The sequence below is a fragment of the Salvia hispanica genome, chromosome 4 (assembly GCF_023119035.1).
Source record: "Salvia hispanica cultivar TCC Black 2014 chromosome 4, UniMelb_Shisp_WGS_1.0, whole genome shotgun sequence".
NCBI lineage: Eukaryota > Viridiplantae > Streptophyta > Magnoliopsida > Lamiales > Lamiaceae > Salvia > Salvia hispanica.
This window is the reverse complement of record NC_062968.1, coordinates 4583108-4654031: the sequence shown is the minus strand read 5'-3', so window position 1 is coordinate 4654031 and position 70924 is coordinate 4583108. Positions and strand designations below refer to the sequence as shown.

The 70924-nt window shown below is 33.5% G+C and overlaps 8 protein-coding genes and 2 long non-coding RNA genes across 18 annotated transcripts in view; 5 read left to right on the top strand and 5 right to left on the bottom strand.

Moving 5' to 3' along the window:
* The window catches only part of LOC125224071 (probable lysophospholipase BODYGUARD 1), a 3505-nt gene extending 229 nt beyond the window's left edge, over nt 1-3276 (top strand). The window contains exons 1-4 of the mRNA XM_048127418.1: nt 1-487; nt 680-1008; nt 2080-2279; nt 2742-3276. The exon at nt 1-487 is cut by the window's left edge and continues 229 nt beyond it. Coding sequence (XP_047983375.1) covers nt 1-487; nt 680-1008; nt 2080-2279; nt 2742-3075 — 1350 coding nt within the window. The 3' untranslated portion in view covers nt 3076-3276. The remainder of the gene's footprint in view (nt 488-679; nt 1009-2079; nt 2280-2741) is intronic.
* A 4334-nt stretch (nt 3277-7610) lies between these two features.
* On the top strand, nt 7611-10820 carry LOC125220212. Its single transcript, XM_048122376.1, has 2 exons — nt 7611-9541; nt 10022-10820. The coding sequence occupies exons 1-2, from the start codon at nt 7611-7613 to the stop codon at nt 10818-10820; spliced, it is 2730 nt and encodes a 909-aa protein (XP_047978333.1).
* A 1242-nt stretch (nt 10821-12062) lies between these two features.
* LOC125220211 lies at nt 12063-12803 on the top strand. Its single transcript, XM_048122375.1, has 3 exons — nt 12063-12125; nt 12246-12350; nt 12434-12803. Exons 1-3 carry the CDS (start codon nt 12063-12065, stop codon nt 12791-12793), a joined length of 528 nt encoding a protein of 175 aa, XP_047978332.1. The 3' UTR covers nt 12794-12803.
* A 4497-nt stretch (nt 12804-17300) lies between these two features.
* On the bottom strand, nt 17301-18598 carry LOC125219475. Its single transcript, XR_007176133.1, has 2 exons — nt 18319-18598; nt 17301-18217 (listed from the first exon to the last, which is right to left on the bottom strand). It is a non-coding gene; the product is annotated as an uncharacterized LOC125219475 (long non-coding RNA).
* A 15458-nt stretch (nt 18599-34056) lies between these two features.
* On the bottom strand, nt 34057-38659 carry LOC125222385. Of its 2 annotated transcripts, XR_007176549.1 has the most exons (5): nt 38388-38659; nt 37248-38189; nt 35014-35539; nt 34780-34840; nt 34057-34426 (listed from the first exon to the last, which is right to left on the bottom strand). It is a non-coding gene; the product is annotated as an uncharacterized LOC125222385 (long non-coding RNA). The 2 variants fall into 2 exon arrangements; XR_007176548.1 differs by having other exon boundaries at nt 34780-35539; nt 38388-38658.
* Nucleotides 34172-35124, top strand: LOC125222384 (homeobox-leucine zipper protein ATHB-12-like). The gene is made up of 2 exons (XM_048124951.1): nt 34172-34474; nt 34618-35124. Exons 1-2 carry the CDS (start codon nt 34172-34174, stop codon nt 34915-34917), a joined length of 603 nt encoding a protein of 200 aa, XP_047980908.1. The 3' UTR covers nt 34918-35124.
* A 1223-nt stretch (nt 38660-39882) lies between the features above and the next one.
* LOC125223240 (methionine gamma-lyase) lies at nt 39883-41945 on the bottom strand. The gene is made up of 2 exons (XM_048126291.1): nt 41144-41945; nt 39883-40538 (listed from the first exon to the last, which is right to left on the bottom strand). The coding sequence occupies exons 1-2, from the start codon at nt 41874-41876 to the stop codon at nt 39967-39969; spliced, it is 1305 nt and encodes a 434-aa protein (XP_047982248.1). The 5' UTR covers nt 41877-41945; the 3' UTR covers nt 39883-39966.
* Nucleotides 41946-51386: 9441 nt separating this feature from the next.
* Nucleotides 51387-54164, bottom strand: LOC125218158 (sec-independent protein translocase protein TatB-like). Of its 7 annotated transcripts, none has more exons than XM_048119769.1 (8): nt 53967-54164; nt 53833-53894; nt 53222-53376; nt 52865-52986; nt 52302-52440; nt 52140-52216; nt 51869-52061; nt 51387-51714 (listed from the first exon to the last, which is right to left on the bottom strand). In XM_048119769.1, the coding sequence occupies exons 3-8, from the start codon at nt 53280-53282 to the stop codon at nt 51605-51607; spliced, it is 702 nt and encodes a 233-aa protein (XP_047975726.1). In that variant the 5' UTR covers nt 53283-53376; nt 53833-53894; nt 53967-54164; the 3' UTR covers nt 51387-51604. The 7 variants fall into 7 exon arrangements, with proteins under 7 accessions (XP_047975726.1, XP_047975729.1, XP_047975731.1 ...); XM_048119772.1 differs by having other exon boundaries at nt 53222-53325; XM_048119774.1 differs by having other exon boundaries at nt 53222-53325; nt 53833-53843.
* A 3603-nt stretch (nt 54165-57767) lies between these two features.
* Nucleotides 57768-62148, bottom strand: LOC125218671 (embryogenesis-associated protein EMB8). 2 transcript variants are annotated; one of them, XM_048120390.1, is made up of 9 exons: nt 61704-62148; nt 61221-61349; nt 60822-60953; nt 59747-59889; nt 59530-59627; nt 59360-59454; nt 58909-58962; nt 58438-58632; nt 57768-57905 (listed from the first exon to the last, which is right to left on the bottom strand). In XM_048120390.1, the coding sequence occupies exons 1-9, from the start codon at nt 62103-62105 to the stop codon at nt 57885-57887; spliced, it is 1269 nt and encodes a 422-aa protein (XP_047976347.1). In that variant the 5' UTR covers nt 62106-62148; the 3' UTR covers nt 57768-57884. The 2 variants fall into 2 exon arrangements, with proteins under 2 accessions (XP_047976347.1, XP_047976346.1); XM_048120389.1 differs by having other exon boundaries at nt 57768-57900.
* Nucleotides 62149-63999: 1851 nt separating this feature from the next.
* Nucleotides 64000-68110, top strand: LOC125220210 (rab GTPase-activating protein 22-like). The gene is made up of 5 exons (XM_048122374.1): nt 64000-64151; nt 65232-65364; nt 65486-65535; nt 66190-66243; nt 66804-68110. The coding sequence occupies exons 1-5, from the start codon at nt 64000-64002 to the stop codon at nt 67993-67995; spliced, it is 1581 nt and encodes a 526-aa protein (XP_047978331.1). The 3' UTR covers nt 67996-68110.
* The last annotated feature ends 2814 nt before the right edge of the window (nt 68111-70924 follow it).

The following is a 70924-nucleotide window of genomic DNA, read 5'->3' as shown; positions in this document are numbered from 1 at the left end:
AAGATGAAAATGGCGGTGCAATCTGGTGCGAGAATGGGAGGGAGATTGGTGAATGAGATCTTGAGTTTCCTAGTGTTTAGTGTGTTGGACGTGGTGGATATGATTCTCTGCTACGTTTACAAAGTGCTGGATTTCTTAATCGAGGCCGAATGGAAGGCGTGCTACTGCTCCTCCCCGGTCAAGGAGATCACGATGTCCGAGGCCGGGGAGTCGAAGATCGTGCGGCTGACGTGCACCAAGCTGCAGCTGGAGGAGATCTCCGACACGCTCTACACGCGCCCCTCGCTCGTCTCCAAGTCCACCGCGGCCATCCGGTCTTCTTCGTTGACCGTGAACTCGACTATCATCGACATGCTGCAGGGGAGGATCGGCGGGCAACGGACTCTTCCGATTCCGAGGTGGTCCGATTGTAACTGCAAAACTTGCACATCGTGGACGGCTTCTTCATGCAGGGACACTCTCTTCGTCAAAGTTGACGGAGCTCGAGGTAACAAAAATAAATAAATTGGATTTTTGTTTAGAGTCAAACATGCAGGTGCGCAATAATAAATGTTAGGTTTGTTGCGTAGAGTGATTAATGACCGAGGCAAAAAGTCTCACCGTACTTTAAATTTCTGTTAATTTATCAATAAAAAAAATGAGAGGTTACCGTAACATTGGCCTTAATTTTTGGGAGCAGAAAATGCGGGGGAAGATGTAATCTTCATTCATGGGTTTATATCGTCGTCCGCGTTTTGGAGTGAGACGCTCTACCCAAATTTTTCCAAGTCGGCGAAATCAAAGTACAGATTGTTTGCTGTGGATCTGTTGGGTTTTGGGAGGAGTCCGAAGCCTACGGATTCGCTATACACATTGAGGGAGCATTTGGAGATGATCCAACGCTCCGTACTTGAGCCATACAATGTGAAGTCCTTCCACATTGTGGCGCATTCGCTTGGTTGCATTCTAGCTCTGGCTCTTGCAGTCAGCCACCCTTCTGCTATTAAGTCCCTAACCTTGCTCGCACCCGTACGTACCTTTTCTCTCAACCACCCCCTTTTTATGTTATTTTACCGCCAAATTTCTAAAAAGACCATGAATTATAGTCGAATTTTGGTTTATTATGCAATTTTAAAATTTAACTAGAAAAACATAATATTTGGATTTACTCCTCATTATTATATTGATGAAATTGTATCTGATATGACACCCCAAAAATCATGTGTAGACATCTATACCCTGATGAATTACACGATGTCGTATACTCTCCCAATCCGTGATTGAATGTCGTAGAAATTTTTGATTTTATGTAGTAAAGTGGGTAGAAAAGTTAGTGGAATGTGGGGCCTACATATTGATTTTATAATAATAAAAAAATGCGAGTGAAATGAGTTAGTGGAATGTAGGGTCTACTTACCAAATATAGTAAAAGTGAAATGAGACATTTATTGGCGGACGGATGAAAAAGGAAAAATGAGAAATTTAATGGGGGACGGAGGGAATATTTATAATAAAAATGACATTGTTTGGTTATCCCCCAAATCTTTGCATTGTTTGATTGAAAATTATCGACATGCAACTATATTTTTCTTTATGGAATAATTAGAAATAAATCTAAACTTGATGAGTTTTCGTGCTAGGTAAAATGTTTGGTGAAGCAGAATTTACCAATTTATTCATTATTATGTGATAATCGTGAACAAATCTAAATGTATGAAGCTCCTCAATGGGCCTAACTCTGACATAATCATGATATTTCCAACTATTTTCCGACATCATGAAGCATGCATGCCCTGGTAATCGTTCGATTGTAACTCTCCTTTCTTCTCAATTATTAATTCTTCATCGGGTACTTGTAGTAGCATAATGTCATCTCCTCACACAAGTAATTAATCATTCCACATTTATCTTGGACTATTAGTGATCAGTAAGGTCCCACTAGAAGCATGAATGAAATGTTAATTGCACCGCACATAGTTAGTTAGGATTAAAATCGCAAGGAAAACATGTATATCACATCTAGTTAAGGGAGTATTAATAATGTACGTAAGTATGTGACGTTTATGAGTTGATATATGATGGGGTCGAAAACAACAACAGCCATATTTCCCAACGCCGAAAGGGGAGGCGGCGACGCAGCACATGATGAGGAGGGTGGCTCCGCGGAGGGTGTGGCCGGTGATCGCGTTTGGGGCGTCGATGGCGTGCTGGTACGAGCACATTAGCCGCACCATCTGCCTAGTCATTTGCAAGAACCACCGCATTTGGGAATTTCTCACCAAACTCCTCACCAGAAATAGGTGCGCTACTCTCTTTATTAATTGCTGCATTCGTCACTCAAAACCACACCTAATTAACAAGTCAAAACTACCACTTTTTATATTTTTTTTGCTAGAAAAGTTGTACTATGTCATATATGACTCATTCATTTATGTCGAATATTGGATGCATCCATCCCAATTAGGGCTCATCAATTTCTAATTAGGGTTTTTTAATCTCTAATTAGATGCACAATTCATTTAATTTGGAATGATCAAACATATCTAGTTGGTAAGATTTGTGTTGCTCTAATATAGAATGTATCAGGTGGGGGGACCAACAACATACCCTAACTAGCTCATGGCCGCCCTAGTACCATATTACCTAATATAACCATTCATTTAATATCACAACACATGGATACTAAGTAGTATGTAGCATAGGGAAAAATATGTGAGAACAAGATTCAAAGATGTATAAGTATTTGATATGATATGATCCAGGATGAGGACATACTTGATGGAGGGTTTCTTCCTGCACACACACAACGCGGCATGGCATACGCTACACAACGTTATCTGTGGCACCGCTGCCAACATCGAAACCTACTTGGACCAAGTGAAGAGAATCAAATGCAACATAACCATATTTCATGGTAGAAACGACGAACTCATCCCCCTCGAGTGTAGCTACAATCTGCAGTCTAGAATCCCCCGAGCGCATGTCAAGGTTGTCGAAAATGAAGATCACATCACCATCGTTGTCGGAAGGCAGAAGGCCTTCGCCAGGGAGCTCGAGGCAATTTGGAGGAATGCAAGCTCGAAATCAAAAATATAAATTGAAAAATGAGAAATGTATCAATAAATTGGTCTGATCTAGATGAGGGCTACATTTAAAAATATCTATTGTCTATTTCTATGAAATTCTCAGTTTCAGGTTATAGTTTAATTATCTGTAACATTGATCAGTCATACTTATGGACAATTGTTACTATATTGGAAATGTCGTTAAATAAGAAAACAACGCATTCCGACTATCTATGTAATCAGGCATGTCTCGTTATTACTTTTTACATAAAAAATGCAAATTACATGTAAAAAATATTTATAAATTCTAAATGAATCCTGGAGTATTTAGCAACAGAACAGTTTAATAACAAAATTAAATTCATATTGAAATTGAATAACAAAATTAAATTCATATTGAAATTGAATAACAAAATTATAAAAGCCATAGTACAGGGAAACTATAATTGTGATAGAAAATCCAATGAGATATATTCGGTGACGTGATATATGTTGTTGAAATATCCATTCGGAAAGAAAAAATGTATGGAGTTTTTGTTGGACAATGTCTTTCAATTAACCATTAATCAAGTTTCTAATTCAAACTTCTTTTTCTTCAATTTAATGCCTTCTTAATTTCTACAAAGTTCCCATTGTTCCTATAGTACTTGTCTTGTTTAGTTTCAAAATTTGCTTGATCATTAACTTTTATCAATGATTTGCAATAAATATATTTGCAAAAACATCCACAATATATGTCTTTAGACCATTTATGAAACGTTTCAATAATTAATGACATCACGTTTTGATTTACAAAGAAAATGACAGCATAACTTTTACAAGGACTAGACATACATCTTGAAGAATCATGCCATATTGCCATAGTATTTTCTTGAGTCGTCCAAAATTTTATTTGTCTATTTAGCTGAACTCGGTAGATTTATGGACTTCAAGATTGTCCAACGTATGTCGTGCAAAGGGAATTTCCAACCATTTACATTAAATTTAAATCCATTTTTGACTATATAAATGTCATATATATATGTGATTTATCTCAATTATTTGCTTCAAACTCAAATTTTACATCATTTATGAGTATGTCTCCAAAATTTTTGGAGTATATAGCTTAATATTTGACATTGTTCCGTAGAAAAACGCAAAAATAGATTTAATTTTACAGTATATAATTGTAAAGTTTTCTACACTAAAAATGAGACTTCTCAACAAGTATGATGTACTTATATATATTCAATGAGCTATATCTCTAAATATTGATAGACTAGTCCTTTGAGACGTCTTTTTTTTTAATTTGATCTATAATATTTGCGATTTTCTTTCTGAGAAAAAAAAGGATTCTACCTGTGCTAAATTAATTTTGGTTTTAAAGCAAGTACAATTATTTGGAAATAAAGGGAAAATTTATCTCCGAATCACCTGCCCCTTATTTCACTACAAAAATTTCGCGATTTAGCAACGGAATTTAGCAGCGGACTCTGATCTGACACTACTAGTAGCGGAATTTGTAACGGAACGTCCGTCGCCATCGTTAGTAGCGGATTTTCATCAATATTTGGCGGCATAACAGCGTGCCACATTTAGTAACGGATTTAGTGGCGGATCAGTGCCTGCTAGTAATTAGTAGCAGATAAATCCGTTACTAATAATTATTTATTTATTAATAAAAAATTAAGTTACGAAATTTAATGAATATAGCAACGGATTTGCATCCGCTAGAAAAGAGTAGCAGACATATCCGCTGCTATTATTATTTTGTATTAAAAAAATCAAAATTTTGAAAATAAATAAATTTAGCAACGGATTCCTATCCGTTAGTAGGTTACAGCAGGGAAAATATCCGCTACTATTCCGCTGCTAGAATAATACCCCTTAATTTTAAATTTAATTTAATTATTTATGAATTAGTTTTGTTACTCGCTCCGTCCATGAAATATTGTCAAAGTTTGAATCAGCACGAGTTTTAAGAAATATGTAGAAAAGTGAGTTGAAATGGGTTAGCAGAATGTGGGTCTCGTACATATATATTAGTTTTATAATAGAATGTGGTGCAAAGAGTTAGTGGAAAGTGGAGTCCATGTACAAAAATGAAAAAAAAAAAAAAACAAAGCAAAATGGACAACTTTTCACGGACGGACCGAAATAGCAAAACTGGACAACATTTCACGGATGGAGGGATTATTAATTAAAAGCAATCCAAAAGTAGTGACTTCGGATATTTATAACAAAATTTCACGATTTCGAGTTTGATCCAAAATAAATATACAATTTTTTGTCAAAATAATTATTTTTTTCTTGAATTTGAAGATATTTAATTTAAAATTTAATATTTTCTTAAATTATTACGGAATGATTAGCATAATTTATTTAAAGTTAATTCGTATTTATAAATTTATTTTCAATGGAGAATGTTGAAAAAATTTGATTATGGATGTACAATTTGTGTAAGTAAATTGTTATCCAAATAAAGATAAATGTACATAAAATGTACACGTACATAATACCCCTAAGTTTTAAATTTATTGAATTATATATGAATTATTTTTGTTATTAGTTAATATTAGTAATACAAAAGAAGTGACATAGGAAATTCATAACAAATTTTCATATGATTTTGAGTTTGATCTAAAATAAATATTTTCCCTTCGTTCTGCGGTAGTAAAGTCATTTCATTTTGTCACCGATATTAAGAAAGAGATATCAAAATATATTAAATGAAGAGATAATAAAGTGGAGTAGTAAAGAGAGAAAAATAAAGAGAACATTAATAAAGTAAGAGAATGTATTGAGTAGGAGAGGAAAAGATGTTGCTTTTTATTAAAAAGGGAAACGATTTTACTATGGTGGAACATATTAGCTATTAAAATAGAAAGATGACTCAACTATCATGGAGCGGAGGGAGTACAATTTTTAAATAAAATAATCTTAAATTTGTAGATATTTAAGATAAAATTTACTAATATTTTCCATAAACTTTATATGTGAATAATACCCTTAAATTTTAAATTTAATTGAATTATTTATAATATTAGTTTTGTTAATAGAATAGCAATAGAAAGAAGTGACATAAGGAAATTTATAACAAATTTTCCCACGATCAAATCCAAAACAAATATACAATTTTTAATTAAAATAATATTTTAATTAGTTTTATGTCATTTAATTATCTGATGTGTTTTGCTTAAGCTACAAATAAAATTATATTTTATATCTCCAACGTGATATATAGAAGATTGATATAAATCAATTGTTTTAATGGAAAGAGTATTAATTAATACTAATATAATTCACTCATCACACACCACATAGAACAGACTGTAACCCTTCCTCCTACGCCGTCGACTCCACTGCTTCTCACGACGCAACTGCAGCGTCCTCAAAGCCGCCGCCGCCGCCGCCTCCTCCTCGTCGTATTCCGCCCATCCCTGCTTCTCCTCTCACGGTTTTTTTCTCCCCCACTCTCTATCTCTATCTACCCACAGTGCTCATCTAAATTTTGCATATTCAATTACTTGCTTGTGATTGTGGTGTTCCCTCATGTTTTGAATAAGGCCAAAGAGAAGCACCAATTTTAGAATGTATGGCAAAAGGGTTATAAGTTATGTTCGATCAATTCTATTATGGAATTTATGTTTAGTTGGCACTTTTGCTTAATTAGGATTATTGTTTGTTACTGATTTCAATTTTTGGTTACTAGAATGATGTTTTTGGTAATATTTAGAAAGTCATCCGAAGAGTACATTATGGATTAAAACTTGAGTACATTATGAGATAGTTGAATTCTAAACTGCTGCAGTGTTGCAATCTGCCTCTTCAATCTTCTAAGTTGTTTTGGGACATTTTAGAACTGCACCAGATTGAGAGAAGAGTTTATCACAAAGGTTAGCATCTTTATCTTTTGTGTTTATGCTTTTTTGTACCATGATGAAAATAGTGGTAATGGTACTGAGTAAATTGTTTATAGAAGCATGCTTTAGGGTGTAGATGGTGGTTAGGCTTGGGGTGAAGCCTTGTCGGCTTCACCGACCCAATTTGTTGTGAAGTGAGGTGATTTTGTGGCTTTGAAGTGAGGTGATTTCGTGGCCTTGATGTTACATTCTGATTTAATGTGTTTGACTGTTGATCGTTTCTATTTTAAGCTTGATAAATTATGTGTTTGAATGCTAATTAGTTAAGAGTTTGTACAACATGCCTACCTTATCGACTAGGAATTAATATGATGCTCTGAATTACTGATCAGGAAATATAATAATGACTTCAAATCGAGAGTGGATGTATAGGCGGTACCATCCCGACTTTGGTTTTAATCCTGATTTTTTAGAAGGGCTTGAAAGTTTCATTACATTTGCAAGGAGTAAACCAGCTTATATGGATAATGACAAAATTAAGTGCCCGTGTAGAAAGTGCGATAATAAGCTATATAGATCGACAGATGATGTTCGATTTCACATTTCTAAGTTTGGTTTTGTAAAGAATTACCACATATGGAGGTTCCAAGGTGAAACATCAAGCCAATCAACTAGAAATTCTTGTATGGAAATAAATGATGAAGCACCAAGCACATATCATACGATGGTTTTAGATGCTGCCGGTCCTCAGTTTAACAATGAGAACATGGATGAGCCACCGCATCCTGATGCGCAGAAACTTTATGATATGCTAAATGCTGCTGATAATGAGTTGTGGCCTGGTTGCAAGAAACATTCACAGTTGTCATATGTGGTTCGACTAATGAGTTTGAAAGCAGAGTTTCATTGGCCTGAGAAATGTTATGATCGAGTCACAGAACTGATCAAAGAAGGGTTTCCAAGTGATGATGACTTATTGCCAAATAGCTTTTATAGCACAAAAAAATTATTGCGTGGCATAGGATTACCGGTTGAAAAAATTGACTGTTGTCCAAATAATTGTATGATTTTTTGGCGAGACGACAGTTTGTTACACACATGCAGACATTGTGGCGAATCACGCTTTCAAGACCAAAATGTTGGTTCTATAGCGGATAAAAACAAACAGGTGGCTAAAGCAAAGATGTATTATTTTCCTCTGACTCCTCGATTGCAAAGACTATATGCATCCAAAGCCACAGCTGAAGAAATGCGTTGGCATTCTTCATCTACTGATGATGGAGTTATGCGACATCCAGCAGACTCTCCTGCGTGGAAGCACATTAACAATACATTCCCCGAATTTGCTTCAGATTGCCGTAATGTGCGATTAGGACTTTCAACGGATGGGTTTCAACCATTTGGCCAATCAGGGAAACAGTACTCCTCGTGGCCAGTTATCTTAACACCTTACAATCTTCCTCCTTGGCTATGTATGAAGGAACATTTCATGTTCCTCACAGTGTTAGTTCCCGGGCCGCGTAATCCTAAAGATAAGTTGGATGTTTTTCTACAACCATTAATAGATGAACTGAAACAATTGTGGGAAGTGGGTGTGCCTACCTATGATATTTCATTGAAGCAAAATTTTCAAATGCGAGCAATTTTGATGTGGACCATAAGCGATTTTCCAGCATATTCTATGTTGTCTGGATGGAGTACAGCTGGAAGATTAGCTTGTCCTCATTGCATGGAAAACACTGATGCGTTTACTTTAGAGAGAAGTGGTAAACAATCATGGTTTGACAATCATCGAAAATTCTTACCTACTAATCATCCATTTCGAAAGAATAAAAAAGCATTCCGTAAAAACACGATGATCCTAGATGGCCCACCAGAACCAAAGTCAGGAGAAGAAATCTTGAACGAGATAGATACATTAGGTTTGGTAAGAGTGATGGATGACTTCAATGACATGAACAAGATTGTCTCAAGTCGTGCTAGATCTGGATGGAAGAAAAGAAGCATCTTCTGGGATCTCCCTTACTGGAAGGAACTATTGATTCGACATAATTTGGATGTAATGCACGTTGAAAAAAATGTCTTTGATAATGTATTTAATACCGTGCTTAACGTCCAAGGGAAGACTAAGGACACATCAAAGTCGAGAGAAGAGCTCGATAAATATTGTGCCAGACCTGAATTAAAGCGTAACGAGGAGACTGGGAAGTTTCCAAAAGCTTCATACACCCTTGACAACCGTGAAAAGAAAGTCTTGTGTGAATGGGTCAGAGGTCTTCGATTTCCAGACGGATATGTGTCTAATATGGGTAGATGTGTTGATTTGAGGAAGCTAAAGATGTTTGGAATGAAAAGTCATGATTGTCATGTGTTCATGCAACGCATACTACCTGTTGCGTTTCGTGAACTTCTTCCTCAAAATGTTTGGAAGGCTATCACAGAGTTATGTCTATTTTTCAAGGACTTGACGTCTAGAGCAATAAGAATTGAAGATATGGGTAGGCTAAGTGATAACATTCCAATAATTTTGTGCAATCTTGAACGTATTTTCCCACCTAGTTTCTTTGACTCAATGGAGCATCTGCCAGTTCATTTAGCCGATGAAGCTCGTCTTGCTGGGCCAGTTCAGTTTCGATGGATGTATCCATTTGAGAGGTATAAATTGATATTTATATAAACATACAAATATAATATCTTAAAATATTTTTATATAATTTGTCCTATAGGTACCTTAGGAGGTTAAAAAACAATGTCAAGAACAAAGCACGAGTTGAAGGATCCATATGCAATGCTTATTTGGTAGAAGAAGTTTCTACATTTTGTTCATATTATTTCGAGGATCATGTGAAAACAAAGATAAGGAACGAGCCTCGTAATTATGGCGGAGAAAGTAATAGTGTTCTTGAGGGGCCCGATGTTATTTCGGTTTTCAAACATGCGGGACGCCCACTTGGGAAAATGTCAGTTAGATACATGGATACTAGAGAATACAATGCTGCGCATACATACATTCTACTCAATTGTCCTGAGGTCACAACTACATATCTGAAGTGAGTAATATCGTATCTTCCTAATTTTATCTTCAAATGCACAGTAGTAAATATCTAACTCGTATTCTTTTACTTTTTTTGAAAGATTGTTTGAAGATGAAATGATAAGATCAAATCCAAGGCTATCACATTCTGAGTTAGGAAATCTTGTTGACACACAATTTGCTGATTGGTTCAAAAGATTTGTAAGATGTCAGCCACCGAATGATGTGAACAAATATATCCAGGATCTTTCCAAAGGACCTTTGTTAGAGGTTAAAACATATCATGGATATGTTATTAATGGGTATAGATTTCATACACTATCATATCAGTCACGTCGAGCTACTATGAATAGTGGAGTTTGTATAAAGGGTGAAATATTTGGCACTGATGAGATGGATTTTTATGGCCGATTGATTGAGGTTTGTGTGTTAGATTATCCTAGTATGCCAATCAAAAGGACCACATTATTTAAATGTGAATGGTTTGATCCATCAACTTCTGGGACAGTGGTTCATAAGGATTTCAAATTGGTTTCTATAAACCACACGCGTAAGTATAATAAGTATGAGCCATTTGTCTTAGCAAATCAAGCCACCCAAGTGTATTATTGCTCGTATCCTAGCACGAATCAGGTAAAAAAGGATTGGTGGGAAGTGTGTAAGGTGAAAGCAAGGTCTAAGGTTGAACTTCCGAACCCGACAACATCAACAATAGAGCCACCGTTCCAAGAGGATGAAATGCTTGTGCCTTTGTTAGATATGAATCTAGCAATTGGTGATGATACTCCAATACTTCATCCAAATGGTGGGATGATAGATATCAATGATGTTGATGAATACCCTTCGGATGAAGATATAGTATTTTCTGATGATGAAAATATTGATATAGATGATGAGTAATATCATAATGTATGAGATATAGATGATGATTCTAGAGCAGGAGCTGTTGCTGTCAGTTTTTATTTTTTTCACTATATGGATAATTTTTTTCTCTCTTTTTTATTTTACTAGCATTCATTGTGGATTTTGCTAAATGAATGAAATTTATAGTTTAAACTTCCACATAATCCATTGATCTTGTACTTGATTTTTTTTTATCAGCATAAATTTTGATAACAGTAGTATATGTCAAATATATATCCCTTTGATCTTGTTCTTGATATATCTATTTCCTATTTTTTCCGGTGCATATCTTTTTCTTACGCCATAAAGATTCTTTACCAAACTTTTATACTCCCTATATAGCATAAAATTTGTTTTTCACTTTTTTTCCGTTTTCTTTTTGCCATAAAATTTATTGGTTTGAGATTATTGTTTATAGAATTGCAGAGATTGTTTTGCTTATATAGTATTTTAAAATTTATTTTCCATTTAAAGAAATATTTTGATATGATAGATTACCTAGTTTATTTCATACAGTTCATCAATTGCATACGTTAGGAAAAAAAGTTAGTACAAAAATAGTGCGGTTCACCTTCCCAAATTCTCCGATTCTTTTATTCATATTCATATAGCTCAGATTGTTATACTATAGTTTAAACCCATGAAACAAATGTGATTCAAAATTAATTTAGCAGATTCATAATTTGGTGATTATTTGCATTTGATATAATGTGTGGTGTGTGAGAATATGGAGTACAATTTTTACAGCATTTGCAATCATAGAATGTGCATATATGTGCAGTTTGTTTAGACCTTAGATTTGACTTTCACGTACTATTTTTGGATGGTTGGAGTATTTTAATTGATTTGTTTCTGATTTGTACAGTTTGATTACATTCTTGTTTTTAAATTTGCATAGCATTTTACACATCTATGTATTTTCTCACTTGTGTTCTGATTTTGAATTGCTTTATTGACTTTTGGATATTGCCTACAAATATATTTAACTTTTGATTTTTCTACAGAAATCATATTTCTGGCCCGATTCATGGGAGCAGGAGGTGTGGGTCCTTTGGAAAAAGAAAGCTGCAATCAGATTCTCGTCCTTTATTACCAGCTTAAAAAAGTTTAACGCTCCTAATAAAGCAAGACCGGGTTACGTGTCAGAAGTGATGTGGAAAGGATTACTAGAGCATTGGAAGGATCCCGACGTGATGCATAAATCGATACTTGCAAAAAAGGCCAGACTTTCCGAGCCAGATGGTCCCGGAACCGGATACAGTTAGAATTACGGGGGCTCAGCTAGCAAAAGCTCAAAAGTTGGTAAGTGTTATATATATACACCTATATATATATATATATATATATATATATATATATATATATATGAATATGAAATTCATTTTGCAATAATGTTTGTTTTATTATATTTTTAATAAATAGGCAAAAGAAAAAGGTGTTCCCATTGCTGAAGTTTCGTATGAATCATTCTTGACACTACATTGCAAGAATGGGGAATTCACATATAAGAGGACTGCCGATATAGTTGTAAGTTATAAATATGTATATATGTATTTAGATATATTCAATTGATTATTCATATAACATTTATTTTCATTCATATTAACTAGGCGAAGGTCAAAGAGCTTGCTGCTGCTCAAGGCGAGAATGCCAACTTGAATGATATTTTTGTAAATCAAGTTATGGGAGGCCGTCTCGACAAAAAGAGGAGGATGGTTGGAACCGGAGACCTCGGACCATGCCTTGTAGATAATTCCTCTACCCACACTGTTGGAGGGACAAGTCATCAAGTGGACCGCAAACTTGAAGAGATGGAAGAAAAATTCAATGAAGAGCGCGAGAAGAGAATGAAATTAGAAGAAGATATGAAGATTCTATATGAGAAGATGGACCAGTTCATGTCCCATCAGTCCCACAACTCGAGTTATTCTGTGCTTCAATCTCGTAGTCATGATTCTGAAGAATTATGAGTTTGACTCTTTTGAGATTCACTATCATCTATATTTTAGAGTTATGACAACATCGAACTTCATGTAATTTTCAAAATACTTATTAGTATATCTATTATTATCTTTTGCTACAAAGAATTATTGTGATTTATTTGTTGAAATGTTGGGTTGTAGTAAACAGGTTGTCGTAACTGGATAAGAAATAAAATAATTTTTCTGTAATATAATTTTAAAATTAGCAACGGAATAGCAACAGAATAGAAATATAAAAATAAAAATAAAAATAATCCAGGAGCGGACTATATCCGTTGCTAATCTAACTCCGCTACTGATCCGCTAGTACTAGCAACGGATATATCTGTTGCTAAACCTGATTCATTTTCGTTTTTGATTTGATCACCATTTAGTAGCGGATACTCTTTGTCGGAAATCCGTTGCTAAAACTTAGCAGCGGATGGTGTATGCTGCAAGCCATTTGGCAGCAAGGTTTTTAGCGGCGGACACTATCTGCTACTAATCCGTTGCTAACGTGATTTAGCAACGGAATTAACTTATTTAGTAGCGGAAATGTCCGTTGCTAAATCACAAGATTTTTGTAGTGTTAAATTAATATGTATAGATCCAAATCATCCTATCAACTTTGGAGGCGAAACAATGTGGTTGTTAAGAATGATCCAGTGGGCCTTTAGTTATTACAAAGCAATTAATTAGTAGAGCCCACATAAGGTCTTTCAAAAGTTTACTATGCGCTAAGTAGCGAAGCTAGAAATTTTTTGATGGAGGGGTCCAAATTTCTAATTGATAAATGTCCACCGCCGATAAAGAATAGCCGCATAAGCAGTAGAGGATCTTTGAGAGGAACATATAGATAGTGAAAATAATTAAAACATGGACATTAAAAACTAGTATAAACATATTTGAAGACAAAGTCAATATAAATTATTTTCTTAAATTATGAATATATTAGTGAATGAAATTCATTACATAAAATTACTCCCTCCGTCCCGCTTTAGCAGTCCCATTGACTTTTCTGCACTCGTTTTGTAAAAATGATAATAAATAGTTAAAGTGGAGAAATAATAAATAAAAAAAGAGAATAATATACTCTTATCTACATTATTCTCTTTTTTATTTATTATTTCTCCACTTTAACTATTTATTATCATTTTTACAAAACGAGTGCAGAAAAGTCAATGGGACTGCTAAAGCGGGACAGAGTGAGTACTAGTTAGTGAGAAAATCAACAAAATCTTTAAATAAAAATTAAAGATGCTAGTAGTATGTATTTACATATGGGATGCTAAAATATTTTTTATTCATAGATTAAAATTACAAAATGAAGAAAATAATGATACGTTATGTTAATTCACATATTTTTTTGATAACCACATATTTTTTGAGGTTAAGGAATAATTTTTTATTCTTAGATATATGTATTATTTTAAATTTTGTAATGATAAAGAATAAATATAAATATTCCATAATATTATTATAACATAATAGGATATTAAACACAAAAGAGGAATATAAAAACCTTTACAGAAAATGAAAGTAATGAATCTTGTGCTCAAGGGTATTCAAACTCAGGATCTTTCATGAGAAAGGCTGAGCATAAAACCAGGTGAGTTGAAATACATTTACAATATGGTGTATAAATATACTATATATATGAATATTCGAAATGGATGAGGGGCCCAAGGGCTTCCCTGGGCCCAGCGGAGCCACTATATGCACTTGAATTTTCAACAATTTGCACTAATCCTTCAAAGTGAATACCTAATAATCACATTATATTTATTCTGCAACTACGTTGTTATTTGGTATCTAATACTCCATCTACCCCATTAGAAATGAAACGTTTTCCTTTTTGGTTTGTCCCATTAAAAATGAAACGTTTCTAAAAATGGAAATAATACTCTCTCTACTTTTTCTTCTCTCTTACTTTACTCTCTCTTCATTAACTCACAAAACAACACTACATAAAATCCTGTGCCGAAAAACAAACGTTGCATATTTAGTGGGACGGAGGGAGTACATGTTAACAAACGTTAATCTGGTCTATTTCAAACCATAATGTGGTATCTTACTGCTGCATATTTCCTAGTTTTCTTCGAGAGAAAAATAAATTAAAAAAAAAAAAAAAAGCAAACAAATAAAATATGGGACACAACATTCGCAAGATAACCCACGTAACACAGAAAATATTACATCTAAAAGATGAATATTTTTCAATAATAACAAAATTATTCAAATTTAAAAAATAATATCAATGAAATGGCTCCAAAGGAACAAAATTTAAGGTATTTGTAGAGCTAAAATGAGTTGTACCACTTCAAATGAAATAATATAATTTGGGCTACGAAGCCCATTCAACATGTGAAAAGGCAATTGCAAATTATAGATTTTGGGCTTCAAAGCTCATACAACATGTCCACCACTTTATTTCTAAAAGGTATATTTTCAGCATGATCTAAAGTTTTTGAATTCAAATTGCAATTGTCTGTTATCGAACTATTATTACAAATATACTTAATCTAGAGATCTTATAAATTTGAATATACAAAAAAAAAACTTATCTTTCACGGGAACAAAAATAGAGATACAATTAATTGTGTTAGAAAATATTCAAAAATGACATAAAATTTAAGATAATAAAAAAAGCATCCCTAAGTTAAAGAATAAATAATTATCATAATATTTTTCTTTTAAATAATGTTTTTATTTGCATCGCCTAATTTTAGTTGTGACCTTAATAATAAAGACGCTTTCAAAAGGTTAGTATAGTTTGTTCATAACATGACCATGACCCGTAAAATAAGAATAGTAAGGGGAAAATATCCTACTATAATGTTGTATTCCAATATAAAGTCTTAATCACAAATATATTTGGTGAACAAATAAGGCATGTTTTGGTGTGGCAATTCGATCTCAAAATTAACGTGGCAGTTTGAAAAAGGAATTAATTTGGTGGTGAAATTCAGTTTAATGTAATCAGAAAAATAGTCTGTGGCGACGCTGAAATTGTGGGAGTAGAAAGAAAGGAAGTTCTACATAAGTTACGCCGACACAGCTCTAGGAAATTCAACTGTGTAACACACTGTTTTCACTAATAAAGACAAAATCCGAGGCTTCAATATTTTACTACATAGTTGAATAAGAAATAAAAATGAGGAGTAAAGAATGAAATGCATTAAATGATAGGGGTGAAGCATCAGCTTCAGCAATTGATGACAAATGAGAAGGCCAGTTTTATATGTCAGCCTTTGTTGTCTGAATCAAACTCGGATGCCTTCTATTTCACCTTTCCACATCATTTCTTTCTTATCATTTTCTGCTCTTCTACCTCTTTCGGGCATCCACTCAATTTTTTTAAAAATAAAGCTATACACACCCATATAGCTTGTCACAAAAGGGTAGTTATGAGAAATTTAATCAAAATTAATTAATAGCCTATTCTCAACTTTTTTTTTTACATTATTACTTCTCTCTTATTCTAGAAAGAAATATTGACTCGACTATAATGAGAGTATATTAAAAATAATAAGAGAAATATGGTTTTAATTGAATTACATATTTAATTTCTTTAATTAAACCATTAATATATAGTTAATGAATCGTACTTTATTTGAATCAAAATTATATGAGTAGGTTATATAATGGCATACCAACAAAAAAGGATTTGTCACCTATGTGTCATATATTTGCGAAAAACACAATTTTGAAAAACCCTCAACTTACATCCATTATAATTAATAAAACCCCAAATACGGATTTCATGTTTTATAACTCTATTTTTAACATATCTACAAATACAATGGCTATTTTCCTTGGTCTTCTATTTTTTTCATCATCTTCTCGTATTAAATTTCATGCGCAACCTTTTGCATCTACGTTATATTTGATGTGTCTTTCACTATGATTTCATATTTCATTATAAGAATGACTTCAGCCATTTTTGGCTTGATGTTGTTTGGCCATCTCATATGTACCATAGTAAGGTCATCTGCTTATCATAAAATATTTATTTGTAAATTCATGAGAATTTATTAAATTTAAATGTAACTTGGATTAGTGCATCAAATCTATTGTTCTATTCATTATATTGTTCTAAATTATGATATGATGTGCTTAAAGATACAAATTCTAAAAAACATCACCACATACATTTCAACCATTTTGTCTGTATTTCATTTTTTACAGGCAATGAATACTGTATAAATTTAAAGATCGCACATTGTTGGACTCAAACCCAGACCTTTAGCCTCATGCATTATCACCCTACCGTTAGTCTGTTTGTCATTGACACAACAGCAGCATGCGCTTAATACCTTTATTCTCCTTTGTCCTCTAATTAATTACTCCATATAAACCAGTGCTTAGTTTGTGTATTTGTAAATCCATAATATATTTTGAGTAAATATGATTTCAGATTTGCAACTGTCCTTGAACTTATATTCAGTTTGGAAAGCACGTGCTAGACATTAACTCATTGTCATTCTTCTGAGTTAAAATAATTAATAATGGCTCATGTAAAAAGCAATTTACTGACACAGTATAAATATACAGTACATATCATGGAAATTTACACATATGTACAATCACATTATTGTTCTTGATTTCTATCTCCCACTGGACAATTATTCAAGTAAACTATGCCCTCCAGACCAGACCAACTTTATTGAAAAATCCCATCAATTCTTATCATTCAAATCATAACAATTTTTTTGTTCCTAATTTGAAAAAGATGAGAAAAAATTCATCCTACACTTGACTGACAGTGATTTGAGATGGAGAGGTCATCACATCAATATAAGAAATTACTATATCATATCAACACGCTAAGAATCATGCACCAAAACTGTTTGCTTCTCAATCAGCTACATGTTTTTCATAAATCATTTCATCACCTTCACACACACACACACACTCACATGATGGACCAGAAATAAGACTATTGTAATTGTTTTAATTTATGGAAAGATGTGACAAGATTTGAGTATTAGCCAAAACCCAAACAATTATTGTGTAAAATTATCCTCAATAAAGAAAAAAAAAGATTCATGTAGACATGACCTAATTAAATAGATCTAGAAATATTTGGGAGTTGCCAATATTATATTGAGAGAGAATGAGGTAACAGAAAGGGAGGGGGAGAAAAACATGGGGAAAATGGAGATCTGAGGAAAGCATAAATAGACAGAGCAGATTTGATAATCATGAATATGATGATGGAGTTGAGACAAAGTGGTAAAGGGACAAAGAAAAAGTTAAGAAACAAAACAAAAAACCCATTTTACAAGAGTTAGAAATGAAGAAGGAAGTAATGATGAAGAAATGATCCATTACTAGGACTAGGGGTGCAGGGTACTAATATGCACCTTTCTTCTTTAAAACCACAAGTCAACTTTCATAATCATTGCACCAATCTGCTCTTGCATTGCATGCCTAACAACCTCAAACCAATTATCAAAATCACCAAAAAATTAAATAAACACACACACACACATACACACACAAATTTAAATTAAAATTAAATAAAACAATACCAGTATAAAGGGGTGGATTAGAATTGGAAGGAAGCAAGAAATTGGGGGGAATGAAGCCTGGTCCGACGCCTAACATATGATCCATCATACCGATATATTATTACATCGATACAAATTTATCTTGTTATGGGCCTCGAGCCAAACAACATTCCCCTCAAAAAGTTAGCTTCCCATCTTTGGTTGAAACTCAACTTCCATGGATGAGAATTAGGGTTTTCACTTTGCAGAGGGAGATGTGTGAATGAGAGAGAGAGAGAGAGGATGGTGTTTGAGGAGAAAGAATGGAGTGATAAATAAAGGGATGGAGAAGGAGAGAGAGAGAGAGGTGAGTAAAAAAGGACAAACAAAGTCATAAAAGCTAAGCAGTGGACAGCTTGACCCTTCACCATACACTTACAACTTACACAAACATAATTTACACCAATTTGCACTTCAATCCGTAAATCTTATAGTATTCAAATACTGTAACAAATAGAGCATGGGTTGGGATATGAAATACAGTTCCGAATACCTTTTTTCCTTTCTTTTTTTACTGGCTTCGATAAAAATTTAGGGTGTAATTCTTTTTTTTTTTTTCCTGGAAAAATATTTGGTGTCGTATATGTATTAATTAACTTGATAAATACTCCATATACGTATCAAAAATTTTGTGTTCATATTTGTGTTGAGGGCAATGCAAAAATAAACAAGATTTTATATTCTGTATGCAGATTCTATTAGATGTACTGTCTGTTTCAATTTTTTTAAAATAAATTATTTGAACATGTATTTTATTACATATATAGATAGTGTATTATTTTTTTATTATCTAAATTTCGGTAACTGCTGTGGAGTATGCTTTAGTAGTGCCTCACAACTAACAAGTTTAAAACAAAAATTTTATCTAAAATCAACAATTTATTAATGCAAGCAATTATATAATCAAGCACTTACAAAATATAGCCCTTCAAAAAAGCTAGACCCAGTCTGCTAGTTTAATTTTGTTTTTTACTGAAAAATCTTATACTCCGTATGTAGAAAGTTATTAAATTAAATATTGAATTATAACGGAATGGAAATGCAAATTAACATAACTATATCTTGACTTTATTTTGAAGAATCTTCACCTAATCTATAGAAAAAGTGAATATATAATTAATATAAATGATGATTCTGGAATATTTTCAAAATTTAAACATTTCAAGTGAGAACATTAATATAAGAGTGATACGGGTAGATTCATATATTCATACAAAATAAGGTAGTGATTTACTACTATAGCTAATGATAATGTAGATGTGGGACTCGACCTAATTCTTGTCTAGACATACTAGGCATTTAACAGAAACGAATATTTGAAAATTCTTATACAATTGATTACTAGTATTATTTAGGTAATCTGTTAAAAATAAACTCTTTCTTAAATTTGAAATTAACCATTTAAATAAACTCAATTAATCTATTTTGAGGCATTATTACTCCACACTCAAAAGCGTATATATATTACTGTAGTATTAATGTTCGAGGTCTTGCTCATAAAACGTAAAGCTCATATATCATACAAAACTAATGATGCATCATCCATGACAACATGCAATCGCCCAATCAACCAACTTTTAGAAACTATTGATCATCAAATGTAGTGTTATTGTATGAATGATATACATATATATCCTTACTTTTCTTGTATATTTATGTGACTCATTAAAAATTCACCTTCAGTCAACTAATGTCCATAGAATTAATGTGCATGATTAGTGGTTTCTGTCGTTCCTAATTAATCAACTCTCCTTTAATTAAAAATAAAGAAAAATATCAACTAATCTATTATGCTCGAATTGGATTTGTAAAGTTATAGTATATCATGAAGTTTATATATGTTGAATAACAAATTAACACTTAGGCGGAGTAGTTTATAACGCACATCGTAAATACTACTCCCTTCGTTCCAAAGTAATAGGGGCGTTTTTCCATTTCCGTCTGTTCCATAGTAATAGAGTCATTTCACTTTTTAGTAAAAGTCAACACATTTTTCCACACCTACTTTACTCTCTCTTACTTTTTTCTATCTTCATCTCTCTACCTTTTTCATTTTCCACTTTATTCTCTCTTTACTTAACTCACCTAACACAATATTTCTTAATCTATGTGCCGAAAAGTTTTGCCTCCATTACTATGGAACGGAGGGAGTACTTTATGGTAGTGCAAAAAATGCAAACTCATATAATGTACAAACTCCAAACTTTCAACATAGTGTCAACTAAGGCTGGCAATTTTTGGCGCGACACGATAACACGGCACGAACCTGCACGAAATTAATGGGTATGTGTCAAAGCGTTCGTATTACACGTTAAGAAATAATATTAATATATTATAATATTATTATTTCATTTATTTTAAAATTTTAAAATTAAAATTTAATATTTAATATTAGAAATAATATGTATATATTATAATATTATTATAGTGTCGTGTCGTATCATATATATGTTGTTATCGTGTCGTGTCATATATGTGTTGTTATCGTGTCGTGTTGACCCGAAGTGGTTCGTGTCGTTAATGGGTTCGTGTCGTGTTCGTGTCTGAGGGTAGCGGGTCGTGTTCGTGTTCGTGTTTGGAGTTTTCTTAATGGGCCGTGTTCGTGTTTGTTGTTATCGTGTCATGGCGTTATCGTGTCGATACGATAACGACAGAACACACACGATTAGCCACCCCTAGTGCTAACACAATGTCAACACAGTGTAAAATTTCAATATTTTGGTGTCAATACAAGGTTAACATAATGTCAACACGGTGTCAGCCGTTAACACTATGTTGATATTTTCTGTTGATGTTATTTTGTCATCTATTAACATTTTTTAACAGTTCAGATCATAGTTTAGAGTTTGCATTTGATCACATTCCTACTACTATGTATACTATCTTACTTTCGGTATAAATGTTAGATTAAATTTCTGAGCAAGATATAAAGAGTTTTACCAACCAACCACGAGCATAATACATGAAGGCAACTTATTAGTATGAATTCCTTTTTGCCCCTTTTTCTCAATCTAAACAATTTTATATCAATCAACTTTTAAAAAAGAAAACAAATAATTTAGGGGTGGGTTGAAGCTTTTTGATAAAAGCTTGTTTCATGCAAAACAAAAGGCTACACAGAGGGGTCGACTGCAGTAACTATATGGGGCCATGTATATCTTGTTGAATTATAAAAAGATATATTGTGATGAATTACTTTCTTAATTCACATTACTATAACAATCCGTGATCAACATTAATTATCTTCATTTTTGCAATGTCTTTTTTCCAAAAGAAGGGAACAATTTTCCCAACAAGAATTGATCACTTGAGATTTTGACAAAGATAGTTTGACTTTCTATGCAAAAGTTAAGCTATTAACAAATAACAGTGAGAAGAAAAACCAATCAAAATTTAGTTTAGGTGGTTGTAAATTATTGAAGATTTCTCTTTTCAATCTTAGCCTTTTCTTTCTTTACATTAATTATATACTGTATTACTACTATTACATATTACTCTCTCCGTCCCATTGAAAATGACCCACTTTTCTTTTTGGTTTATCCCAACCAAGATGACTCATTACTCAAAATGGAAACACATTTATCTCTATTTTATTCTCTCTCTCTTACTTTACTCTCTCCTCTTAACACACAAAAATTAACTGCATAAAATCCCGTGCCGCCCAAGGAAGGGGTCATCTTCCTTGGGACGGAGGGAGTACATATTACTATATGATTATTGATTAATACGCTGAGTTATCTTACAACTGATTTTTGTAACGAACATTGTAAACGAAAACATCAATCTTCGACATCATATTATTATACTAAATGTTAATTTGGAATTGAAGATTTCAATGGAAGGAAACAAAATCAATAATTAATGAATAGGAATATTTCACTTCCCTATCATGAAAAGTTTTTGACCTAATGCATCGAAAACAGTAGCTCTTACAAAAACTTTTTGACCTTATAATTAACCTTGAATTTTGGTCCTGATTGTTAATTAAATTGTCCCATTATTTAAAGATGCGTAGTAGTACTAAATATTTTAATATATATTGCTAAAAGCTCTCAATTATTAAGGCTGTACTCTCTGTGTGCTCTATTTGATCAATGCAAAACACACTCATTTCGCCATAAAGTCTACTCTTTTTAGTTGAAATCAACGCTAGTGGTCATAACGTTAATTGTTAAGTTCTGATGGTAATATATTTTTCGTTGAAATTAAATCACAATTTTTATCTAGAATAAGTAGAAAGAGGAGTACTATATAAAGATATATAATTGAATGTTAAATAAAATTTTTAATATTATTATTTATCAATATTTAAGTACTCTCTTTCTTTAACCATCAGTTGCATTGTTATTGCATATTTTTAATGTCTAGTAAAATGACAAACATGGCATTCATTATTCATATATAGATTGAATGAAACACATTAATTTGGTTGTATAGTAATATTAGGCTATATTATTGACTAAAGTGTAAACTCTAGATTCCATAAAAGTATGTGATGGATGGTTAATTGTTGGTATATTCGGAATTTATTCATGAATATTCAAGTCATTAAAACTTTAGTAAACCTCGCCAGCTTTAGTTGCATATTCATCTAATCAGTACAAATATACAATCATAATATCTAGAGTATTTCTTTTATTCATCCTACAATATTTACAATTTGTGAATTCTGGGTTGTCGACAACTGGCTAATCCTTATTTTAATAAATCGTTATTGAGATATAATTAAGTTTGTCCGTATATAAAAAAAAGACTTATCTATGTAACAATACCTAATAAAATGATCTTATCACTATTGTCTGACCTTTGCATATCTCTATCGGCATTAATTAACATGACGCATTTTGCTTTTCCTTAAATTATTAACACGAAAGGTTAATAAACTAATTTAATTCGATCTTGGATTACTTCTATATAATTTGGAAAAGTTGGATGGAGTAGTTGAAAAGTAGAAAAGCTGGAATGTCTTTTTTGTGGAAGCTTTTTCACAACCCAAAGTCGCATGTACACTAAGACTAATTTTTTTCTCGAGTAAAGTAAGATTCTTTGCACACAATAAACCAAATCACAAAACTAAGAAATATGAAATGTCATACACTTCTCACTTGTTGCTGTAAAATATGTGCAAACGAACAACATATAAAGCCTAACAAACCCACCTCAATTTTCGTTTTATTTGTTGCATTATGCAAAACGTTTTGCAATTTGTTGCATTCTAATTGAATCAAGCATGCGCACAATCTCCCTTGAGCTATACTTTAAAATTCGTGAATAGTTTTGTTTATTCATTTGCATTGATAATAACATTGCCTTTTGTTATACACGGAGTATTAATATTTTATAGATGCCTTTCTTATTTGAGTTGTAATGTTTCAAATCTAACGGTTTTATGTATACGTTAAACTTCAAGCTCACTTGTACCCGTTATGAAAAAAGCAATTTTATTATATCGTGTTACTTATTCATTTAATATAAGCTTTTTAAGTATTTATAATGTCAAAAAGCAAACGAGTCGAGTCTTTTTTATTATAGACTGGGTAGTGGAACAAGTCATCACAGTACGTAAGTGACTCGGTCAGTACTTTACAGAAGTACTAAAACATAATTTCACCATCTAGATCGACTTTGGCTACCAATCAGTAAAGTTGCAGTGTCCGCCTAAAAGTTTCCTTGCCATAGGAGACTATTGACTGAAAGATGAGATCTCAATGATTATTACTCCTATTTCTTAATCTTTATGTATTACATTAAACATACAACATTAATTATGTATTGTTTTAATTTAATAAAAGGTGGGGGTTAGGTACGCCTGAATATCTGACATGACTAAAATTTGGTAGTATAAAGTTATAAACACATATTTGTAGCAATATATTACATTAAGAAAATACATTACACGCAAATTTGGTTTGTGACGTAGACAACAAAAATTTGAAAATTTGAGATGACTAAAATTTGGCTTAAAGTTTTAAACACATCTTTGTAGCAATATAAGAATAGATTAAGAAAAGACATTACATGCAAATTTGATTTGTGACGGAGACAACAAAAAATTGGCTGAAGTACTATAGTTTACAACTTACAAGCTATAAACTCTTTAATTTACTAAGGTGGTTTTTGTGAGTAAAATCATAAATATCTTTGATTTGAATGAACAATATTAAAAAGTCTCGTTATTTCGTAAGCCGCAAATGACAATTTTCAACCTAATTTTGGTGAAGGCCCAGCCTTTAAGGCCCAAATATTGTGAGTATTAGGAATATCATTATTGAAGGCTTACAGCTTCAATTTTTAGCCTATAAATCATAATCGAAGGCCCTAATCTCAGTTTACAACTTAGGTCAATATATATCCGCAATACATGACCCAATATTTGCATTAATTCGAAATTGTTAATTCACATTTACGAAATGAGAAATAATAGTATTATACTCTCTCCGTCCCACTAGAAATGAAACGTTTTTCATTTTAGGTTGTCCCATTAAAAATGAAACGTTTCTTAAAATAGAAATAACTTTATCTCTACTTTTCCCTCTCTCTTACTTTACTATCTCTTCTTTAACTCACAAAACAACACTGTATAAAATCTTATGTCGAAAAGCAAACGATTTCATATTTATTGGGACGGATGGAGTATTAATTTTTAAACTCACAAATGTATAACATAACAATTTATTATACTAACAAAAATTCATATAATAAAATAAGTTTTGAAACTATGCACACCAAACAAACATTAGAATACACTTTTCGATCTCAACTAAAAAAATATCAACCACAAATACATGTCGATTAATGTTTAATGAGAGAAAAAGGAGGGTATGATTAACGTGTGCAAATCCAACTTAGAATATCCTAATTATATGTTTCAGTTTATTTGCTTAAATATTAGCTCATTGATAAGGCTAATTTCATGCATTAGTTATAGGATAAATTATGTGACTTCCTGGGTCCAACAAAGTTTTATAAGTCAGGTGTGTAGAGAAACTGCGAGCCCCAGGAAGAAAGAGAGGATTGCCTGAAGGAAGAAGCTGGCGGGAAAAGTGAGCAGAAAAAAGGAAGAGTTTACTAGACGAATGAGCATCCACAAGGAGGACAAAATGGAAAACACTAGGAAGAGTCTAAAAGCTCCGCCCCTTATAAATAAGAGCACGCATCCAACATGAAGAGAGTTCTCCTTTTGCATCATCAGCTCTTAGCTCGGCTTTTCTCATTCTCTACACACGCTTTAGGGGAATCATTTTAGGGGTTTACGTTTCAAATCCATCGCTGTGTAACACCGTCTCCACGGGAGGCGAAGATACAATCCTTTTATTTGCTTTCTGTTTACGTTTTGGATTTCTCGAGTCTTCGCTGTTCGAAGCTCGGTCGTATTCTGTTACATTCTCGTTGGATATTGCACTATTTAACTATGGAATTTGCTACTTTGGTTTCGGTTATGTTATTGTTGCATTTTCTATTTGCTTTTGGTGGATGTTGTTGATTGATCTGAGGTGGAGTTTAAATTGCATGGAGATTTGTAGTTGATCGGTTGAATCTGGTTGAATCTGTGAAGATCGGAGATGGAAATTGTGTTGGTTTGTTGTGGATGGCTTGGATCCGGAGTGGATGAAGCATCCAGCGTTTAGATCTGTTCATGTTTGCATGTTTGTGATATTTAAATTCTGTTTACTTGTTTACCTCGTCTAGTGATCGTAGATCTGCTTTGGTTTCGGGAGTTAATTGCGTTAATCGGTTTAATTTCGTTTGCTCTGTTTCGATCCTTGCTTTGCTCTGATTTTCTTCTGAAATTTCGTGATAAAAGTTAGAGAATATGATGTCGCTGTTAGTTAGTCCTTTAGTAGGTTAATTTGCAGCTTTTCCGTCGTACTATGCTGTTTAGGGAAATGGTCCCCACATGTTGTTCGTTCCTGTGTCTAGGTTAGTTTAGGAAGCCGTTTAACCGGTCTAGCAGTAATTTCAAGCGCGTTTGGTCATTACTATGCATGTTCTGTTATCTCTGCCTAGATCTAGCTGTTAAGATAGAGCATTTCATTTCCTCGAGTCTAAGAATTAAATCTTAACCCCGAGAAAATTGCGTAGCAGCAGCCAAAAATAGTTTCCAGATCTTTTAGCATGTTTACTTACGCATCTGTCTCTGTGGATTCGATCTCTGCTTCCCTATACTAATCTTTTTAGCATAGCGGATTGAGGGTTTTGAAAAGAGAAGGAAGTGATTGTGTGCCCAACGACAGGTAACCCGAGGATTCTCCGAGTTCCTAGGATCTCAGTGTCTAGTGGATTCTCTGGATCTGGGAAATTCCAATTTACACAGCAATACACACACTAAGCTCCCCCTTCGCTCTTCACTCATTATCAACATATCAAGACACGTATTTTGTTAGCTTTAATTTTTTACGTGTGAAAACATAACTATATTATAAATACAAATAAACAAATAGATAGATCGAGAAACTGACAGCTCTAACCTAAAGTTTTTTCAAAACCAACTTAAGATTTTTTCTTTTTTCCATATGAACGGATGAACTTATCTTAGATGCTTTTATTTGTGCGTACTGTTAATTCGATGATGTGAAAATCGATTTAGATAATAGTTTTAGTATTAACTTATATACTCGAATTTAAATGTAAAACACAACTTGAAAATTTTAATTGTACCCATTATGCATTAATTTCATTTAAATTGTGCACCACTTTTAATTAGTTACAGTAATAGTTATGGTCTTGTCTTGTGCCTGAGTTAAAATGAGACTATAAATAGCAGAAAGAGGAAGTATTTCTTAATCTACTTGCCGAAAAGAAATATCTCGCTCATTAATTAATATGGAACGAGTACTATTGTATCCTTGTACCCCCAATTAAAGTCCTAATACATAACTCCCAAGTGTTGCCAAAAATGTGAACATTTAACTTTTTCTTGTATAGCCTCATAATTCCAAACTAGCTTATGCAATTGGGCCTTTGGGAATACCAAACTGTGAGATCATGAGTCTGTAAGGTATAGTATTCACATACAACCGTTATTTGATCTCTCAAAAAAAATTGACTTGCAATTTTGAAAAAAATTATGACAAACCAATCCTTGTATAATATTGTATAACAATTCAATGGCGAGGGCAAAATTTTTTTTCTCATATCGCAAAAAAAAATTTCTCATATCGCAAATTTTTTTTTCTCATATCGAAAAATTGTTAGTACTTCTTGTATTCATCTGGAGTGAGCAAAAAAACCGAAAATCGAATCAAACCGAAATCTTAAAATTCGATTTGGTTTTTTCGGTTTTTCAGTTCGGTTCGGGCGAAAAAATCGAAAAACCAAATAACCGAATTATATTTTAAATATAATACTCCCTCCGGCCCATAATAGATGTCACACTTTCCTTTTTAGTTTGTCCCACAAAAGATGTAACATTTGCTTTTTAGAAAAAAATTCTCTATCACATTAATATAAATATATTATTTTCTCTTTTCACTTAACACACAAACAACACCTCCTAAAATCCCGTGTCAGTCCCCAATTGTGACATCTAATAAGGGACGGAGGGAGTATTATATTATATATTATAGTATTATATAATACTTCATCCATCCCATAAAAATATTTGCACTTTCCATTTTCTTTTCGTCCCACAAAAATATGTTTTTTGTGCATTCCATTTTTGGAAAGTTATATCAATTTAATAATGTATGTCTCACTATCTACTCACACTACTTTAACTACCATTTTCCTCCTATCTCTTACTTTGCCATACCATTTTCCCTCTCTCTCTTACTTTACCAATTTTGTTTTATTTCTCGTGCCATACCCATTGCCATATTTATATGGGAGGGAGGGAGTATATATATTCTTTTAATATGTTTTATATAATATGTAGTGTTCGGTTTTCAAGATAAAATAATAACAAGATACAATCTAGGAATGAGTTGTGATATTATTTTAGTCATAGGGGGTTAGCTATGATTAATTATCTTATGATTATTTATCTAGCATTGAGTTGTGAGGTTGAATATAATGAACCAAACACACTATAAATTTAATCCCGGATACAATCTTGCAAACCGAACATTCCCTATATTCTATTAATTTTATATTTTACATTTTATAGATATATATTCTATTATAAAATATATTATAGTACTCCATATTTACATTTTATACTCCCTCCGTCCCACTTTAGGAGTCCCGGTTGGAATATTCCATAAATGGTATGAGGCCCCACATCCGCTAACCTTTTTCCACTCATATTTTATTATAAAACTACTCCCCCCGTCCCGCTTAAGATGACACGTTTTCCTTTTTAGTTTGTCCCAATTAAGATGACACATTTCTTTTTTTGGTAACTTTCTCTCTCCAATTAATACACTCAACCACTTTTTCTCACTCCTATTAAAATATTCATCTTTCTTTATCTCTCTACTTTAATACTTCCACCCACCTTCTCTCTCTCCAATTAAACACTTTAACTAATAACTCCTAAAATCCCGTGCCGGCTAAGCAATGTGTCATCTTAGCCGGGACGGAGGGAGTAATATAAAGAAGTAGGACCTACATTCCACTATCTTTTTTCACCAACTTTCCTTTACATTTCTTAAAACTCGTGCCGAACTCAACCGGGACTCCTAAAGTGGGACGGAGGGAGTATAAGTTTTTTTTTTTTTTTCCTATTTTTTGGTTTTTTTCATATTATTTCGGTTTTTTCGATTTAGTTCGGTTTTCGGTTTTCAGGTTCGGTTCGGTTTGGATTTTGAACTAAATTCGATTTTTCAGTTTTGGTTCAGTTTGGGCAAAAAATCGAACCAAAATAGCATATAAAAATAATAGATCTAGTTTCATAATCATATTGCAACTTGAGCATATAAAACACAATGGAATAAAATCTTACTTGTTGTGTTGTTTTCTTCGATTGATTGAATCCTGCTTGTTGAATCCACTACTATCGGATCCACGTGCAATCTAATCTGATGCATGAACTATCCCGGTACAATTGCTCTATAAAAGAAAGCTAGGAAATCTCTCTACAAAGCTTTACGCATTTTCTATCTTGTGTCTCTTCTGTTCTCTCCATGTTACTACGCTACGCTTATATCCATTCTCCACAATGAAAAATTAATAACTACTACTCCTATTAAGTAGATGAAGAGTCAAGCAATTGTAAATTTACTTGGGCTCTATGATTGTTGAGCTCATGAATTAATATAATTATAGCCCAACTATAATTATTTAATCCATATTAATCTAATTATAACTAATTTGCCTAATAAATCTCAAAATCCAATATTCCATAAAATTCTATTTAGATTACAAGGAATTAAAAGTGGTGTTGTCATTTATGTTAAGACTGATTTGAAACCTCAAGATACAAACTTGATCAATGCTACAGAACTAAGCTTAGTCTGGTCGATTTATCAATTGATCGAATTCAATATTCTAAAACTCAAAGAGTCAAAAAGATGATGAATTATTGTGTCTCGTTTGTCAAAAAGAAATTGACTAATCGTACGACTATATAATTATTTCTTTCCCAAAAGCAACACAATCGCTTTATCTTGCTTCTCAAACACTAATGTCAAGGAGATGATCACCAAGTAACCACTAACCCATAACATTAGAAATGGGAGATGGAATGAACTGGACCAAAAATACAAGTGTTAAAGAGGGACTAGACCAAATGTTGTGATCATAGGTGTATTAATGAGAATTCGATGAAATCGAAGTCTTACATGTGATGTGACAAAATTTAAATAACGGAGGGAGTACTTATTACTCCCTCCGTCCCGCTTTAGCAGATTCTCTATATTATTCTCTCTATTAATTTACCATTTCTCCCCTTTAACTATTTTTTATCATTTTTACAAAAAGATGGCAGAAAAGTCAATGAAACTGCTAAAGCGGAACGGAGGGAGTAATTTTTTCCACTTATGGAATTCGAAACCTTGTTCTGTAGAGTATTATCTAGAAGGTTTGGATTTTGGGTAAACCAATTAATATATTGGAAAGAATTATACGAAACGTGAAACAAGATGAATTAGTAACATCGGAATTTTTGTCAATGTGAATTATATATAATTCAATACTCGGAACCTACATTCATTAAACAATGTTCCGAAATTTAGTTGGTACTTTCTATGTCTCTTGTATCTCTAATTTCTGTCTCACATATGATTACCAATTCCTTCGGTTTAAATTCCAAAATGTTCCCGAATTGAGTGTATATGGTAATTTACTTTTAAATTTCCAATAGACTTAGATCTAAATTTCCACGTGTTTTGGTTTGATGTACTCACAATTCAGATCTACCTTGGGTCATTCTTCGTTTAAAATTGCAAATCTCATTTACTTAGTAGTTCGATGTCCAAGTAGAAAGTTTTTTCACTCACATCTTTCATTAAAGTTTTAAATCAAATAGTTTTTCTAGAAACACCAAGAGTCACGGTATGGTGGCTAAATCAAATACTGAAATTATAGGTTATTTGGGAAGTTACAAAGTTTCTAATTGAATCAACTTTACCTACCGCATACTAACTAATACTAGTATTTTGAGAAGTGGGAACGAGATTATACTAGAAAGTCCAAACAAAAATCACATACTTCATCCTACTTCATCCGTCCCAAGGTAGTTGATGCATTTCTTTTGGACACGAGATTTAAGAAATTGATATGATAAAAGTTAAAGTAGAGAGTGTAAAGTAAGAGATATGAAGAGAGAGTAAAGTACGAGACTTTTTGCCAAAAAGAAAATGACTCAACTAGAGGGAGTACATTGTTTAGTTTATCAAAACCACCTTGCAGTTGAAGGAGAGGAAAAATATCACATATTGACAACTCAAAGTAACAAAAAGTTAATGATATATGATCGAGGTTAAACATAACGATTAAGAAATAATCAATAGGAATGATTATTTTACTGTGATCTTTTTAGTGTTATACTGCTATATACCACACCAGTGTAATTCATCATCCCAAGGTTAGGAAACTTTTGGCTTGAAAACGCAACCATTTGCGATAGATACTTCCCATTCTATATAGGTAGTGAAATACTTATTTTTGCAACACTAAGTAAGAGAACTTTTAGTGGTGATGTGATCATCATACAACGCAGAATGTTTGAACTTTTTTGTTCAACTTAAATAAAATTACTAAATAATATATCTAAAATATAATTTCTCATACAATTATGAAATAAAATTACATACATACAAACAATATACTTATCGTATCTACCCTAACAAGTTGATTTTGCAAGACCTAACGACGAGATTATGGCGTCTATGGTTAGTGTGCCAGTGCTGCAGGAGTTGATTCTGCAAGCCGATTATCACAGTTCCAACCAAGGAGGTCAAGCATGGACGATGTGGGCCTCGTCACCTTATATTAACGACTTAGTTCGTCTTAGGATTTCTCTCTCTTTCTAGTTGTGATTAATTAACCTTTCATGCTTGTTTTTTTTTCTATGCTACTAGTGTTTGACCCCAACAATAGTCGTAATATTAAATCATTAAGTCAGTCCGCGTCCTCCTCAAATATGACAGAGATATCGATCGGTCTCATGCATTGCTTTGGAAAATTCACTAAATCCTCTTTGCTCTTGAGTTTCCTTTGACCTTGCATCTTAGCTTTTTTGTAGTAGTTGTTTTGATGTTGTTTTAGGTTTACTGTGTTCCCACAATTTTGATTTCTTATATCGTTGTTCTCTTGTTTTACGCTATTGAATAGAGTTTTCTCCTTACTTTGTTGTCTAGACTTTTATCATACATCATAAACTCTTACTCGCCGTTTTGTTCAAGAGTGTTTCATTTTATCAAAAAAAAATCTTATTCCTCCAAACTACAAAATACTAGAAGAAGATTTTGAAAATGCAATACTTTAATATATAAACTTATACTATTATATATATTCTTTCAGAAGAAATATTATTTAGAAATATGAAGTCATATTCCATTGATTATTCAAAGTCTCTATCTGTCTTGAAAATTATTGCTAGTTTGTCGTTAGGGTCAAGTCGACCTTGGAAGAAGACTTCCATAATTATCGTACATATGGCTTACTCATCACCCACGTACTACAATTGCTTCTCCTAATATTGTTATCTATCGGACTCCAAGTGTGTGAACATCTAGACTTTCTTATATATACCCAGTCCCCACACGCTCTAAAATATTAGTACTAGTATTCTCTTCTATACTTATCGTCCCCAACACTTAGCCTTAGACTCTTACATTACGTATGAATTGGAGAGGTTATAAATTTGGGTTCGACTATATTTCCGTATTCGAACTTCCTTTTTCTTATAAAAAAAATTCATTTGATATTTCATGAGTATTTTTAAAGTATGGTTCAATAATTGTCTTAATACTTGGCCACAATTCAATAATATTTTAAGAGTGGAATGAGGATTGCATAAGGGTGTCTCCAACGGCGGACGTCCCGGTAGGATGTCGCCGACGTACGACCGGACGTCCGCCGTAGTGGGTGGGAAGGACGCCCACGCCCGTCCCGAGTGCCCGTCGGATGGCCTCGCCCCTCGCATCGACGTCCGACCGGACGTCCGCCACTGTGGCGAAGGTCGGATGTCCGCAATTTTTATTTTAAAAAAAAAAAAAAAAAAAAAAAAAAAAAAAAAAAAAAAAAAAAAAAAACTCTATAAAATTTTTTCTACTACTATATTTTAAATTTTTTTTTTCGAATGATGTATGTTTTCTTTAATGAAATATTCGTATTTCCCATTCGTATTCGTGTCGAATTTTAATTCCATAAATTTTAATTTTAATTGTGAATTAATTTAATTGTGGGAAGGGCTAGTGGAAGTCCTAGTGCAGTGGGAAGGGCTAGTGATGTGGCAGTGGAATGGGAAGGGCGAGTGCTGACGTGGCAAAGCAGTTTTTGTGGGAAGGGCTAGTGGAGGTCCTAGTGGGAGGGGCGCCACCGGAGACACCTAAATCTTGTAATAAAGATTAAATACTATTTGGCATACATATCTTCAATCCTGAACAGTAAATAATAAATATAGCATTTAAAAAAATTGCATGGTCACATATTTGGGGCTCGAGTAAATTAAATTAATTGAATTCTCTAATTGTGTGGATTATATCTTGGATATCCCAATAATCAGGAGGAAGCAATTGCCAAATGGCAAGTGAAGCTTGGAATATGAAAAGGAAAAGGGGGCACGTAAGTAGCCACATTTTTAAAAACCTGGGAGCCACAGTGGCACAATCCAATTGGATTATTAAAGACAGCAAAGGGCTAATTTTGTCTTATCGCTAATGACGCAATACGACGTGTCAACCGCAGAGTGTGAAAACTACTTTTCTTTATTTTCCTCGACTCCTATTTTTTTTCCATCTCTACCAAAGATGACCCTTATCTTCAAACTAAATCCCCATCGCTTTCACCCCACAAATTCCCCCACTCTCATTTCACATATCCTACTCTATCTCCTAATGTTTATGCTGCAAATCCTATTTTCATCATCGCCCTTTCAATTATCAACTCAACTTTACTCCCAAATTTCGGCTTTAACATTTATTATTTCAGCCACAACTCTATTCTAATTTTTTTAAGTGTAAATCCTCTAGTTCAAGTAATTTTCTTTGTAAGAGGAAAAATAATTGAATGGGGTGTGACAATATGAATAAGTATAGCAAAAAAATAAGTTTAAAATAGAGAAAGCCGACACCTGGTATCCTAAAAGAATAAGTGCTAGTGACTCCAGGCCCACTATATATCAAGACATACACGTTTAGTTTTATTTGACGTTAAAGATGCATCCACAGTGGCTCTACGAGCCAAATAAATAAGCGACAACAATCAAAGCTTTCCCAACGTCTTAAAAAGAATGTCTATCAATATTAAGAAGACCTCCAAAAACTCCAGGAGAAAAAGATTTAGCGATGACCAAATCAAGTCACTGGAGACCACCTTCGAGACCGAGGCTAGACCGGAGCTACACCTCAAGCAACACCTAGCTAGCCAGCTTGGCCTGCAGCCGCGACAAATTGCCATATGGTTCCAGAACAAGAGGGCTAGATCAAAGTCCAAGCAAATCGAGCAGGAATACAGCGTGCTCAAGTCCAACTACGACGACTTAGCTCTACAGTTTGACGCATTGAGGAAAGAGAATCAAGCATTGCTTACCCAGGTCTGACGGTGTTCTAGTTACTAGTCAGTTTACTGTTAGACATTAGTGATAGCTTAGATAGATTGATCAGTTTCAGGCGTTTCCGATCGTCTAGTCCTTCAAATATTAGTTTAAGCAAGCACTAAGCTTTTCTCAATTCACAGGTGCAGAAACTCAGAAAGATGGCGGATAACAAAGATTGCGAGGAGAATGAAAAGAATCAAATCAAATTAGGAGCTACTGAGATCCCGAGATTGCTACTAGACATTAAAGGAAATGAGCTATGCATGCCATCCTGCGAGGAACTGAACGGGAGAGTAGATTACCTGGAGGAGGAGGCAGACGTTCTGAATATAGCTCAGATTGCTGAAAGTTCCTTAGCATCACCTGAAAATGGATGTAGCTTTGAGTCTTGTAATTTTCTTGATAATACTGGCGGTAATGCACAGTGGTGGGACTTCTAGAGTGATTTACGATATAGAGTGATTACGATATAGAGTGAAGATACGTGTGATAGATTAGAGAGCAGAGTATTTAGAACTAGGTTACATAAACCATACTGTATACTTCTTCCAATTTTGATTTATGTTTGCTGTATGAACCCTGTGAAAGCCATCTCAAATTCTTGAGATGGATGTTCGTGATCATAAGGCAGAATCCAGACTTAGCCACGTGTTGCTTTTAAAGCATGACATTCTGTTCCTTAAGTAAAAAAAGCAGTAAGTCCAACAGAAAAAGAAACATATGCAGCAGGTAGAAATACAAGCTGCTATATAACATTGGAAAGTATAGGACAACCATAAATGGGGCTTAATTACACACAGAAACAAAATCTAGTGAAACAAAGGCAGCAAAACGATTGTTTGCATTAAAACATGTGATTCGTTTCACTAATCTATATCATTCACTGCAATAGACGCACGTCTGAATATAGTTATTACAACATATACTAAATAGTTTGCCTTCGTGTGGGTCATGATAAAGATGTTTTTAATGTTAGATAGAATTAACCATCTATCAGGACCTCCTCTATATAAGTAAGCCGCCAGGGATGGTGAATCTGGTCTAACAAACTAGAGAATCAACCTAATACATTGATAAGAGATCATTCCTCAGAAAATGGCAAAGGCAAGTCCTCCATCGAAATAAGTATGCTTACGTCTTTGGTATACTATAGAATTCACAAGTCCACTCAGAACTCTGTATAATTTCTACCAGCATGCATTACTTAAGCATGTCATATACAAAATTATATAGCGCACACATTTTTAACGCAAAATATTGCAAACCACCTTTTGCTGTATATGGTAAAGAGAGGTTCTGGTAACATTGAAGTGCTGCCAAGATGACCATAGCTCTTTAGTTGGAAGAGGTAAACATAAGGAACCTCAATGATATGCTCGGTAAAATAATTGTGAATGTCTTTGCACCACATCTCCTACAGTCCCCCAACCCCATGCAGAGATCATTAATTTGACTTAAATTCTACTTAGAGAAATATGGAGTCAGGGATCCAGGCATGTCTAGAAGTTGGTGATGAAGCTAGCTCATTACTTCATTTTGCTCAGAAGAAAAAAAAAATGGATATTAAACTTTAAACTTTATACTAGCTCATTACTTCATTTTGCTCGGAAGAAAAAAAATGGATATTAAACGTTTATAAGGTCGCAATATGGTAAAATAGGGCTATACCTTTAACTTAACATGTTTAGTCCCCAAAATAAAATTGTGTGACATACTACATAGTCATTTATCTGTGGAGTGAAAACTCCAGCAAAAGTATTACTATATGCTATCTAATCCTCATAGGGTTTATTGGTTTTAGATTCATATTCGCTCAAAGTATTGTCCATGTACTTCATCACATGGTTTTTATACCAATATTGTAGCAATAAATAAAAAATAAAACAGAAAATGGACTGAAACATTATCAAACCATTTACCTTGTAGGATATCGAACATAGCGTGGTGAGAACTCAAACATGAAACACCAAACATCTACTAAAATTTATATAACAGGGTGCAATTTGTTTATTGAAAAGATTTTCTAAAGTACTAAAACTACATATTTTTGTCAGAGGTTTGGGGAAAATAAAATGAGCTTGCACGAGTACTAGGAAGCAACGTCTAGTTACAAGTTTTGGCTTCTGTATTTCAAACTATACAGAACTTATAAAACATAAATGACTGAAAGCTTTCCAAAATTTGAAAGAATCCAGAAACTCTAAATTGTTTCATAAATTTTATCCACCTTGTGTTCGGTATCTTACAGTGGATTGGATCTAGCCTGAAGCTTACCAACTTTAGACAAAAAATTATCATTTTCTTATCATAAAAAGATTACTATTCATATATAGCACTCAACAGACAAGACTTTTATGGAAATAAGGTATCCAAAGGATTCAAACTTGTTTCAATAGAAATGAAAGCATAGAAGACTTTTATATTTACATGTAGAACACAGAAAATATATTTATGTGTAGAAGCTTTGGCATTTTACTTGGCAATCTTGAATATCAAAATCCCATCAGTGATGAGCTGCCAATAGCATTCTTACTAAAACATCATTTAAATAGTTGTTCTATCTATGTATCATAGTTCTGCCTAACTTTTTCAAAAGTTTCAATGCAAATATTGCAAGATCTTCAACATTCAGAAATTCTAAAAGCTAGTACGTATTATTTAACATATTACTCCACTAATAAAAGAAAGAGATGTTCTTAGAACATTAAACTACTGAACAAATAATGAGGAGACATGAGAAGAAATCAAGAAATATGACTAAATAACTCACTGCTGCAGATGCAGAAGTATCACCCTGTAAGCTTCATCCTCATCATGAAATACCTAATCCAGTTCCTCAGTCAGGTCCATTTATAAACTCCGATTGAAAAAAGAGAACAAAAGTGATGGAACTAATTAGTTCAGATATAAGACAGCAAGATGGAAAAACCTTCTCCATTTAATGCGGAATATATTGGTAATCTAAGAAAGTTAAAGATGCAGAGGAGAGAAATGCTGAAATATTATAAAACAGAAATAATGAAATATCAACTTTATCCTTGTTATTCAGAAGAAAGTAAGAAATGGAGTAGTAGAAAACAACTTCTATCATTGTTACTTTAAAAAATTTCAAAAACATCCAGTTCTACTTTTCATCATCAGTCCAAGTCTATAAGAAAAGTTTAGAATTAAAGGGGCTAGCATAATCTAAAACCTTAGATTCACATATACTGGAAAGTGGAAAGGCAACAATCTGAAATCCATTATATGCTCCAAAGTCAGAGACGTAAAGTTAACCAACCAACCAAAAGGAAAGGCGAGGCAGTTGTGCTAATGGATTCATAAACAAAAATATGGACCAAAGTCACTTTGGTTATTGGCAGATAAACTTGAAAGCTCTGATAGTAAGCTATTTGCATCAGCTGGTGACTACTACTGGAAATGTATATTCACCTGCATTCATCAACTCTGATCAAACTAGGTGTTCCCTTTCTGGAACAAATTCTGAATTGATGTGGTAACAGTTTGATAAATCAAACATAAGTACCAAGTTTGTATGGCATTAGTGAAATCTCAGTAGTCAAAATAAATGGGCTTAAATACATTAGTGGCAGTTCACAATGAATCCATTCAAGACATAAGCCTTTTTTTCTAAACTTACTCTAGGAGCTCCATCAGTCCATTGACACCTGAACCTTGCCTAGGTCACCAGTTTCCTTATATTGTCCAGCTCCTATACCAAATTACTATTCAATTAAGTATAATCACTAGCGAAACAAACTAAACAGCAAATTTGTAAAATCAGAATCCATGAGACATCCATAAAGGACCTATAAGTTGAATATATGAGGCTTCAATTCTAGAAACAGGAACATAAACCAGAAAGTGAAAATTGACAATTATGAATAAGAAAGATGAAACGGTGAGGTACATGTACTGCATAAGTCCTAGGGTTCTATTGATCGAGATAATCGCTTGAGCTAAGTGGTGGTTAGGATCGACGGTATTGTCGGCGCTGATGGGTGAGGAGTTCCTCCGGCGAGGCGTCGCTGGTTTGACGACGGCCTTAATAGTATGAATTTCAGTCCGATCTGGTGACTACCTATCATAAAAGGATTCTCGGCACATTTAATCATACAACTGAAAATTGAAATTCAGCTTAGATGGTGGAGTACTTTTATTCCAAAATTGCAAATTCAAGTTATCTATAGAATTACTATTATCTTAAAAAAAAAACTAGTACTACTACTACGAGAAAATTCGGAAAAAAATGATTAATTTCGCTAACCTTTCGAAATGAGGGATTAATTTCGCTAACCTTTCAAAATATGGGTCCGAGGTATGCGAATTTTTCGGAATAAGGGATTTTCGATTTTTTATGCATTTTCTCTTCTTTTTAATGATTATTTGGTTCCTAACATTTATTAATTAACCAAATTATCCCTCGATTTTTGGGCTGTTGGATTGTTTTTTATAAATTGTGTTAAAATATGGAGGGTAATTTGGTTAATTAATAAATGTTAGGAACCAAATAATCATTAAAAAAAGAGAAAATGCATAAAAAATCAAAAATCCCTTATTCCGAAAAATTCGCATGCCTCGGACCCATATTTTGAAAGATCAACGAAATTAATCCCTAATTTTGAAAGGTCGGCAAAATTAATCTTTTTTCGAATTTTCTCTACTACTACATCATCTAGCAAATAAATTTTGTTGGAAAAAATATAGGGTGTTAGAATTGCATACAATTGAAAAGCAATGTTCCAATTGAAGTATTGAAAGGTCATAAAATTATGAAAGAGATTGCAATAATTTACTGTACTAAAAATAGAAGATACCTAATTTTAGTAAACTTCTGAATGATAAAAATATGACTATTGATGGTGGAGTAAGGTAATCTATTTTTGTAGTACATAATTTCTAATTTGTTTGTTTCTTACAAAACAGGTCCACTGTTCTAATTTGGGCTTCACTACATGGCCTAAATACATGATGGCTGATGCAAACTTTTCCTGAAAACAAAAAAATGAATGGAGGAGAAAATAGTTTTAACACTTTCAAACATTTAATTTTAGAATAGAATCTGATAAGGGCAAGTAGGAGGTCAATTATAATTGTTTTAACTGTTCATAAGAAAGATAGAGTAACCTCAATTCAGAAATAATGGCCAACTGTTTTATTTTTATCTTGAGATATGTATATTAATAGAGGTACAGATTTACTACCGCTACACATTTAATTAGTTTAACAAAGTGTTTTATACAGATATGGAGTACTTTCATAAGCTGTCAAGCCTATATTACCATCTGATTCTTGTGCTTTGTTACTATTTCTCCAGTGAGATCGGATTAATTAGGCCAACCATTTTGCTTTATTTGTTAGTAATTACATGTGAAGTGCAAACAAACTAAAAATAGGCACAATGATTAAAGAAAAACAATAAACAATAGAAAAGATATTACTCCCATTAGATTACATTACATAATACCCACACCCCCATGGCCTACACCTTATTGAACAAATTTTGGATCCTGCATTCTAGACAAAGCCTTCTCGAATTGGCTCCACTTCTGTTCCAACGTGCCATTGAACCCAATCGACATCCTAACAAGCCCGGGCGAGATCCCGGCCAACTCCTTCTCCTCCTGGCTCAGCTCGCTGCTCGTGCTGCTCCCCGAGCAGGACATGAGAGTCTCGTAGTATCCCAAGCTCACCGCCATTAGCCCGAACTGGCTGCAATTTTGTAGCAGGTTCATTAACCGGTTTGCCCTCTCCTCCGTCTCCATGTCCACGCATAGGAGCCCTCCGTACCCATACTCCTTAATTGCCATGGACTTAAGCGTGGCATGGTCCGGGTGGTCCTCCAGCCCCGGGTAGATGACCTTTAGTCCCGCCTTCCGCATCCTCGTGGCATACACGAGGGCGCGGTTGGAGTGCTCCTTCATCCTTAGCCCTAGGTGAGGGAGCCTCCCCGCCAGCTCGGACGCCACTTTCGGGTTCATCGTGGGCCCCAGCAGCATCAGGCTCCCTTGGAGAGTGTCCATCATTGAGTTCACTAAGCTGGCTGGCCCACACACTGCCCCTGTTCCAATCCAGTGTTTTATTTTTATTAGCTCAAATTATGCCACGGCCCTCAATAATTCAATATCACTAGCTAAATGGATGGATAGCATTATGATTCGACACAAACACACAATTCATGGACAAAAGTGGTGCAGTGCCTTCTTTTTTTCTTCTTTTAAGTTGCTTATTTTATTTTGTCGTTTATTCATCATCATGTCACAAGGTGCCCATGAATCAGTGCCATCAACTTTAGGACAAACGCTTTCCCAAAATCAAATAAAAATTCCACACATAGCATGTAAGCTTATCAAGAAAGCAGAGATGAGCCCCACAAAGCCAAAAAAATACAAGGATCACGAGTGATGATGGAAGCAAGTTATAAAGAATCATATTATATCGTATCCATATATATAAAACGTTAGCTGTCACATCAAATACGATCTAATTAGGGTGGAGTGAGTGTTACAAACACCTAACATGCCTCGCCTAATTTAGCCTTGGTTCGCACATACCAGAAAATGTAATAGTATATCGACAATTAAGTATTTGAATTGACATACTTATATTAATTAATGAGGAGAAAACGAAATAATATACGCAATTAATTAAGGGGAAGAAATGTACCCGCGATTAAATCGGCGCCACCGCTAATGAACTTGGACATACTATGCAAAACGACGTCGGCGCCGAGGCGGGCCGGGGAGACGACCATGGGCGAGAAGGTGTTGTCGACGACGACGGTGATGCCCTTATCGTGCGCCATCCTGCAGAGCTCGGGCACGTTAGCGACAGTGAGCGTAGGATTAGACATGGTCTCGAAGTAGAGGACATTAGTGGTGCCGCGGAGCATGGCCCGGTCGACGGCGTGGTGGTCGCGGATGTCGACGAAGGAGGTGGTAATGTTGGAGGTGCGGGGGAGGAAGTGGGCGAGGAGGGTGTGGGTGCCGCCGTAGAGGGTGCGGGAGGCGACGACGTGGCCGCCGGCGCTGCAGAGCTGGAGGAGGACGGAGGAGACGGCGGACATGCCGGAGGCGGTGCAGTAGGCGGCCTCGGTGCCCTCCATGGCGGCCATGAGGCGGCCGAGGCCGAGGACCGTGGGGTTGAAGTGGCGGCTGTAGATGAAGAAGTCGCGGTCGGGGCCGAGCTCGCCGGAGAACATGCGGCGCATGGTCTCGGGCTCCATCACGGTGAAGGTGGCGGAGGCCTCGATCGACATGTTCACGCCTCCGTGCTCGCCGAACTCGTGGCGGGCGTTGGCCAGGGCCGCGGCGGGGTCCTCGGCGTGGGGGTGGTGCTTCTTGGAGGCGGAGGAGGAGGAGGAGATGGGGCGTTTCTTGGTAGGCATGAGGGTGGCCATTTTGGGAATATTGATTTTGGGGAGAGATTGGAATGTGAAGGCTTTGGGGTTTGGTGAGAGAGTTGTGGAATGGTGTCTCTATTTATCGAGAGGGAGGAGCGTCCAGATTCATTCATTTTCGATAAATTTTGTAGCACTCCTATTTCTTAAGATTTTATTTATTCAGATTGTATAGAATAGTATAACTACTTAATAAGGGAAGCAAATTCAGCTCAAAATTCTGAAAAAAATTAGTGGAATCGTTTGTTCCATTTTTATATATAGAGTATTAGTTTTATAATGGAATGTGAGTATAATGAGTTAATGTAAAGTAGGGTTCACATCCCAAAAAAAAAAAAAAAAAAAGAAAATAGACAATATTTTGTTGACGGATCAAAATGACAAAAATGGATAACGTTTGGTGGATGAAGGGAATATTGACTATTCTTTTCACTTGTTTAGCAATTAATTTGACACTTCATTAAAATTTAAAGTAAAATAAATAAATATTAAAAAAAAAAAGGCCGTAATTGTATATCTATATTTGCATTAAATTTATACTATGATAGTACTAAAAATTTTGTAGTATTTTAAAATTTGAATTTTATGCAGTAGAATTTATATATTTTTAAATTTTTAAATGCTTATATATATGATCCTACACATGTTTGTTTTCATCATCAACTTTTAGTCGATTGATCCGTCGGGCTGACTCGAACATTTGGAGTTAGGTTTTAAAATTATTATCCATTACTTGATTTTATAAAGAAATTTATATTCTCCTACACTTTTTAAAATTTTATTACTTAATAATTTATTGGGATGTAATAAATGCAAACTCTAAATTTTATAGAAACTTCAAATTATAATCTAAACTGTTACAAAATGTCAACAAATAATAAAATTAAATCATTAGAAAATATCATCACACCGTCAAAGATTGATTTTATATTTGATTTTGATATAAAAGAATAATCGGCTCGTTTTATGGAAAAGTTGTAAAATTGTGAAGTTGGAGATTTAGGATGCGTTGAACGTTCATAACATGGAAAATTCCAGATGAGAAGGACACCAGATTTAAATCCAATTGATGTTACGTGACTTCTTTTTCTTTATAAATAGATAAACAGTTTCTTAATTTAAGAAAATCAATATTGTAACACGTGATGTATTTATAACGAAAATACCCAAGTTTTGTTTGATATTAGTTGGCAATTTCGAACTTGGCATCAAATGATTGTAAGAATTGAAATGCAACCCAAAAAATGTGTTAATAGAATGAATGAATTGAAAGGAATGCATGATTTAGTAGGACACATCACACTTGCAATCAAAATAAAAATGTGCTACACTATTTGTACGGCTGCTTACATCTCTGGGCCCACTAAGGATAAGCAGACGTGAATAAAGATTGTCATCTCTATCCGTTTGCCAAACTAACAGTTCAACACCCTCTTATCGAATATCCTTATATCCACAAACATAAATTCAGAGATTTAGGTAGTGTGTAAATTGTAATGGCCAATGGGTGAGATGTAGGTTATGGGCGGACAAAGGAAAAAAGGCCTTTTAATTTTTTTTTTTATGGTTATAATAAAGTATATCTAGATACGGATTCGAGGCTTTTCATTCTGCTGATTCATAAACACCTCAAAAAATAGAATAACTGATGCAAAAATTTAAGGTTCTTTTATACATAAAATAGAAATCAAACATTTTACCATTTAACTAAGAATGGATGATTTTTCTACTTCTGAGTTCATGACTAAAGCTCATGAATTTCAATTTGACGAGAAATTAATAATTGTTGATCGAACTCTTAAATGTTCAAAGATTATTACGTGCAATCCATCTTTTATGGAGTATATTTGTCAAACTACTCTAAACCAAATTACATATACTAGGTTGGCCAAAATTTGCCTTTCTCATTGGTTTGAAATTAGATTAGGATGGAGGATTTAGTGGGCATTATAGTGCGATTAAGAAAGGAAACTAATACAGTTAATGCCCATTTATATTACAGCGTTCGGAATCAAACAAACTTAAAATTAGCTAGTATAGCTTATATTCAGTACACACGCACATATATCCACATCCACAAATGATCAATTCAAAAAATTTGATGGAAGCTGACAAAATGAATAGTGTTGAGATATGTAGTTTGTTAGTATAGCATTTTTCAAAGCAGGGTAATATATAGGTTTGGACTTGTCGTCCTTGCAAACGTTTTCTTCAACAAAATGACGTATAGGAAACAAATTTGCATGTTCACTATTATCTTCTAAAAAAATATTGTCAGGAACTTTCGATGAAACAATAAAATAGTATTAATATTTGTGCATATTGGATCATGTTCCACGTCGATCCCTCTGTTATTATTAAGTGCAAAAATTTGCTTATCCAAACTAGTTTTAATAGCAACGAGAAAAATCAGGTGTCTTGTAAAAAAAAGTAGGGGTAGTATATTTAATCAATGCCCAATGCGAGATGCACAATTAATTTAATTTTATAAATTATTTATAATTTTCAAATTTTCAATTCAATCACATTATCTCATATATTAAACGGAAACTTTATCAAGCGGAATTCATCGTAATTCTATATTACAATTTCCCTTTACACGTTGAGTAAAAAATTGTTCGTTATAGTATTATATGGGCAAAACACATTCTTAGGTCCTTATACTTTAATCAAAATGTTCATTAGATCTTCGTACAATTTTTTCATTTTAATAGGTCCTTATACCTTTCTCATAAATTTCATCACATCCTTGTACAATTTTTTCGTTTTGGTAGGTACTTATACTTTAATTATAACTTTTATTAGGTCCTTATACAATTTTTTATTTTAAATAATCTTCTACTTTTATCTTAAATAATAATTTATATTTAATTAAATTTAATGAACCTTTTAATTTTATTATATAACTTATCTTATGATTATAAATATTCAGGGAAACACATCTTTCAATATAACTATAAATAATCAATTGAAAATTCGGATAGTTATTCTAAAAAAAAACTTCGATTTTAATCTTCAATCATCACGGTTAATCTTTTTATTATTCTCTACAACTTATTGAGATTATTGGATAACAAGATGATATTATCTTTATAGACTATGCTAAGTTAAATAATGGAATATTAAAAAGTTCATTAAATTTAATTAAATTTAGATTATTATCCAAGATAAATGTAAAAAAGTCTCTAAAATAAAAGATTGAACAAGAACCTAATGTAAGTTATGATAAAAGTATAAGGACCTATTAAAACGAAAAATTGTATGAGGACCTGATAAAAATACTGTGAAAAGTATAAGGACCTATTAAAACGAAAAAATTATACATGGACCTAATGAACATTTTGACTAAAGTATAAGGACCTAAGAATGTATTTTTCCGTATTACTCCTTAAACTTTCTCAGATCCTTATAAGGAGTATATTTCATCGGTCTCATTAATAATTTCTCAAAGGCATATGGCCCTGAAAATCAAAATAGAGTTTTCATCGCCCCCATTTATAATTTCGAAAGTTAAACTGACTGTGATCAATAATTCATATGTGATGTTTTTCATATGCAAAATATTACTATATGCCGATCAGTAAATAATTTTTCAGCCATAGGGGCACATCAAGTATCCCTTATAAGACCACAGATGAAAAAGGGATTAACATATTTAGTGATATATAATACTCCCTCCGTCTATAAAATAGAGACTTTGGGAATGACACATGTTATAATGCGAAATTGGTAAAGTATGAGAGATCTAAAAATGAAAAGTGATTGAAATATTGTTAATTAGAAATATAATCCACTTTATAAGAGAGAAAATACTTGGCAAAAATAGAAATTGAATATTATAATGGAATAGACTAAAATGAAAAAAATACTATTTTTATATACGGAAGGAAGGAGTAAAAAAATAACATAGTGCTATTAGCTTAACTATAAGCTCCTAGGTAGATATCAAAATAAATCGACCATAAGTTCGTAGAAAATAAAAGTAATTTATCATAAAACTTCAGTATGCATTATTAGCTAGAAACTTTTAAATATTAATTACTTGTCGGCAAACATATCAATTGGAAATATAAAATCAATTAATATCGTTCATTTTCCAAAAACTTAAAATCTCATAACGACAAAAACACTCGGCATAGATAGATTGGAGATAATATAATAAAAATACTACCACCACTTTTTTGGATAAAATTATTTAAATTAAATCATCAAAAATCAAAATATCATGGTTCAGTGGTTGAGATGAGTTCTTAGTTCTTAGTTCCTACACCATAGGACCAGATGTCTCACGTTTTATCCATTTTTCCACATACATATATAATTCCAAATTTGTTTGATCAGATGCAATATAGTTTAAATAAAGTATGAAAGTAACTGCTTAAGACACTACGAAAAATAGACTTTACCGAACACACATTATCGAGCACAAAGTAATTTTATGTTATTTAAATTTCATTTATTCGTTTCTTTTGAATTAATTCAAAAATAAATTATAAATATGCAAAAAATAGTATTACAAAATTATTTATTGATTTAGATTAAATAGCCTCGAATGCATGAGTAAATAGCCTCAAATTCGTTAATTAAACTTAATTCACACTTGAAATAGTAAAAGTAAAATCATACAATGATCAGTGACTTTTTCTACTTTTTTAGCAACCAATTTTTATATTTACGGAGTACGAAGCGATTATTGTATTAGCTCACGCTTACTACCTAACAAAATGCGTTTCAATTTGAAATAATAAAGAAAAGAAATTGTAACATGATAAGATTATAACAAAGTATTTCGTCGACTAATTTAGACGTGGAGGATGAGAGGTTTATAACTTAAATGAGATCCGCTATCCATATGTATGAATGACGCGCAAAAACCCATCTTTCTATGCTCAATTATTTCTGACCTTATGTTGAGGCAACGATATTTTTTAAGTAGACAAAACAAATTTTGCTATATAAACAAGAATTAAGAATGATCAAGTCACGTCCTTATCATAATGGCGAAACGAGTAGTTGTAGAAAAAATTAGGCATGTTTAATCGGATAGGTTCATTGAGCAGTTTTATTTGCTACTAGTATACTTTATTGGATTAGAAATTTTAAATTATAATTTTAAATGTTTGAGTTTTGGATTAGTCCAACATGCTAATTAGGTTAAAAATTAACGAGATTTGGTTTGAAATTTGAAGTTTTTAATTATATGTGATCCCATGGTCCTATATCTAGTTACTAGTAGTTCAGAAACAAAGTAAGTTTTTAAAAGATGGAATTAAATTAGAAAATTGAGAAGAAACTCTTTTGCTGAAGGTTAGGATTATGAACTAAAGGATGGTGTGCAAAATTTTCCTTTTCACCGGGACAAATGTTTGAAGGCTTGCTTAAAGTTAGGAGATGGGCGGAACATAATCGAAGAAGCGATTATCTTCCTATTGGTGAACACAAAGGTGCATGTAGCTCGCCTTACTTCTTGGTGAGTTATTGCATGGTGGTTTTTGTTGACGAGTGTTTTACTTTTGTTTTCTTGTTTTGTTTGGAGGGAGCACATCTTGATCTTCTTTCTATCGTCTTTCTATCGTCTCTTGATTAGTTTGTTTATTTTGGCTTAAGATGCTTTGTTTCTTTATCCTTGTTTGACTTTTTTTTTTGAACGTTGTTTCCTATGTCCATCGGCATTAGAGCGGTTTGAGCCCTGCTTCGTTCCTCTGGTGGGTCAGGCATGGGATCAACTAAGTTGTATCGGCTCAGGTCACTTGATAGATATATGAATATTTACTTTCCCTAATATTTTATTGCATTAAATGATTTAATTATCTATGCGGATTGCATAATATGGTCTTTGGAATTCATAGTTACGACTTTTGGTCAAAAGTCACCAAAAACATTGTAAACTTAACTGCAACATTCAAAGAATCACTTTGGGAAAAGCCAACAAAACCATTGCAAAAGTAACCAAAACCGCATGAGAATCAGGCCTGTTTATGTAATTTGGTCACAGATGATTTTTTTTTTTTATTGAACAGAAAAATGCGCATAGGGAATATTGCGAGGCATAAGAGAGGTGAACTATTGTCGTATGCTTATTTTATTTAGCTCCATATATATGGCAATAAGTAATGGCAAATAAAAATAAATTCATTACAATTTTCTAGATATTAGCTATGGCTATTTGTATTTAAATTAATTGTGTTCGTGAAGCCACACAAGAGAACCTCCACTTTCCTAAGTGAGGTGAATAGAGCATAAATAATTAATACATGTGTGTCCAAAGTAATTTTTGATTTAATTTTGATTGGAGAAACAAATTAGTGCAATTTACCAGATGTTTTTTTTCTGCTTTGATGGTCACAATAATATTTTTTCACTTGACATTATTTGTCAAAAGTAATACAGAATTTATAATATTAAAAAAAATGCTAGAATTTAAATTGTTTTTGTGAGTCGGATCAATTAGAATATATTCTAACTAAATAAGATTCGTATAGGATGACAGTATTGTTATTACTTTCCATTATGTGAATTCTACAATTGAGTTTTGAATTTTGGATTTTCAATTAATTAGTTTCATTTTAATCGTCGTTTTGGCTTATCAAACTAAAATTGTCCTTACATGTTCGATCCTTTATTGATTACCAAAGTATCACTGGATTAAGATTCATTTGGGTAAACATTTATGCATTAATATGTGTGTCTAAGCACTTAGACCGGAATTTTGGAATATCCAAGATCTTGATAGTACAAACTAATCTTATTTGTAGGCCTGTCAAAATGGATATCGGGTATCCAATACCCGATATCCAAACCCGAAAAAGTCGGATAATTGGATACCCGAAACCCGATTTTTCGGGTATCGGATCGGGATCGGGTAGTGAGAATTTTGGATTATCGGGTATCGGGTTATCCGATATCCGATCGGGTATACCCGAATTATCCGATTTATCCGATTTATTTTCTAAAATTAATAAATTATATTTTTATTATAACTAAATGTAATTTAACTTCTTAACTATAATTTAATTAATACTCCCTCCGTCCCAGAGAAGTTGACACACTTTCCTTTTTAGTTTGTCCCACAAAAGATGTCACATTTCCATTTTTGGAAAAAGTTCTCTCTCACATGAATATAAAAATTATATTTTCTCTCTCCATTTAACACACAAAACAAAACCTCCTAAAATCTTGTGCCATTTTCAAAGTATGCCAACTTCTATGGGACGGAGGGAGTACTTAATAGTTAGCATATAAGATATGTAATTTAATTTTTTAATTAAATTTTAATTTCATTGACTTGTGATATTTATAATTTTGATTTTTTTGATGATATTATTGTTAGATCTTGATTCTTATGAGTTATTGAATTGTGATATTTATAAAGGATGAATGTTTGAACTTATGAATTTTGATGGTTATTGACTTATTGTGTATGGATAAAAAAAATTTAATATGTACTATAACTTATGAATTTTGTATTTTTCAAAGTTTGTAGTTATTTTCTTTTAAATTCGAACTACTACAAGAATTTTGTATTCCTAAAAGTTTGTAGTTATTTTCTCTTTAATTCGAGCTACTATAAGAATTTTGTACTTCTAAAAGTTTGTAGTTATTTTTACTTGGATATTAGTACTTCAACTTCGTATTAAATTTGAATTAAATAATATTAAATAAATTCTAAAAGTTTGTAGTTAATTTTCAAAAAAAAAAAAAAAAAATCAAAATCACAATTGGGACTGGATACCCGATTTTTCGGGACTGGATACCCGAGTCGGGTATTTGGGTACCCGAAATCAAATTCGGGTCGGGTATCGGGTATTGAATTTTGGGAATTTCGGGATCGGGTACCCGAAAATTTCGGATCAGGTATCCGCGGGTACCCAATTTGACAGGCCTACTTATTTGATTCACATATCATTGAGAGAATGAGATTCGAAATTTTCAAATAATAAGGATAAAAAGAGTTAACAATCTATATCTGTTGTGGATTTATTTGAAAGTAGTTGTTGAATGTAAATTTGTCTTCATTTCATGTCAATAGGCATAAAAGAGTAGCAGTAATAGTAATACTAGTATTATATATTCCCTCCGTCCACGAATAGGAGTCCTGTTTTTCCATTTTGGTCCGTCCACGAATATGAGTCCCGGTTCATAATTACTACTCCCTCCGTCCCACTTTAGGAGTCCCGGTTTACTACTTTTGGATGTCCCACTTTAGGAGTCCCGGTTGGAATATTCCATAATTGGTAATAGGCCCCACATTCCACTAACCTTTTTTCACTCACATTTTATTATAAAACTAATATAAAAAGGTAGGACCCACATTCCACTATATTTTTTCACCAACTTTCCTTTACATTTCTTAATACCCGTGCCGAACTCAACCGGGACTCCTAAAGTGAGACGGAGGGAGTATAAATGGTAAAGAGACCCAACATTCTACTAACTCATTCCACCCACATATCATTTAAAACTAATATATACAAGTGGGACCCCTATTCCACTAACTTTCTTCCGCTCACTTTTCTTAACATTTCTTAAAACCCGTGCCGAATAGAAATGGGACTCCTATTCATAGACGGAGGGAGTATCTATCTTCGTCAGATTCTTAATTTTGCGATGATCTTTTTTTTCCATAATTTGTTTTTGAAAAAAAAAATAATTGAGTATTTTTTCAAATATCACAAAGTCAGAGACAAAAACTACTAATCCTATAAATTATGTTTCCCAAATCTAAAAGGGAAAAAAATGGTAAAAAAATTAAAGACGATATGATTTTCGATTAACCTATAATGTTTAACGTAATCAAATTCGGTAGTGACACCTTTATTATTGAGTCAGTATAAAACATGTGGCTCGGTTTTTTAGCATAAGATACCATTATTGATTAAATAATGACATAGATATCTCATTTTAACATCAACTCCAGTGACATATGATAACCTACATATGCATGACGATTCACACCCAATCTTTTCTCATACAAGTGTTGGCTGCTGCTGATCTTGTAATCGAAAATAGAAAACGAAAATTGCAATAAAAAGATTTTTTTAATCAACAATCAACAATAAAACAAAAATAAAAAGATTTTTCTCAAAGAAAAGAGAAAAATCAAGCCACGTCCTGGTCATAGAGAATAACCATTGGCCAAATTTATTTTTACTTTTTTCCTCCAACATACGTAATATGCATACTAAAGATTAGATCATTAGACAAATTTATAAATCAATCATTAATGTTATAGATAAATCAATCAAGAGCCACCATATGTTACTGCAATAAGATTGATACAAGGCGATTAAGGGAAACGAAGAAAAGTAGGGGCAGAAGCAAATTACAGAAGAGTGAAGATGATCCTCGAAGTTAAATAAATCTTTTCATGTTTTTGAGCTGGGCAGTGCTCGGGTCATTTTAAGTAAAACAGCGAGCTTGATGCGTCCCTGATTGCGCTTTGTTGCGTGATACTATCAAAACTCAGCCACAACTAAATAGACTAATGCAATGTAATATGCAGCATAAAGGTTATCAAGAGTAGTATTCAATTGATATTACGGGCTTTGTTGCGTGATACTATCAAAACTCAGCCACAACTAAATAGACTAATGCAATGTAATATGCAGCATAAAGGTTATCAAGAGTAGTATTCAATTGATATTACGGGTTTCGAGACTTTTTTTGGGGGGGTGGGGAAGGCAAAATCTCAAGACAATCTAACATACTTTAGGTACAATATTACTTACTCATTCACTCTTTGTTTGGATTTGGGCTTGAGAGAAGAAACTCTTTGCATTGCGGGCCACCTCTTCCTCGAGTACTGCCTCTAACAATAAGTCGGAGCCACTCAAATCACCTGAACCCAAATTTACTAGTGAGTTTCTTAGTCCATGAAATACGTGACACAATTTGTGCAGAAAAATAGGAAATTGAGCTATCTGCTGATAACGTAGGAGCTTGGTGATGAAAGAGCCCCAAACGGAAAATGAGCTTTCTGCTGATATGGTCACCTTTTTGACAGGGCAACAGTTTAGCAGTTTCAGCTGATATAGGTAGAACAACGAACTGACCAGAATCATCCTTTAACTCATTAAGAACATCGTCCATGGAATTTGCAGTCAAGGGTGCAGATTCAGCCAATCTTGCATATGCGCTTGCTTGGCTATGCACATCAGACAGCGAAAAGGTCGACGGACTGTGATCCTTAAGAAAGTTGAAAGTTCAATAAGGACTTGAATTTAGACTAGAAGCCTAGAACTAGTGTTACAGTTCCGAAGTTACCTTGGTCTTTCTACTGGCAACTGGGGTCTCAACTCTCACATTGCTCTCTTGAGGAGGTTTTGAAGATTCCTTTTCCACTGTAATCGAGTAACAAAACTAAATGAGAATGACAATAGAAAGCTATGTGCATACAACAACAAAAAGTTGTAACTAAATTGCTACCGTTTGTAACAGGTGGTTGACTAGCAATATTATCAACAAGTCTTGTTGTCAAGGGACCAGGGTTCATGAAAGAAATGGACCGAACTTCATGGCGTATTGCTTCTAGCTGTGCCATTGTATCTTGTAGTTCTTTATGCACCTGACAGAATTTAACAGATTTTCTCATGTTAAAACAATCAAACTGTAGAACGAAACAGAAATTACTTTCAGACAATGAGGGTAATCTTGCAGGCATATATGACCATCGAAATGGAAATGGAGACTATCATACTATTCCCACTGAGAAGGTCATCACATACACAGCTCTGCCAGGAATATAACCATCACCTTAATATCTGAATTAAGAGATGGCACTGGTGCAATACCACTCAATGGCATAGCAAACAACTAACAAACCAAGAATGGCTTTTCCATTTCAAAGTATCTGTGGCTAATCCCTCTAGCACTAAACAGAAGATAACATTGATAACACCATTGCTAAGCAGAGCAATTTTCTAACAAGTTGCAACATATTTACACGAATTGCATCAGAAGACACTGAATCCCCATGCGAGAACCACTACCTGACGAGCTTGAGATTGATGCATAACGCTTTCAAATTGTCCCCGTGCCACTTGAACATATCCAATTGCGCGCCCAGCTAACCTCCCAGCCGTTCTAGCTATCACTGGAAGATCCTTTGGACCTAATTCAATCACAAACTCAACCAATGTTATTTGTTTTTCCCTATATTTAAACAACCACAAAGTTTATAAGGATTCTAAAATGCAGGAAACTGAGCCTAAAAGTAAAATCATGCATTAGAAATTCCAGCCTCAAAATGCAACCATGGAAAGAATCAGGGAACGACATGTGAAGTGATGCTGATCGGACATATTCATACAGAATTACGTACATGTAGAGAGATAACGAGAGAGTACCGATAAGGGCGGCTGCAGCTCCAACAATGAGGAACAACTCCCCGTATGAAATGCCAAGCATCTTTATCCCGTGAGTAACTCACCAGCGAGACAAAAATCTATTACTGTATCGAAACTCAGTTATGAGCAGTTCCATAGCACCATTTTACAACAATCTGTTTATAAAATATTACATGAGCAGCAAATTTTCAACCAGCTTCCGCAAAATATCAGTTAAAAATGTGGAGTAATACGAGTAGCTAATATTTTGAACACAATAATGTAGAAAAAAAAACATTTTGTAGTTGCCATGATCAGTTGATTATACTCAACAGTTCCTCAACACTAACCCTACCAGCTCATTGCATTCTCAATTGCAAACAACAATAACCAGGTATTTATGATTCAAAAATTGAAAAATAAACTGAATTGATACATAAACTCTAGAATTTTCATCAGTTTGAACGTTTCCAGTTTTTAAATATGTAGAATAAATTGATATTTTATTTCGATTTCTTAAAATTAATCAATACACGAAATATTCAGCGCGAAGCTAGAAAAGAATATATCCACAAATTCCAGTGCAAGTGATGATATGTAATTTTCCTAGGCATAAAAACCTTAAAAATTACCTGTTCAAAATCTTAGGAGATGCTCCGATTGATTTGAGAAGAAAATATGGAGAATCAAAACTCTAGAAATCGACATTCATTTGTGAATTGGAGAAGCTCAAGAATATCTATTGAATTTCTATAACCATATACACCTTACAAGAATACCAAAAATCAATGGAAGGAGCCGTGGAGCAACGAGCCTGCAGCGGCGAGGAAGGAGCGACGATGAAGGAGCCGTGGAGGAGTGACGCGGCAGGACGGAAGTAACGGCGGCGAGGCAGGCAGGTGGGCGTGGCGGCGTGGTGACGAGGATCCCGCCGATTGAAAGAGTTTTAATCTTTTCAATTTTCAACGTGTATTTACTTGATCAAAATATTTAACAGTATTTTAATACGTAGTTGAAAAAAAAAATAAACTTTTCAAAAAAATGAAACTTAAAAAAAAAAAAAAAAAAAAAAAAATTAAAAATAAAATTTTAAAAAATATAATTTTTTTTTTAAAAAGTATTTATTAAATAAAATATACCATAAAATTACCATTATGCCCTTTCATAATTAATTAATCTAAAAATATTTTTTCCATTTGGCAAATTCTAGACTGCTCATTTTTATAATAAAAATGAGTGGGTGATAATATATCTCAATTCTCAATTAGGCTATAAAATCTCAATTGATCACAACCCTTATTGTATTATTCAAAATAAACTAAATGCATAAAATTTTATCATTATTTTAAGTGTATAATTTACCTTTTATATATATACATACGACCAGAAATAAAAATCTATCTTTTTTCTATTAAATAAATATTATATTCATTTAGTTTTTGCAATGTATATGATGTGATCTCAAATTAAACTTAAAAAAAAAATAATTCACTAAAATATGATTATTAGATGATTCAAATTTTATATTTGGCTTCTCAAATAAGTTTTAAATTTCTACGATCTAATTTATTCTTATGTTTAAATTACATTCACTTAATTGTTTATTTGAATAAAATATTTTAAAAAATTGTTGATTAGTGTATAATTTAATGAAATTAATTTATTTTTTAATGTTTTATTATGTTTAAAGAAAAAAAAATTAGCTACAACAATACTTATAAAATAGTAAATTACACTCCCAATATATTAAGAAGATTGATAAAAGCATGATAAAAAAATAGAATAATACAAAAGTTCTTTATGTATAACTAATTTAAAATAAAAATATTTTAAAACACTAAAATCTTAATACGCACTAACTAATTAAATTACACTCCCTTCACTCCATTCTCACCTTATAAAAAAATAAAAATATTTTAAAATACTAAAATCTCAATCATTTTTTTTTAATTTCTCTCTTATTTTATCAATTATACATTCATTCAAAATTCACTTATTTAAGGATGAAGGAAGTATAAAAGGAACTTTAGTACTAATTATTTTCAACAAAAGTCAAATAATATTTTAAAATACACATCATTCAATAAGACTATGAATGAAAGACTATGAATGAGGACATGAGGGAATATCTTTTTATAAGGCAGTTGCCACAAAAGATTGCTTGGTGGATATTTGTTATAATTGTTTTAATAATTTTATCTATAATTATGCATAAATTCGGTGTAGCAACTTCACTCTTATGGCCACTTTTGAAGATTTTAGTACGTAAAGATAATGTTGATAGTGATTCCATTTTTAATGTTGGTTATAAATTATTTTTAAGAAACTTATGAAATACTGGGTTGTTATCATTTTAAGTTATGTTTCTATTTATTTATATTCATGTTTTTGTTTTTCATTTTATTGGTTTGTAAATCAAATCTATTGTGGTAAAATTAAATTGTTGTAATGCATATGTATTGATATAATTATTTGTACAATAAAACTATTAATCGCATTTGTAACTATATTGGTGATATTTTTTGTTTTCATATATCCCTACCGTTGTAATGATATTATTTGTATAATAAAATGCTCCGTTTAGTAAAATAAGAGAGATAAAAAGAAAAAGCAATTAAAGTATTAGTGGAGAATGGGTTCACCTCATTGAAGAGAAAAGAATTTTCAAAATTAGAAAGTGCTTGTGGGACGAACTAGTGGGTATTCTTGTGGGATTGAGTGATTATAATTCATTGGAGTGGAAAATTTTAATTATAATCCTAAATATTTGAGTTTTGGACTAGTCCGATATGCTAATTAGGCTAAAAATTAGTGAAATTTGGCTTGAAAATGGAGTTATTTATTTTATATGATCTCATGATTTATCTAGAGGCTTAGAAACAAAGTAGTACTCCCTTCATCCACGAAAAATAGTCTCATTTTACCATTTTGAGATTTTCACAAAAAATAGTCTCATTTCTAAAATAAGAAAGTTTCTTTCTCATATTTAACCAATTTTTCTCATCTTTCTTACTTTACCAATTTCTCATTAAAACTTGTGTTGTTTACAATGAAACTATTTTTTATAGACGGAGGAGGCAATATTTTATAAGATGGAATTGAACCGGAGAAATGAGAATAAACGCATTCTCTAACTCCCTTCTATATATGCATTGGATATATCGGGAGGTATGTCAAAAGAAACGGAAGGGATCACCTAAAACAAAATCCTAAAACACACTCACGACAAAATAAAATAATTTTATAAATATGAGCAATTTTAATAAGTGATGATGGAGTCCATTACACATCTTTATGAGTGTGTTTTAGGATTTGTTTTAGGTGATCCCTTCTATGAAAGTAATGCTTGATTGGATACAACAAATTTGTGCAATTTACCAGATGTTATTTTTTCTGTTTTGATGGTCACTATAATATATTTTCCCTCAACAGTATTTCTCAAAAGAAAACCAGAATTTTGTAAGATTCAAAACAATGTTAATATTTAATTTGTTTTAGGGGTGCTTAAATGGTTCTCCAGTTTTCGGTTAACCAGAACTAGAACCGGAACTAGTCTATTAATTGAAGAACCGGGAACAAGAGAACCGGTTCCGATTCAGATACCGGTTCCAACTTTTTAAATAAAACTGGTTCCAATTCTGACCGAAACGACCGTTTTCTAACTGAGAACCGAATTATAATTCAATTTTATTTTTTTATAAAATAATATACTACTAAATCTAACTTAATTGAATTTAAAAAATAATATACAATTCGATTTTATTTTTTTATAAAATTAATGGCAATATGATTTTCGATTAAACTTTAATATTTTATATATATTCAAACTTGGTGGTGACACCTTTATTATTAAGTTGGTACTCCATAAAACATGTGACTCGATCTTTTAGCTTAAGATACCATTATTGATTAAATGTGTCATCTTCCATTGCTTATAGCATCATGATCCAAAATTAAGGTCAAATCTACATCCTTAAATTTTAAAACGAGTGGATGAGATTGAACCTTACTAATTTCAATAATAATAGACAAAATATCAACAAAAAGGTAATATCGTCATTATGTTATCATATGATAATTTTCGTGAGTATTTTTTTATATCAACATAGTGTATTACAAATATCAACAATATGACATAAGAATATCAACACTAACACATATTTATTGAGATTTTTACATGGTTTTATTGGGATTTTATATGAATTATATTGAAATTTTTTGATGTATTTCATAATAAAAATCTGGTTATCAACATTTCCGAAAACTAAAATAAAAAATATCAAATTTCATCATCCGAACGTCGTCGGAACATATGCAATTGAGATCTCGTTGTAATCCTTATAAAATTATCTTTAATTTGATATAATTTTGCGAAAAAATAATTTAAATCGAAAGAGTTACGTAAATTTAAAGTTTTAAGATGAATTTTAACGAGAGAGAATTGACATTAATACCCCTTATTTTTATTTAATAATTTTCTTAATTAAAAATATAATCCACATAGCATTATTTCAACCAGATCACCTAATCTAATGACTAAGATTTTATCTTAATTTGAGATTATTAATTAGTCAGCAATTGATCACTCCCTGATTAAAAAATGACATAGATATCTCATTTAAGATCTCGGTGACATATGATAACCTACATATGCATGACGACTTACACCCAATCTTTCTTTGTACTAGTGTTGGCTGTTGCTGCTCTTGAAATAGAAAAAAGAAAAGTTTAATTGCAATACAAAAGAAGAATCTTTTTATCAACAATAAAGCAAAAGGAAATAAGATTTGAGAATGATAGTGTCACTTTCTTTCTCACACAGAAAAAAATAATCAAGCCACATCTTACTCATAGTGAATAAACAATTGGCCAATTTTTTTTACAGAGTTTGAGACCATTTACTTGGATGAAAGTATTGAATGGCTTTTCATTTCAGATCACTGACGAGGTAGTAATATACTCACATTATTCGATCGCATGACCAAAAAAATGAACAAAAAAACAAAGGATATATATAGAATCAGATGAGTAAGATTTTATTCTAGCTGCCTAAACCCTTCACAACACATAAATATTGGCCAAGAGAAACGTTTGATTTTATCATGGTATCCCCAAAAAAATCATATGGCTTCACCATTATCCTATGATTCTATCTGGGCTATAATTCCGTGGGGATGAGGTATGTATATTTCAAACGCAATCACACTAAAGGGGGTAAATAAGTAGTGAATTTATACCTCAAGCTGCTGAAGTCTCTCTGGCTTGAAATCATTGACACTTGCCGAAGATACAGCAGTTGCCTGATCCAAGTGTTGAAGAAAATCCATAACAACGGCGTCAGTCCACGGAGCTCCCCTTGGAGCTCCTGCACCTGCCACCCAACCCAAATGGCCACCTTTCGGAGTAACTATCAGCATACAGTTGGGATTATTCTGGGGTACAAAGTTCCAAAGAAGGAAGACACGGAAAAAGGAAAAGAGTCAGATGATTGGACACTTCTGGATGAGGTACTCCAAGGAGAAAAGCACCTTATACATAAATTGGAAACTTATTGTCACAACATGAACTGAAAGGCAATATTTTCTTAAAATGATTTTAACAATACACACTTAATCACAGTAAAGTAAATGTTTTCAAATCATGAGTACAGAAATACTACAGAAATGGGGATAGTGAAATAGAAATCCGTAGCAAACAAGAAGTTGAACCTGTATATCCTCACGAGGAATTCCTCGAGATGGTGCAATTGGATCATTCTCAGCCTGAAAGTCATTCGTAGGTTTAGCATCAGGGCTGGATGATCTAACAGATAATTATATCCACAAAAGGTGATTTTTCGTGCCAAAACTATCTCTATTTGGATAGATCAATTTAAAAAATACTAGCAAAACAGGGAGAAAACCATAAGTGGTGAACAGATGCACCAACAAAGGAGGCGGAAACAGAACAGATTGCAAGAACAATTGAGAGATGAAAATATGGACGGATAAAATAAAGAAGTTGTGTGATTCTGCACAAGTTCACATCATTTCAACTTCAAGTACAGGAATAAGGAAATCTAGAATTGGACCAACCAATTCCTGGTTTAGTTTCAATAGAGCATAAGTTTTACTATTTCCAATTTTCCATAAAACCCACAAACTGCAAAACAATACTTGCCTGGATGCATAATAGAGGTATTGTCACATTCTTTATAGAATCTGAACTGCTTGAGTTGGAGTAGTAGTCATCCACAGATTTAAATCCAAATGATACTGAGGGGGTCAAGAAGAGCAACAGTTAGTGGTAGGTGGTCCCAGGGATTCAAGCGTCTATAAACATATACAAACCTCGAGTCAGTCCCTCATCAAATTCTCTAACAGATTTAGCATTAGCAGCCAATGGGATATTAAATTCACCTCCGATATCCTCAAATAAGAGTGCATGCCTGAAAAGTAAGTCATTCCATTTAGATCTTATATAAGAAAATGAATGAGAAAGAAAAAAATTTAATTGTAGGACTTCATATATGTGTAGAAACATTGAAAAGATATAACTCCATTGTACCTGCTGAAAATTTTGCAGAGTGAATTTGCTAGAGCTTTGTCATAAATGATGTTAAATCCTTTACGGAAATCTTCATCTGCAATTACTAAATTAAATGGATTGCATAAGGACACGGCACCAGCAAGAGGGCAAGAGAAAGATTCCTGCAATAAGAGAATATGCATAAGAATAGGAGCTCGAATAGTGTAGATTAAAACGTGAGGTACAGAATCTCCAGATTAGCAAGCACAGAGACAGATTGTTTTGTAGATATAAGAGCATCCACTATAGAGTGGACACTTTGGCCGGACACTTTCACGTTTTTTGTCCATAACCACTTTTTATTTGTCCACGGCCAAAAAAAAAAGTGTCCGCAGCAATAGTGGACACTTTTTTTAGCAAATTCGAAATTAAAAAAAAAAAAAAAAAAAAAAAAAGGTGAAACCGGCGACCGCCGCGGCGGTTTCGCCATGCAATAGATAGGCGCGGCGGCCGCCGCGCTTCTCTCTCCTCCGGCTCGTCCTCGCCGCATTCGGGCGATTGCCCTTCCGCCCCAGCAAATCCGTCCGCCTCCGGGGCGGACGCGTCCACCGCAATAGGCCGCCCTATAGTGGATGCTCTAAGAAACCTAACTAAACACAAACTCTGACACCCTGATCAGAGACACATATTGCATGTGAGAAATTACATGTCTAGAACATTAGCTTGTCAAGATATGGAAAAGAGTGATGTCAAGTACTCAGCACCCTATCCAAAGTGCATCTCAACATCCCATTCAGAAAAATGGCTCACACTAGAAAATTTTAGATCATGTAACCTAACCTTGAACCCTATCCTATCAGTGTGTACCCCTTAGCCTAAAACCTGAATCTCTCGTCGTACTTTGCATTAACGTTTTCATTGCAAAAAACATATAAAAGCTTTTGCTCACTTATAAGAAACCCCCAAAACAATGTGATGCATTGGGTATGTGCTCTCATTGATGGCTCTGCTATACAAACTAGAACATTTTTCGTGAAAGGTTCCTAAAAAGAACGAAGCATGAGTTTGATTATATATGTACAATAATGGAAAAGCTTGAACATAGTTCAATTACCTGGCCCACATAGCGAACCAGAATATTAGCTCCAAGAGACCAGCCAACAGCATATAAATTAGCTCTTGGATAGCGGCTGCCAACATGCTCCACTACCTCGGATATATCTCCTAGAAATGAAGCTGAATAGAACTGCAGCAATTTAGCATAAATGAAAGGCTATCAAATGAAGAGTATTCTTATTCACATATTCAGCTGCCAAACTCTGGTGATATTATTGGTTTGTTTTCACATCATTGACATTTACGAACTTTCAAAGAGCAGTACTTAAGGTTTTGATGGTCTATGATGCATGACAAGGACACAACAGAGGTAGATCAAGGATAAAGATGGCAACTTTATTCGTAACAGAAGAAAGAGTTTCACACAAAAGTTGAAAAGATCAAAGAAATGCAGTACCTGAGCTGTGGTGACAGGGCTGCTACCACAACCTCTGCTATTAAATACCACCACTCGCCATCCTTCACTCCTAGCTCGCAATAGCATATGCCTCACATATGTGTCCTGGCTACCACCAGTGAGACCTGGCTGAAATCATCCATTGGCAATGATCAATAATACCTTACTTCCTTGACTTCCAAACATAGTAATTTTGTGTGCTTCTTAACCTTTTTGTTCGACACTTTTTAAGTTCAGCTCAAGTTATCATATTCCATGTAGTTCTTATCTACCGAGCCAAGTTTTCACACATTTACGAAAATAACAACTGAAATGGACTCCTCCTCATGATTTATTCAAAAAATATTGATAGCTGGAGATCGCCACAACCACCATACATAATAATTTGGTAACAAACAGTAAATCAACATGAAAAGCCATATCCAAATGAAAGTAGTATTACGGCAATTTTGAGTAATTCGGAGTCAATAAGTGTTTGTATACCAGTAAAATGAGAACGGGAGAGTCCGAAGGCAAGCTACGGTCATCGCCGGAGACCCAATCGAGAGCAACAGAGCCGTCGTCGCTAGTGCGAAGGCACTCGCGGCGGAACCTGACGCTGGGAAGTGAGCGGAAAAAGGCGGCGAATATAGTCTCGACGTGTCGATTGGAAGTAATCAAGGGGTATGGGAGGTAGGGCAGATGAGGGGCTTTGAATGCGGGGGTGAATGTGTCGACGCCTCCGCCTACGACTACGAGAGAGGGGTGGAGCTTGCTGGAGCTGTCGGGCATTCCGGCGGCGGCGGTGGTGGCAGCGCGGAGAGTAGAGAAATGAGATGGTTTGGCGAAGGGGAGATGAGTGAGGTGGCGGAGAGGGACGGCGAAGCCGAAGGTGGCCCTGGCCATTGGTCGGCAGCAGAGGAATGTGTGGCTGCCTTCCAATTGGGGGTTATACAATTTCCAAATTTTAAATGCTTTTTGTTCCTGCTCATTAAATTTTTTTTCCTGTCACATTTATTATTTTGATCGCACAAAATTTATCATATTTCATTTTTTATAGTAATTTTTTTTTATAGTGAATCATATATTCCACTAACTTATTTATACTTAATTTTATTATAAAATTAATTTATAAAAATAGAACTCGTATTTTACTAATTTTTTCAATTCACTTTGTATTAGCATATTTTTTAAAACTTGTGCGGATCAAAGTGTGAAATTTAAGGAAAACGGGAGTATTAAATCAGTTTAGGAATAGTAATGATTACTTATAGATGCAGACTTGCATAAGTAACATATGAGTGATGATGTAATTAGTATGAAACAACGTTCCATGGCTAGAATTTAGAGATGAAATAAAGCTTTTTAACATTGCAACGTTAGCAAAATACGGATAGTAAAATACAATCACCTCATAGAAAAATAAATAAATAACTGAGGTACATATAGGTTTGGCCGGAAACTTTTTTATTCAGTTATTTTAAAGTTTTAATCAAGTAGATATTGCGTTTGAAAACTTCCATCATCAAGAGAAGACACCAAGTAAATTGATTAGAAATATGCAGAAAATATTTTCTCTTTTATGTCAATCATGAAAATTGATCTGAAATATGCAAAAACTATTTACTCTTTTATGTTTTTGTTACAACAAAAAAAACGAAGCTTGAAAAATGATGCGTTGTTTCAACATAGTTGTTCAACGACCAATATAAGGAACAAACAAGAAACAAGAACACAATTTAAATAAGAATTCAAAATTATTTTGTAATTCATTCTCAACTAAATCAAAATCTAATGGACTGAAAATCTTAATTGCTTTACGCTTTTACATTCCCTTAAACCTAAATTATGAGACTATAACTCTTTTATTTAATTATTTATTACAGTAGCTAAATTTTATAAAAAGTTGTGTGATATTAATCACTAATAAATTTTATATTTATTTTATACTCCAAGAGCATCCATCTCAAATTATCTTTTCCTCGCACTCATTTCTCCTCTATCCCCCTCTACATATATATGCATGTCCATTAACACATATCAGCACATAGTTTTATACCAAAATATAGGATAAGAAACATATATACGGATGAACTAATTACTAATGTAGTACATCATTTACTTAAGTCCAATATCAAAAAGAAGTTGATCACTTGCAGTGAAAATGAAGAGAATAATATTTATATTTGAATATACTGTATCTATTTTCTAAAATTATATATTTTTTGGGGGTAGTTTCCTAAAAATAGAAGTACTCCATTTTAGGAAAGTTATTTTTTTCTATGAGCTATGACTCATTTTTCACTAACACACTTTTTCTTTTTATCTCTATTTTATTTTACTAATTTTACATTAAAACTTTGTGTCATTTAAAAAAAATTATTTTTAGAACATGGAAGGAGTATTACATTTGATTTTAGTTTATAGGTTTGAATATATTATATATTTATATGTTTGAGTTATTAAACACGATCATGGTTTTAGTGTGCATATTTATTTTTTAATACTATATATAGTTGGAGGGAAAATAGTAGAGTTCATAAAAAATAAAAAGTGGAATAACTATCTCAAAATAATAAACAAGTGGATGGAGTATTAAATTCCATGCTAGCGCCCCTCAAAAAGCAAGATGCGGTGATGAGAGAAAAGGGGCACGTTTCTTAGTTTGGTGATGGTGTTGAGGAGCTCGGTAATGAGAAGACGCCACAGCATACGGATATTACGCAAGTGCTCGTAGTGGTGACGTCTGCTGCCGCCGCCTTCTTATTGATGCCTAAGGCTGAGATCTTTCTCGGCAATGATGGTCGGAGCCGGATCTTCTGAGGCCTACGGAGGCTCCGACGGATGGGGAAACGCCCTCATTCCCTCCTCATCCAATGTCGGAATAGCCGCTGTTGTCACGACCTTGGCCGGAATCGCGCTCGCTGCCACCCTCGTCTACTCCTCCCGTAGGTAAAGACAAACACCAAATTGATCTTTCTCACAGACGGATTTCGGAGAGTTTTTCTCTTTTGTGTATAGATTTGAATTAGACAAAGTAGACATAAATAATTAGGTAAACATAATGTTGGTACAAAAACAACCATTGATGAGAACGCTGAGGCGGAAGAGCCACATGTTTCTGGGGTCGATTAATACAACGTCGTCCGCTTCCAAGCCATCGTCGCCATCTTCTTGTTTGTGGATTCATTTGAGATCGGTTTTGTTAATCGATGCTTCATCATCATCCTCTTCGCCTTCTTCACTTGTTTCTTCCAATCGGTTAGTTTTTTTTTTTTTCTCATTTTACACATTTCTTCTTCAAACTTAGGATTTTGATCCTTTGTTTTTTAATTCGTCGTCTAAAGATTTTTTTCCCATTCCCATTCCATTCTCTCTCCTAGCATTCCATTCCCTATTTCTCAATTTCGAAGGCTCTTGATTATTACTCCAGTATTATAGAATAATCAAATCCCAACAATTCTTCTAACATTTAGGTATTTGTATGTTACATGTACTGATATAGGGAATTAAAAGATATTCGGTGAAAAGGTACTAGTGTGGTGATCAGAAAGTTGTGAGATTTGAGACTTTCTTATTAATATCTATACCTAGAAGCTGATCAAATTCTAGGGTTAATAGGAAAAATAAGTACTCCTTTCATGCACAATTGATAAAATAAGATAGAAGAACGAAAAATTATTTGAATTAATGTAGTGGATGGTGGGGCCGTAAAAGATGAAGTAAGAGGGAATGAAAAAAGATTTCCATAAATGAATATGCTAGTTTTCTATAGAACGGAGGGAGTATTTAGAATTTAGTTAAGAATCAAACAACGTAGCTTTTACTATACCCTTCGATTTTTAGGGGTATAATTTCTTATACTGAGTTAAGAAGTCATCAAATTTATCTTCTAGGGAAAAGTCGGGAGAATACATTTTTAGTGTGAAGAATATGTAGTTCATCTTCACCTTTTATTCGTCTGCATTCTAATTACTGTCGTATATTTCTGGCGATGGAATATTATATTTTTCGATCAACTCATTACAGTAGAAGCCATACATCTCCTGGGTCTAGAAGGAGAAGGAAACATGCTCTCTTGGCTAAACAGTGGAAGGGTTTGTTTGATGCTGATGGGAGACTTTCTGATGGAGGAGTCAAATTTCTGAAGAAAATCCGTACTGGGGTATGTATTACTCAGTTTAGACCAAAATTGTGTTACAACCTCAATGCAATTTTCTTAGATTAGTCCAATTTCTACATATCATTATGTACTAACTTCACCTATTTTTTTTTATTTGTTGCAGGGTGTTGAGCCTAGCATACGGATGGAGGTTTGGCCCTTCCTTCTTGGAATGTAATATTTCTAGTTAGTTGTTTTTAATTCTAGTGAAATTGTCATTCAATTTGAGAAATCTGAATTGCTCTGAACTCCTTGCACTAGTAGTTATATAGGCTTTTAATCTCGCTCTCAACATGATTGATGTGATAAATTTTAGTATAAATAGCTTATGGCTATAATTGTTCGATGCCATAATAACACAATTTTCTATTAAAAGGTTTTGGATCTTCTTTGGCCATGACATTATTTTAATATTCAGTCTACAGTTTCCACTCTTAAAGCTTACGAGTCTATTTGGTTTGGAGTCCACACTTCCTTTGTAATGAAAAGATAAGTCTTCCCTAGCTAACACCTCAATTTCTATATCATTTTGAAAGCGTAACTTATTAAGAAATCCCACCACAACGCAAAAAAGAAGAATACCTTGTAGGTCTATACTTGGCGATACTGAAGAAGGTGGTGAGCATGCTTATTTCTAAGAATGAACTGTCTAACTTATAAGTAACGAACTTTTACATACCTTATTATGAAAGAACCATACATTCCCAAAGAAAACGTATATTATGGTTGCATCTTATGGTGGTATATTCTTGTATTTTTTCTGTTTTTCTCATCATCCTTTTGCAAGATAATGTTATTGTTTAACTAGGCTGTTTGTCATTATTATAGGTATGATGTGAACAGCTCAAAGAGTGAGAGAGATGGCATTAAAGCTAAAAAGAGGTATTTTTCACTCTCGCATGGCCTTAATTAGTGTTGGTTGGACCTGGAACGAGGAAAACCTATGCAAACCACCCCAACTAAATCCAAGGGAACCAATATTGCTGTATCATTTTCTGGGACGCTATTCCTCTTTTATAAGTACACGTCTTTCTGCAGCAACTCTATCACCAAGACTAGGTATATTTAAAATAAGATAGCTAAAGCTATAATAATATTATCTTATAATAATATTATCTAAGCATTTGAGACACAATATTGATTAATACATGGCCTTCTTTTATTTTTTTCATAATTTTTACACGTCTTCTTAAGATCTGCATTCTGTAGAAATCATTGATTTAAAACATCTGCATAAATAATTAAATGGTGAAGTTGCCTGGAAACTTATGTCTTTTCCTCACTATGTCAAACACATGTACATTCACTCAAAAACCTTCCATTATAGAGCATTTAAAACTTCATATAAGTGTTGACAGTCTATATTATCTTGATTTGTTTCGTACAAGGTATTGTTATTTTCGCTTGTAACTTATTTGTATTCTTATTTTGTGTTACCACAGGAGAGAATATGCAGAGCTACGAAAACAGTGTAGACAAATTTCAAAACGTGGTGAAAAGAGTTTTAAATTAAATTTGGCATCTGGAAATAATAGCAACAAGGATGGGGAAGACATTAGTCAAGTTTCTGATTCTTCAAGCTTGGATGAAGCCACTAGCGTTAGACCTTCTCTATCATCAGATGGTGCTAGTTCATCTATTGAGTTGCATGGACGTAAGGAGTTAGTGGAGCAAAAAGAAAACGATGGAGAAATTACTACTGAAACAGACACGTTGGATCTTGATTCCTTTGGCGATCTAGAGGACATCAAACCTCTTCTCGCATCAAGGGATATCGAAGATGATAAAGTTTATAAACCTGTATATTCAGCTCTTGGAAATATGACCACAAGGAAAGTTGAAGATTTTGTGACTTGGCAGAGGATCATACGCCTTGATGCTATACGTGCGAATTCTGAATGGGTCATTTATTCCCCTTGTAAAGTTTCGGTATCAGAAGAGAAAGCACACCAACTGGCAAAGAGTATTGGATTGAAGGACTATGAACATCTTGAGCCATCTAGAATTTATCACGCAGCTCATCTCGTTGCTATCCTTGAAGCTTATTCTGTGTACGATTCCGAGATTGGTTATTGTCAGGGTATGAGCGACTTGCTGTCTCCAATCATATCCGTGATAGAGGAAGACCACGTGGCCTTTTGGTGTTTTGTTGGTTTCATGCGGAAAGCTAGGCATAACTTCCGTCTTGACGAGATTGGAATCAGGAGACAACTGAACATTGTATCGAAAATCATAAAATGCAAAGACTCACACCTGTACAGGCACTTGGAGGATCTTCAAGCGGAAGACTGTTTTTTTGTGTATCGAATGGTGGTAGTGTTGTTTAGAAAGGAGCTGACATTTGAGCAGACGCTTTGCCTGTGGGAAGTGATGTGGGCAGATCAAGTAGCAATTCGAGCAGGAATCATCAAGCGCACATGGCGATGGCTCAGGCTAAGGGCTCCACCAACGGAGGATCTGCTGTTGTATGCAATAGCTGCTTGTGTACTGCAAAAGAGGAGGTTGATAATCGACAACTATAGCAGCATGGAAGAAATCATGAAGGAGTGCAATAGCATGGCTGGTCATCTCGACGTCTGGAAACTCTTGGACGACGCTCATGATTTGGTAGCCACCTTCCACAACAAGATTTAGCCACAAAACCTTTTGTTTTCCTATTTTTCCTCAAATTTTTTTTCATCCACACAGAAAAAACCACAGCTTGTATATGTCAATTTCACCTGCCCGTGCTGAGGACCCCCTAGTGAAGTGGCAGCGAAGTTTTTAAGATGTAACATTATTATTTAAGAATATTCATAGTAGCCCTAACTATTCAACTATAATGTAGTACTCCCTCCGTCCGCGATTAGGAGTCCCGGTCACTTTTGCGCACCTATTTCATAAAAATGATAAAAAATAGTTAAAGTGGAGAAATAGTAAAGTAAAAAATAGAATAATGTTGAGAAGACTCTTGTCAACATTATTCTCTCTATTACATTACCATTTCTCCACTTTGACTATTTTTTATAATTTTTATAAAATGGGTGCGCAAAATTGACTGGGACTCCTAATCGCGGACGGAGGTAGTATGATTTAGGTTAACACAATTTATGGAGTTGTGACTTACTTGGTACTCCCTCCGTCTGCCATTAAGAATCTCAGTTTACCATTTTAGTTCGTCCGCCATTAGGAGTCCCGGTTCACTTTTACTATAAATGGTAGTAGGTTCTAGGTAGACCTCACATTCCACACTCATTTTACTCATATTTTATTACTCCTTCCGTCCCATAAGAATATGCACTATTTCCTTTTAGTCCGTCCCATAAAAATATGCACTTTCTAATTTTGGAAATTCTTTTCTCTCTAATGAGATGAGACCCATTTTCCACTAACAATACTTTACCTACTTTTCCACTAAACCCTAAACCCTTACTTTAATTACTAATTGTGCAATAAAACTCGTGCCCAACTCAAATTGCATATTCTTATGGGACGAAGGAGTATAAAACTAATATACGGAGTAAAAAAATGTGTCTCACGTTCCACTATTTTTTTACCAACTTTTCTTTATTTTTCTTAAAATCCGTGCTTAACTCAAATTGGACTCTTAGTGGCGGACAATGGAAGTATTATTATTTGGGGATGGTCTCGGGAAATCGTACATCGATTCTAGTAATCGGATGCGCAATTAAAAACAATTGCTTACTTTGATTACTGGAATCGACATGCAATTATTTTGATATTATTATTTGGGGGAATCAAAGTAAGCAATTATTTTTAATTTCGCATCAGATTACTAGAGTCGATGTATTATTTTCTTGAGACCATTTTTTTTGCATCGATTAAGATCTACCTAATTTGGAGGTTATGCTATCCTTTGGCAATAAGTCTATGCAATCAAATTTTGTACAATCAAAAATTGGTTTATTTGAGAGAAAAAGTAATTTATATATACATTTAATTAAAAAGTATAAACATACATATAGTATAGGGAACGTGCATAATATTACGGTATTTGTGTATAATTTTTAAATTTTTTTTAACCATAAAATGTAATTAATGCATACTTTAATTCAAATTTGAAAAATAATAGAAAAATAATTCAAATATAAAAATAAAAAATTGAAAATGAGGCCAAAGACTAATAAATTGTTTTTAATTTGTTAACTAACTATATTTATTATTTTAATATTTAATTAACACATCAAAATAGCTAATATAATCTTGTTTTGGTCGTACAAAATTTGGTTGTTTATCATTACTCTTTTTTTGGTGTAGAGTCGATTGTCCTGTTATGTCCACATCTTAAAAAACATAACAAATGAGATCATAGGGCGGGAGAATTTGGTTGCCCGACACGTAATGCATTTTGTTTGAGTTCAGATTGCAGTCACTATTTTTTGTGATGATCAGATGTTTCGTGTAATAGTACATAAATTATATTCACGGTAATCCCTGAAAAGTATGAACATTTGATTCTACACGAGTTTTAGTGTAAGCAGTGTTAATGGAGAGTGAGCTCCACATCGTGTAGTGTAATAATATAAGTTATAAATAAAATGATGTGTGGAGATAATGTATTGTTTAACTATTCCATAATTATAAATTCATACATAAAAAAGTCATACTCCCTCCGTAAGCCATTAGAAGTCCCGGTCACTTTTGCACACTCGTTTTGTAAAAATGATAAAAACATCTTACTTTACTATTTCTTCACTTTAACTATTTATTACTTACCATTTTTACAAAACTGAGTGTGTAAAAGTGACCGGAATTCCTATTGACGGACGGAGGTAATAAATAAGTAAAATTAACTTTGTAAACAACATGCATTTTCATGTTTCATATAGGAAAGTGAATACCAGTTTTTCTCCAATTTTTTCTGCTTTAGTCAAAAAAAATAGGTAATGAGTAATATAATCACAGAAATGTACTTTTCAAAATTTGTATCCAAAAAAATGTAGATACACAAAATAACATGGGAATCAGACATAAAGAATTTGAATAATTTTTGGGGCACAAACAAGATATTTAGAAAATGAGTAAATATTATAGTACTACTATAGTAATTATCTTCAGATTGAGAAATTTTTATGATGTAAAAAACCGTTAATGAGTTACGTTAAAAAAAACGTTGGCGAGGGGTAAAATACAAGAAATGGGCCGTTAACAGGCCATGTCTAAGGACTGGGCCCATAATATTTGGTAATTTAACTTTAAAAGAAAGAAATGATTAACTTTGCAATCTTAGAGTGAAGAAGTGAATTTCACTAAAATTAGTCGTTGCATTTGCATAGTAGCATTGCAGTATTTAGAGATAGAGAGAGACAGAGACGGAGAGAGATCTCCGTTCACTATCAAATCCCAATCTTTACTGCCATCACTATGTCTACCAATCCCGACCACTCCGAATTACAAAACGGATCACCCGAACCCGAACCCGAACCTCCAGCTGCAACAGCTGCCGCGCCGCCGACCGACGCTCCAGATCTCCAGAAGCCTGATCCCAGCGACACTGATGGACAGCCACCTGATGCTGAGAGATCGAGAGAATTGCAGCCGGAGAATCCCGAGGTTTCGAATT

What these genes read in the sequence shown, in the direction of transcription:
- LOC125220212 (XM_048122376.1), top strand. Translation starts at nt 7,611, where the DNA reads ATGGTTTTAGATGCTGCCGGTCCTCAGTTTAACAATGAGAACATGGAT. An exon ending in TGGATGTATCCATTTGAGAG is followed by an intron (nt 9,542 to 10,021) that starts GTATAAATTGAT and finishes TTTTTTTGAAAG; the next exon opens with ATTGTTTGAAGATGAAATGA.
- LOC125220211 (XM_048122375.1), top strand. Translation starts at nt 12,063, where the DNA reads ATGGTCCCGGAACCGGATACAGTTAGAATTACGGGGGCTCAGCTAGCA. An exon ending in TAGCAAAAGCTCAAAAGTTG is followed by an intron (nt 12,126 to 12,245) that starts GTAAGTGTTATA and finishes TTTAATAAATAG; the next exon opens with GCAAAAGAAAAAGGTGTTCC. An exon ending in AGAGGACTGCCGATATAGTT is followed by an intron (nt 12,351 to 12,433) that starts GTAAGTTATAAA and finishes CATATTAACTAG; the next exon opens with GCGAAGGTCAAAGAGCTTGC.
- LOC125222384 (XM_048124951.1), top strand. Translation starts at nt 34,172, where the DNA reads ATGTCTATCAATATTAAGAAGACCTCCAAAAACTCCAGGAGAAAAAGA. An exon ending in ATCAAGCATTGCTTACCCAG is followed by an intron (nt 34,475 to 34,617) that starts GTCTGACGGTGT and finishes CTCAATTCACAG; the next exon opens with GTGCAGAAACTCAGAAAGAT.
- LOC125223240 (XM_048126291.1), bottom strand. Translation starts at nt 41,876, where the DNA reads ATGGCCACCCTCATGCCTACCAAGAAACGCCCCATCTCCTCCTCCTCC. An exon ending in TGGCGCCGATTTAATCGCGG is followed by an intron (nt 40,539 to 41,143) that starts GTACATTTCTTC and finishes GGATTGGAACAG; the next exon opens with GGGCAGTGTGTGGGCCAGCC.
- LOC125218158 (XM_048119769.1), bottom strand. Translation starts at nt 53,282, where the DNA reads ATGCTTGGCATTTCATACGGGGAGTTGTTCCTCATTGTTGGAGCTGCA. An exon ending in TTGCCAGTAGAAAGACCAAG is followed by an intron (nt 52,062 to 52,139) that starts GTAACTTCGGAA and finishes AACTTTCTTAAG; the next exon opens with GATCACAGTCCGTCGACCTT. An exon ending in ACTGTTGCCCTGTCAAAAAG is followed by an intron (nt 51,715 to 51,868) that starts GTGACCATATCA and finishes ATTTGGGTTCAG; the next exon opens with GTGATTTGAGTGGCTCCGAC.
- LOC125218671 (XM_048120389.1), bottom strand. Translation starts at nt 62,105, where the DNA reads ATGGCCAGGGCCACCTTCGGCTTCGCCGTCCCTCTCCGCCACCTCACT. An exon ending in TTCCTCGTGAGGATATACAG is followed by an intron (nt 58,633 to 58,908) that starts GTTCAACTTCTT and finishes TTTGTACCCCAG; the next exon opens with AATAATCCCAACTGTATGCT. An exon ending in AGAGACTTCAGCAGCTTGAG is followed by an intron (nt 57,901 to 58,437) that starts GTATAAATTCAC and finishes TTTCAAGAGCAG; the next exon opens with CAACAGCCAACACTAGTACA.
- LOC125220210 (XM_048122374.1), top strand. Translation starts at nt 64,000, where the DNA reads ATGGTCGGAGCCGGATCTTCTGAGGCCTACGGAGGCTCCGACGGATGG. An exon ending in TGAAGAAAATCCGTACTGGG is followed by an intron (nt 65,365 to 65,485) that starts GTATGTATTACT and finishes TATTTGTTGCAG; the next exon opens with GGTGTTGAGCCTAGCATACG. An exon ending in TGGCCCTTCCTTCTTGGAAT is followed by an intron (nt 65,536 to 66,189) that starts GTAATATTTCTA and finishes TCATTATTATAG; the next exon opens with GTATGATGTGAACAGCTCAA.